Genomic DNA, 72,089 nt, shown 5'->3' with positions numbered 1-72,089 from the left:
AGTAAAATAGGAGAATGGTTTATTTTTATTGTTCAATTTTCTCTGGAAAGCTTAGCCTATGCTACTTAAATCACATGTAAAATGCCAACTCTGATCCTTGGCAATAAATGGAATCATATTTAAACAATATATAAGTATCTAATAATGCTATGCGTTTGCAGATATGCTGTCTAAAGTATATTTCTGTAATAAAGGGGTATTTTCAGTGCTGTATTCGAGGGTATACGGCGGTATACGCAGTAGGCTATACTCTCTGCTTGTTCGAGCAACTAATAGTATACCCACTACCCAGTGTTGGGCGCGATAACTCATTTTTCAGTTAAGCGATAACGATAATCGATAAACGAAAAATGCTTAAAGCGATAACGATAAACGATAAATCAAAAAAAAGTTAAGCGATAACGATAAACGATAAATTATCGCCGATAATGTCCGATAACGATATTTTTTTTTCTTGATTAGCGCTGCCCCATCCCATGCAGCACGAACTGTTTTCATCAACATGACGAAAAATCGAACATAATATAGCCTACTGTAAAGGGACAAAACTTTTTGTAAGTTATGCATGAATAGAATCGCAACAGCGGCAGTAGGTATCGAATCTTCAACCTCTTGATCCAGAATCAAACCACTGAGGTAGCCTAACCGCCGTGCTTATAAATGTACCTTCAGATACCAGTTGGATGCTTTTATCATGAGTTACACTGCCGCTTACGTGCAGTAGGCAAAATAATTAAATCAAATGAAAATACCATAAAAAATTCCAAACTTTGTATTTTGCTTTCTACGGCTGTTTACAGCAAAGTCAGCAATAATTGAAAAAATTCCAAAAAACGCAAAATTCTTGAATATTTATCAGTAATCTTAAGCGTTATTGGTAGTAAAATGTGCATACTGTGAAATCCATCAAGCTTGTCAAATTAGTCGTGTTTGTTCAATAACATATAATTATCGTAATTTACTGATAATTTCAGATAAATTTTTCTGTTTTCTTTGTGAACACTATCATGTTCCTTTGTGCTTTGTACGATTATTGAAGCATTGGTATAAAGAACAAATAATGAGAATAAAGTGGGGGAATCAAATTTCTGACTCCTTCCATGTCACCAACGGAGTAAGGCAGGGAGGGGTTTTAAGTCCTTACCTGTTTTCTTTGTATATAGATGACTTATCGACTGAATTGAATTCCCTAGATGTCGGATGTAATACTGGTTCATCTCACTTGAATCACCTATTGTTTGCAGATGACTTGTGTGTATTTAGTCCAAGTGCTAAAGGTACCCAAAAACTCATTGATGTGTGTGAATCCTATGCTTCTAGACATGACATTATTTTCAACTGTAACAAAACTGTTGGATTGGTCCATCAATGTCGCAAATTTAAAGTTTTGACTTCTCCATGCATGCGGCTGTACAATACACAAATTAAATTTGTTGAACAAGTGAAATATTTAGGTATACTGATTGATGATACCATCAGTGATGACGCAGATATTAAAAGGCAAGTGCGATCTCTTTATGTCGCTGCCAATCAGCTTAGATCCAAGTTTGGAAATTGCTCTACCGAAGTTAAAAATGTAATGTACCAATCATATTGTATGCCAATGTATGGTTCGCAACTATGGTGTAACTATAAAACTTCTACTTTAAATCGCATACGAGTTGCTTACAACGACTCGTACAGAATTATCCACAATTTGTCAAGATGCGACAGTGCTAGAGTGTATCAGGTACAGAACGACGTGTTAACATTTAATGCTCTATTAAGAAAAAATTGCTATGCATTTGTAGAACGTTGCAAAAGATCAATTAATCCACTTTTGCGCAATGTTATGTCTTCTAATTGCTACTTTAATTCTACATTTTATATTCACTACAACAGTATTTTGTACGTTGTTTGATGTAGCCTGCTTGATGTTGTGTTAGTCTGATATTTTGTGTGATGACTGTTAAAAATTTGAATTCTATGGACTTTGAGTCTGATTGCAAATAAATAATAAATAAATAATAAATTAAAGCAATGGCAGAACGCTGAGTTGTTGAGATAAGAATTACAATATATAGGCACTGTATTATTAGTGGGAATAAAAATATTTGATTGAGCGTTGGCTATGTCGCATAGGTAAATCGTCGTCGTATCCAGGCTTACGCCCGGTGGTTGAAGATTTAGATTAAGTGGACGGGAAGGCAAGGAAGCCAATCTTTATGTCTACCTTTAGGCATGCCTTTAAGTATCCTGCCCTTTCGATTGCCGTTCCAGCGCTCTCACCACTCGGCTATGCAGCATAGGTAAATGAGAAAGGTTATAGGCCTACTGTATTTTGCATAAATTTACCGCGCAACTCGATGCGCTTATTGTCATGCAAAAACTACTACAATAGGGTAGAAGGGGGTGAATTGGCCATATTTTCAATATATCGTGGCTAAAAATGCACACCTGCAAATTATTTAGCTGAAATTAAAAAAAATATATATATATACATTTGTTTTTCAAACTATATGGTACTATGGCCAACAGCAACATGATTTGGAATTAAACTCGTTAGATAAAGTTCTACAAACAAATCAGCCACCAAAATACTTTTGGGGGTGAATTGGCCAACGTATTTTATCGACTTGACAAAGTACAAACTGTTTTGCCTAATTTAACAAAAATTTGCAATGTGTTACCTTAAATTATTTAAATGTCATACAAACTCTAAAAGCGATAAAATGTCGCAATGGAAACAAAACAAGTAACGAACAAAATATAACACAGCAAAACGATCTACGGGAGCATCGCCAGCCTCTCCAACCTTAATCGTCTTCGCAATTGTAACAACAATCAATGCCAAAACAAATCTCACATGCCCAAAGCTGACAGTATGGACACTTGAGCCAGTCTTCTTTTGTAGAACTTGCTGCATAATAAGCATCTCCACACACGCAGCATAAACAGCTCTTTTTCTTTTGTAGTTTTATTTTTTCAAAACTGTTCATGTTTTCACCAACGCACGTTGATGGTAATGGAAATGGCATTGCTGTTGGTTGTGTTGTTGTAGGCCTACGATGGAAACTTAACTTAACTTTGAAGGTTTTGTCCTTTGTTTGAAGTTTCTTGAGTCCTGACGCAATGTGTGGTTTTGTGTGTGTAAGGTTAGCTTTCTTTTGAGACTTTTAAAGATTGACCCAATAAGATGGTGTGGGTGGTTGATCGAAGAAGATAAGTCATCCTTTTTAAAACTTGTTAAAGGTGAGGTTTGATCAATGGACACAAAAGATTCGGATTTAGAAAACTCTTCGTCGTGCACAACTTGCTTGTTGAGAGGATAGAGGCCGCAATGAGCAAAAGAATTGACAATGAGGCCACGTTTTTGCTTCATCTCTTCCCAAACTGGAATGAACAACTCAAAGAAATCGCGTCTTGTCAGCGAAGAACTAGAATTGATGCGAAGAAACTCAGCAACTGAATTCGACCAGACAGATTTTAAAGACTTATTGAAATGGGTGTCTAGAGGTTGCAGGCGGTGTGAACTATGTGGTGGCAAGCAAACTAGTTCTATATTGTGAGAAATGGCGTAGGGGAAAACCTCCTACAGTGCCCAGGTTCCTACAGTGCCCATATTAAAATTTTACCCACAATGCATCATCAGATGCGCGCCCGAATTCATTTTGAGATGTCCACGTGCCCAATGATTTCTCGCATGTAACGTGAAGATGCAACGTGAAGTACTTGGCAAGTGAGAACAGAAATCATTTTTTTAGGAAAATAGAAACTTTTTTTTGGAAGAAAGGAAAGTGTGCATGTGACTTCATTGCTCGTGTTACAGTATTGTCAGTTACACTGTGGATAGTTAGTTAATGTAGGCAAGCTTTGATACTGCTTACTGCTTGTAATAATGTAGTTTATAAATATTGCAGCACATTTTGTCCAAAATGGCGACGGCCCCAACAGTGCCCATCAGTGACAGAGCCTACAGTGCCCAGGGGTGGGCACTGTTGGATCTATATATTTTTTATTGATAATGAGCAACAATCTTCAGATAGGTTTACTTTTATTGGTTTTGTCCAGACAATAAGTTAATAATCTTCTATACCATATTTTCAAAATGTCCAGCAGCCTACAAAGAAGCTTGTTAGACATCCAGAAAATGTCATGAAGAAAGCATGCATGGAGGTGATTGTAAAAGGAAGATCAAAACAATTTGTATCTGAGGAGTGCAGCAGTTCTCGTAGAACAATTCGGCGCTATTTAGCTAAGTGTAAACGAGATCTAGAGAATATTACCATGATTAATTTCAATCAAAACTACTCCGTAAACAGAATTTTCAATGACCAAGAAGAACAGAAACTTTGTGACTATCTAATAGAGTTTGCAAAGCACCAGTTTAGTTTTTCAATAAGAACGTTAGAAAATTGGCATACGAACTTGCTACGTATACAAATATGACAAAAAAATACCGGAAGCGTGGAAGGCAAATACCATGGCTGGAAAAACATGGTTAGAAAGTTTTTTTTATTTCTTCATCTGCTTCTTTTGTTGTTGATTAGTGTTGTTCATGTTATGTTATATAAGGTTACCATATGTCCTCTTTTAGGAGGATTTGTCCTCTTTTTTCATAAAAAATGAATTGTCCTCCGAGGACACTTGAAAATGCTCAAATGTCCTCTTTTTTGCATTGCTATCATTTTCAACAATGTTTTATTTTTATGTGACCTTGGCGAAAGCTAAATAAGGCTAAGCAACAATAGCCTACCAAAAGGAAAAGATGTTTTCTGTGAGCTGTGGCAGAAGTAGGCTATCCTTGTTTAAGAAAAGTGTTTACTGACTTTGAAGTTGACAATACATTGCTTGGTGGATATGGTGGATAGGCTACATTTATTTCTGTGGCAAACGAAGAAAGTGTTACTCGATGACCATGTCAGATGTATTATGATTGTTTGACTCTTGCGTTGCCTATTTGGATGAATACACCACTATAATTTCATTTTCCGTGTACACATCCTTTGATTGGATGCTTATTCTGTCTTACACCAAAGAATAAGATAACGCCTTTCAGCGGTGTGTGAAGTATCTGTCAGAGAAAAATGTTGGCATTGATGATGCTGAACTGTTCGATCTATATCAAAGCTAGTGCAAATGTGTCTTTAAACCTGATAGTTAGCTTGCATTAGCTTTTTTTAAATGATGGCACATTAGAAAATGAACAGAATAGTTTAAACACTGAAGAACTTTTTTAATAAATTGTTAAAAATCGAGCAATTCTTCGTCTGCAACCAGACTAAAGCTCAAAATGCAAAACTCTTTTTTCTGTGATGAAAATTGAATGAACAGCAAAATGTTCGTCGACTGAATCTGACAAATAAATATGTTATGTCTTTAGTTGCCACTTTTTCTACATAGGCCTATAATCATCTAAGAAGATGTAAAATTTGTTTAAACCTAAAAATCCACTGGCATTTTACTTGCTTACTAAACATGTCCTCTTTTTGGGTGATGAAAATATGGTAGGCCTATGTTATATGGCTTGAATTCAACATTTTTGTGTGGTGATTGCTGCAGCCAGAATATTACAACACAAGATAAGTAGCATATGACCTTTTAAGCAGTATAATAATGTGATGCTTTGTAAAGTGGGCACTGTAGGTACTCCCCATGGGCATTGTATGGGACCAATACCCTACAGTGCCCACTTTTGAAAGCAAGTTTTTAAAGGGCTACCGAACAAAAATTAGTAATCCCAGAACTTAGACAAATAGGCCAAGAAATGGAGAAAACCTCAAACTATAGAATAAAAATCAAAATTTCAATGTTTCTCTGCAACTTTTTTCAAAATTTATGAAAATGTAAAAAAACTGGGCACTGTAGGAGGTTCTCCCCTACGTTATGGCCTCAATTGTCAAATGAAAAGTGTGACTATCCAAAACCAGAATGCACTTCTTTCCATAAATTTTTGTTCGGTATTTTTGAAAGTGGTGTAAAAATTCCAAGAATACTTGCGAATCGATGTAGCCGCTTTTAGTTGACACCACTGTGATGTCTTGCTTTGACAACCCTTTCACTATCTCATCAGAAGGTTTCTTTCCTTTCAGTATTACAAAAGGCGGCAAGCATTCTCCAGAAGCACTGATTGCAGGTATAATTTTTGTAAGCGTCCCTCTTTCTCCAACTTGAATAGACTGGACTACACGAGCTCCTTTAGTAGCAATAACTCTTCTGGCATTGTTCGGAACTGTCGATAAATCAGTCTCATCTATATGTTAAGCTATATATGAGCTGGAGAAAATCAATGAGATGATTTCCTTCGTAGATGTGTTTCAGCTGGTGAAAAATGATGCAACCCGTTGCCTGTTGAAAGCGTTTGCACGAGAAATGCTTAAACCTTCCGGTGTCCTTATGCTAAGAATGGGATGTCGTCATTTAAAAGAAAACCACCAATCTCTGGAACACTTTTTGTTGCTTATCCATTTGAGAGGGAGCTTTGCATTCAGTTCGTTTTTTCGATTTAATTTTACAGCATATTCGTAGGCAAGTTGAAGAAGACCATCAACTGTTAAGGGAAATCCACGGTTTTCTAGATATTGCAGCCTGCTTACAATTTGCTGTTCTTGATGTGAAGTGAACACGGTAGACCCCAGGGATATCTAGAGAAGGGGATATGAAGGCTCGCAGCGATTGCCTTATTCTTGTGACACTACCAGGGCGGTAGTTTGTAATGCTTTAAACATGTGGTTCTTTTTTAAATCGTAGAAAGTTTTGTAGTGCATCAGGTACAATAAGCTACAGTAAACAGTTAGCAAATGTTACGTAGAGCATATTTAAAGAATACTTGTTTACAAAGACAGTCGAATGGTTACCAGTAAGCTGTTTTTTTTAACAAAGCCGTTGCAGTATGGCTAGATGTAAAGCAAGTATATGGGTAATTGAATTAACAAGTAACCATGAGCATGCTGTGAATATCCAGGCCTGATGCTAATAGCGAAATGCAAGTTATCATAACAAGATTTATTAAACTACTATTGGTGTCAATTGTCATTTTACGATAAACACAGATTATTTACGATAAACAAAAGCCCTTCTATTGTCAGACGTAATAAAAGCCTTCGCATCCCCTTCTTTAGATATCCCTGGGTAGACCCACCTGGACATGAAACATTTGGCCTACGCATTCTATTTACTCCTGTTTTTCAAGGAATTCTAAATACTCTTGCTGCTGAACGTGGCCTTTGATCGCCTGCCTTGATTGCTGATATTGCACCCTCAAGACTTTTCTTATCATATTGCTGATATTTATGCTTGGTTCTGTACGTTCTTGGCATGTCTAAACATAGATATGTTATAGAATTGCTTATACTTAAGCTATAAAACTTTTGTTGAACTAGTTACTATCTTCTTGCTTTCATGTTATCGCTCACTGGCAGCCTAAGCACTTATGGCTGCGTAGGGGGTGAATTGGCCATTTTTTTAAAAACGACAAAAAAGCAACATTTTTTTTACAGCCACATAAATACCGACTACTACAAACAATATCAAAACTTTTATATCGATTTGTGAGCGCACATCCAAATTGTTAGCAAGATTTCAATTTTTATTTTTGTTGGCCAATTCACCCCCAATACTTCTTTGGTGCCAAATACCAAGTTTTCATAAACGGTGAATAAAGTACGACTGTCTTACTTTATTTTCTGTTAGAAACCAGTCTTGCTGTAAATTGTAGGAAGGCAATCCAAATTTCAATAAAACTTACTTCTAAACGATCCTTCTTGGACAAAGTCACTCAAATTGTAACTTTCTTACCTTAACTTTCTGAAGACGTTCTAATCCCTGAAAAAACACATAATGACATGTGGTGACGTAATAATGTTGGCAACATAGTAGTCCTTAAATATGTGAAAATTCAAACCGTCGCTGAAATCAATCTGGATGAAATCTTTACTAGAACTTATGACGTAAAAATGGCCAAATCACCCCCTGGTCAATTCACCCCCTTCTACCCTATGCAAAAAGTGTGATGTCGGTCTGCATGTCAAATGCTTCAAGCCTTATCATTTTCTGCAATGACTTGTTTCAGTGATGGTGGCGCGAAAGACCATGTTTCCGATGTAAAAGCGTCCTCATATTGCGACACTTTCATAAACCACTTGCCAATTTCTTTCGCTTCGCTTCAAAGGAATCTGTACCGCCTGTGCGCTTACATTTTAATTGTAAAATTCACTCGCGATTGCCGATTGCAGCAAAACAACAAGAGACTTGTTGTATGCATTTCATTGCATTGCAATTTGCAACTCTAAAAATTATTGTGTTGTCAGGGCCGTCGCTGCAGGGGGCGTGCCCCTCCCATGACAACGACCTGTGCACACACACTTCAGGCACTGAAGAAGAACTGGTTTTAATTTAGTTTCATGAACTAGGTGGCTAGTAAAAATATTACTTTTCATGGTCTTTCCACTTTTCCACTTAAAATTTATCGGCGATAATCAAATATTGCCTTTGGCGATAACGATAACTGAAAAAATAATTAAGCAATAACGATAAGCGTGATTCCTAATGTATGATGTTCTCATTGTTCTGCAAGAATTATCCATTGAACTTCAGTCTCGAAGTAGGCCTACAACTTTACCTAGAGACGAACTTTTAATAAAAAGGACAATACGAATTATTGAGAGTTTCAAGGAAAATCCGGGAGAAAAAAACACAGTTGGCTTTAGCAGCGAAGGTTAGTTTAATCATAGATATGTTCAGAAATATTCCTCTGATACAGAATTCTAAAATGGTGCCAATTCACCCGAATCAATTCATTCAGAGCATTGTTAGCGAAATGCAAATGGGATTTTGCACTAATGCCGACACTGACAATGGTCAGCTACTGGTTGATATTGCTAACTTGCAACCTGAAAAATGATAGAAGCAAATTTGAGTCATGGAGAAGTAGAGGTGAGAAGAATTTGTAAACGCTTTGACCAGCGCTTCCACTTTTGTGGTAATTACCACAATTGTGGAATTTTCATCATGCTTGTGGTAAAAATGTGGTAATGAAAAATTTGTGGTAATTTAGTGGTAATATGGAAATTTTGTGTGGAAATGTTGCCAAAATGTGGAAATTATAAATTTGGAAAACTTGACATAAAATACTATCAATAAATAAGAGCATTTAAACTGTTGTCTTCCGAAATCGAACAGATATGCAAAAAACTACTGTAACATGTTCCGCTGTTTTCGGTTTGATTTTGGAATGCGTCCTGACTTTTGACTTTGAACGTAGGGTGACCATGTGATCACTGGCGTAGAGTAAGGAGGTGCAGGGGTGCGGCACACCCCCTATTCTTATCGGTATTGACATACGGTGAGGAAATTTCAATGTAAAGCGTAGAGTAACTTACGCTGCTGGAATAGTCACGTCACAATATTCACGGCAATAGCAAGTAATCCAGACGCGCTATTTTCAATGAGGTCTTTCCCTACTGTGAGATCAAGTATGATTTAACAGAACGCATTGTTTTGTTATCAGACGCACGAGAATCGAAATCCACTCATTAACACATGAATATTCATGTTTTAAATATATTCATGTTTTAAATATTTTATTCATGTTTTAAATGACACTTTAAACAAGCATGCACCTTTACGATTGTTGTCTCGAAGAGAAAGAAAACTCAAGACCAAACCATGGCTAACAAAAGGAATTTTGAACTCCATCAAAACTAAAAACAGACTATATCACTTAAAAATAAAAGACCCAACAAACACTTCTGCACAGGCAACATACAAAAAGTACAGAAATGTGCTTACTCATACCAAAGAGCAAGCAAAAAAAATGCATTACAGTTTTCTTATTACGCAAAGCAAGCACAACACTGGAAAAATATGGAAAACCATAAATGACATCATCAAGTACAAACATAAGCACACAGCTCACATACCAGAAGAAATAATTAGCACTGACAATGAAAAAATCTCTGACCCTGCACAAATAAGTATATAACTGTTTTAATGATTATTTCACAGAAATTGGTCCTTCCATGGCATCTAAAATCCCTCTACCGTCTCCTGGCTCATTATTGAAATTGCAAAGTGTCCCATTCTCCTTTTTCCTAAAACCCGTCAATCAAGAAGAAGTATTAAAACATCTTAATAATCTTTCTGTCTCTAAAAGTACAGGACATGATGGAATACCTATAAGATTTGTCAAACTATCCTCACCAATAATCGCCCCTTTCCTCACCAACTTATTCAATGAGTGTATCGATAAAGGTGTATATCCTGATGTACTAAAGGTCGCTCAAGTTACCCCAATCTTCAAAAGTGGCTCCAGGAAAAATTGTTCCAACTATAGGCCCATATCACTATTGTCCCCCTTCACCAAAATATTCGAAAAATGCCTGTATGAACAAATGTACAATTATCTAACAAAAAAAGACCTGATCACACCACATCAGTATGGATTTAGACCACAATATTCCACTTCGTTAGCTGTGTCAAACGTTTGTGATAACATTTTAACTAACCTAGATAATAAAAATACAACTTGCTCTGTATTTCTTGATTTAGCTAAAGCCTTCGACACAGTTGATCACACTATTCTCATACAGAAACTGCAAACATACGGTTTTCGGGGCCTTCCATTACAATTGTTAAAAAGCTATATCAGCAATCGTCTACAGCACACGGTCGTCAATGGAATCTCTTCAAACTCAAGACAGGTTACCTGCGGTGTGCCCCAAGGATCGACATTGGGACCCCTTCTTTTCTTACTGTATATAAATGACTTACCAAATTCAACAAACATGAATGTTAAACTATTTGCTGACGACACCAATCTTACGATGAGCGACAAATGTGAAATAAATTTGCAGAACAATGTGAATGCCGAAATGCAAAAAGTTTACAACTGGTTGAAGCTTAATAGATTATCATTAAATTTCTCAAAAACTGAATACATGCTAATAACAAATAAAAAACACATAAAAAATTTTAACATTAACATTGGTAACACAAGCATTCAACAAAAAGATCAAATAAAATACCTTGGCGTTTACATAGATAACAAATTAACATGGAAATATCACATAGATAAAATTTGCGGAAAAGTAGCAAAAGGTTCATGGGCGTTGCTTAAACTCAGAAATTATGTCAACACAGACACTTTAAAAGATGTGTATCACGCTTTGATTTACTGTCATTTGCAATAGAGATGTACCGATACCAATATTTTGGCCGATACCGATCCCGATACCGATATCACTTTTTTAGGCCGATACCGATACTGATACCGATATTTTGGCCGATACTTTGGTGTTACAAAAAGAAGCAATTTTGGTACTTGCAAGGAATTATATCAAATGCTAAGTTTTACCTTATTTGAATAAAACTATTAAAAAAAGCTTTCAATTGGCATAATTTATTAAAGATTCAAGAAACTTCCGAAACATCTGAAGACTTCCAAGAAAGGTCTGAAAGCCTGATGCAGCACCTCAACACCAAACGTCAGGAGCGATGGATTGAGACAGTCGAAGCTATAGACTTTACCCACTCCAGTCGTAAAGCATGGAACACGGTCAATCGCCTGACTGGAAGAAGTTCCAGAACTTGTTCGAAATGTCCTGTAACTCCTAATGCCATTGCATCGCAGGTTGTGGAAAATGGACGACACCAACAAATAGACCGCAAATTTCAACGCAGACTCTCAAGCCTCACATCAGAAATGTGGAAGGATGACACGTGTAACAACGAACTAACTGAAGACTTTTCGACCGAAGAAATGACTGAAGCCGTAAAGTTACTGAAAGCAGGAAAGGCCCCAGGACCAGACCTGATTCACCCCGAATTCATACAAAACTTAGGAAAGGAAACGATTAATTGGCTACGAAATTTTTATTCTCATTGCATGCGAACCCTAAAGATTCCTAAACTCTGGCGGAAAGCATTGATTGTTGCAGTCCCAAAACCAAACAAACCGGTAACTGACCCAAAGAGCTATCGCCCCATCTCCCTATTGTGCGTACCATTCAAACTACTGGAGCGCGTCTTACACCGACGAATGGAACCCGTTATTGACCCCAAACTCCCACAAGAACAGGCGGGGTTTAGGAGAGGAAGATCAACAGTCGACCAAGTAACCTTGCTGACACAAAACATCGAAGATGGGTTTGAGGCCAACTTGAAGTCGGGAGCGGTCTTCCTCGACCTTACTGCGGCATATGATACTGTTTGGCACAGGGGTCTCACTTACAAACTGCTGCAGATAATCCCAGATAGACACATGGTTAAGTTCATTGTAGAACTCATCTCCAACCGCAGCTTCATTCTTAAAACCAGCGACGGAAAGAAAAGCCGACAGAGACGTCTAAGAAATGGAGTTCCGCAGGGATCTGTTCTCTCCCCAATGCTGTTCAACATCTACATTCATGACCTTCCAAATACTTCCTCTAATAAATACGCATACGCAGATGACCTGGCTATTCTTTATTCTCACCGCAAATGGGAAACAGTGCAGAACACCTTGACTAAGGATATGGTCATTCTATCTTCCTATCTGCACCAATGGCGCCTCAAGTTGAGTGAAGCGAAGACGGTGACTTCTGTCTTCCACCTATGTAATAGAGACTCAAACAGGAAAATTAACATCCAAAATAACGGCCAACACTTCCTTTTGAAGCCACACCCACATACCTTGGAGTCCGACTTGATCGGTCCCTTACATACCGCAAACACCTAGAACACTTACGCGGAAAAGTGACAGCTCGTACTGCTCTCATGAAACGTCTTGCTGGTACAAGGTGGGGTGCTAGCCCCTCAGTGCTGAGAACAAGTGGTTTAGCCTTAGTCTACGCCCCTGCTGAATACTGTGCTGCTACTTGGTGCAGAAGTGCCCATACTGACCTTGTCGATGTACCAATCAACAACTGCCTGCGAACTGTCACAGGTTGCCTCCGCCCAACTCCAACTGACTGTTTGCCTGTCCTTGCAAACATTGAGCCAGCTGCACTACGGCGCCAACGTGCTGTTCTTTCCCTGAGCCGTAAAGCCCTAAACCCTGGCCATCCGCTACACACAACCACGCTGAGATATCCACCAAAGCAGCGGCTAAAATCAAGAAAGCCATTTGTACGCGCTGCACAAGACCTTCTGGCAGCCTCTGGTGGAAGCCCTAGCAAACAGTGGTGCCACGCGGCGTGGTGTGAACAGTGGTCAAGCAGCACGTCCCCACTTCGCCAAGTATTCAGATCCCCGACCGAAAACCAGCTGGGACATGGCCTCTCTAGACTTGCCTCATCAAGGCGTAACCGTTTGCTCACTGGGGTTGGACGCTATGGTGCAGACATGTTGCGTTGGGGCTTGGCAGAGAGTGCTGCTTGTGAGTGTGGCGAAATGCAGACGGCAGCCCACATTATCAAGGATTGCCGGCTATATAGATCACCCCATGGTATGGAAGGCCTAATTTCCATCGACGACGACACCAGGCAGTGGCTAACCAACGGATGCCCTGACATATAGCGACAATACGAGAGAAGAAGAAGAAAGATTCAAGAATCCAATCTCAACCACATTGTTGTGTCATAATAGTAGGTTTTAGTAATGAAAGGCCTTCGTAATTGAGGATTGGGGTATAAGGGAAGAAACATTACATCATAATTGGGGTTTCTGAAAAATTAATGAAGTGTTTGCGCAAACTCTCCAAATGTGCTATCATAATTGATAATAAGATTCTCTTCAGTTCTCAGCGCAAAAACAACCAAATTCGACTCCACCAGTCGGCGATTCAACTTCCGCCCTTAGCCGCAACAAACTCACCAAGCCCAAACAATGTCACGGCAAAATAAGTAGGCCCAAAAAGAAAGCAATGGAACCACGAATCCTCACTAAACCAATCAAAATGGTCCCGTTGTGCCCAAGATGACAACCTCATTGCGAAGAAAGAAGGGACCCCCGGCCACCAGCACAAGGCTGAGCACTCACCAGCACAGCGAGCTGCCGCGACCCGCCAACCACAACGGTGCAGCTTCCACACTAGCCATTTCAATTCTTGTCGATGTCAATTCTTGCTACAAAACGGCTGCCGAGAAACATAATTGTTGATTGGATGGTCTAAATGGCTAGCGTGGAAGCTACACCGTTATGGCCAGTGAACAACAGCCCGTCGCACCAGTGAGCGCCCAGCCTCGTGCCGACAGCCGGGAAGGACACTCTCCCCCACAATGAGGCCGCCATCCCAGGCGAAACAAGACCACTTATTGATTAGTTCAGTGAGGATTTGCAGTCCCACTGCCCCCACCCCGAGCCCACCCACTCCGCCACGACATTGTTCAAGCCTGGTGAGTCCACCACAACGAAAGGCGGAAACCAAATCACAAACTGACAGAACCAGCCCACCAAAAACAACCAAGCCAAATGATAAATATTGGAGAAATTGAGTCTCCTTCACAACTTAAGAATAGAACAACGCAAAACTGCTGAAACAAAACGTTTTGTTTGAGTAAAAGAATCACTGTAAGCATTAAGCAACCAATGTTAAAAGGTGCGTGCAAGAAGTCATGGGAGTGTGACTTATCAAAAATTTGAACAGGTTGTTATTTTTCTACTTCAATGTAACGTTAGCTACTACTTTAAAAAATCTATATGTATCTTTGCTTCTGCAGAAAATCCGCAGCAAACGCCTTTTATTTTACATGTTTAGTATCGGCCACAGTATCGGCCAAATTTTGCCGATACCGATGCCGATACCGATACTCAAAAAATGGCCGATATCACCGATACCGATGCCGATACCGATATATCGGTACATCTCTAATTTGCAATATTGTATTTCAAGCTGGGGAAAGGCCTGTGACAGTGCACTGGATCCGTTAATAAAATTACAAAAAAAGGTTATAAGAATAATTACGAAACAAAATTACTATGCTCACACTAATTTTTTATTTTTCAAAATGAACATCTTGAAACTAAAAGACATACATAACATTGAAATAAAAAAACATATGTACAAAGTTCATATGAATGAGTATCCGTCTACGTATTGTGATTTATTTACAAATGCTTCATCTATTCATCAGCATAACACAAGATATCAAACAGGCAACAATTATTTTATAAACAGATCAAACACAGAATTTGGCAAGAAGTCCATGCAGGTATTGGGACCAATGCTCTGGTCAGAGGTTCCAAGTAGGCTAAAAAACTTATCATTTCATTGTTTCAAAAAAGAGATCAAAACGTTAATTTTACAAAGCTACAGTGCATCGTAAGTGATATGTTATGGAAACCAACTTGTCAGTTGCTTCGGAAACTTTATTATTCTCTGCTTGCTTCATGGAATTTTGTGTTTTGGCCTACGTTATCATCAATATGTTTTTTTTATGCGTATGCTGTTGTTGAAGCGCGGGAACGTTTCAATTATTATTTTTCTCTTGTAAGCTTATTTTAAATGGCAAAATCGTAATTTCCGTAGGGTGGCAATTGACTAGTAGACCGTATGGTCGTCTCGTTGTCTCCCTGTCGGTATGGGAACTTGTGTAACTTTTGTACTGTGTATATTGCATATTTCAAACATGTACCTATGTTCCTGTTACTGACAAATAAAACATTGATTGATTGATTGATATTCAACACTGGCAGACATTGAATCAATGTAAAAAATGGGCTAATGTCCGCCAGCGCCAGCAATTGTTTATCTCGGGCGAAAAAGCTTATTCAGCAGTGCAAAGGAAAAACTGTCACCTCATTAACGACGTCTCTGACCGCAATTATCACCTAGCCAATCTGACACTATTGTTTTATGCCGCCGCTAAGGTTTGACATCGACTTCAACGATCATGGAATGTTACGTAATAAGAACGATTATATCCTACACGCAAAAATAAAAATATTGATCGGTTATCAAGTGCATAAAGTTTAGAATTGGCAAGAAATCATTAAATTTGAAAATTAAGTTTGAATCCCTGCAAATAAACGTATTCAAAACTTTTACTTCGGCCGACGCCATTTCACAATCCGTAATCTAGCCTACGTCTGCAATGATTTTGCCGCAGCAAAAATGCGCTTTGAAAGCTGTCGAGCTGGAGACAACAGCTTGTAAAAAATGGGCTAATGTGGGCTAAAGTCGAATCTGTTTTTTTAAGATGAAAATCACTTGTGAAAATTTCCACTTATACTCGAGTATATACAGTATTTGATGTTTATGCGTGTGACATTCTGATATAACTGCACCCCCGGTAATTTCCAAAACTCTACGCCTATGCATGTGATCATATTATCATAAAATAAAATGATTGATTATAGTCAAGATGTCTTTCAGATTAGCTGCGGTGTCAAGTACAGTACTTTGCTTACTTATTTCTGAGGTTTTAATAACTGTTAATAACCGGTACAGTTAATAAATTGAGTAGTTGTTTTAGACCTTATTTTACACTATATAGTGTAAATACAGCCAAATAATAACGTTGCCAGATAAGGAATTCTGTCCTTATTTGAGAAAAGTTTAAAGCTGTTGAAAATAAATCTTGCATTTTGGAATTTTTTTTAGTTCTGGGTAAAGATCAAAACCCTAACCTTATTCCGAAGTCTAACCCTTAGTCCCTTATCTTAACCCTTCCTAACTTTAATCCTAACTCTGGCAACACCTGATTGTAACCATGGGAACAAGTGGGTAAAAATAGCCACTTTGTTAATGTAAAAGTAAGTTGAAATACGGTTAAAATCGGGAAGAAAATCACAGTAAAAAATGTGGTAATCTGAGGACAAATGTGGTAATACAAGTGGTAATCTAGCTTTGTAAAAGTGGAAGCACTGGCTTTGACATTGATGAAATACAGTCAATTCAAGGATTAAGAGACTTTAGTGAAAAAGTTGAAATTGTGCCCAATAATTTGAAGTCTCTCTTGACAGCTATTTCAACTTTACCTTGTTCGACAGCAGAATGTGAACGTGGTTTGACTGGTTTCAGTTTAATGAACAATATTATCAGGTTTAAGAGCATCTTGCTCATTGATAATTCACTGGTCAACACAACTTTTCTTGCATGGAGTTTTTCAATGGATTTAGGGTAATTTTGGGGTGCTGAATCCGAATCTGACCTCAGATTTATCCTATCACGTCAGGTTTGTGAGATATGATAACAGCAAATTGTTACTTTTGTCAAAAATGGAAGATTTGACGTTGCGTTTATTGCACATACGGTAGGCCTACATACGTTGTGCTATATCCAGAAATCCAGGCCATGTAGTTGGCCTACATAAGTAGCTGAAATACACCCACCAACTATAAATTTGATACCAATTTGTTTTCTAAGCAACAGTATTAACCATGCAGTAGTAGCCTAACAAGCTAAAAGGGAGGCTAAAACTATAGGAAGTGGCTGCGTTTACGGCGCCGTAAATACAGCCGTTCCATGCCTTTTTTCTAGTATTTACGTCGCTTTTATTGCGCATGCGCGCTGTTGCTGAAAAAAGCTGGATATATAACTAAATTCAACTGTTTTCACCAAGTGATTCAGTGGTGCATGCGGTTTGCGTCAGATTCTTACTCACAAGGATATGAGTTCGATACTTCCAAGAGGTGTGCTTTTTTTTAAGCTAAATTCTCACCTGAAGTGACTCAATCGTTAGGCTGCGCATTTTTGTGGCCGTTTAGTTTGTTTTTAATTCTGAACATCACAACGAAAAAACAGTATATGACAAACATAGCAGAGATCTAGAAAAAGGTAGAAGAGACAAAACGCGGACGTTATACCGTGCATGATACCAGATAGCCGAGTGGTGAGAACGTCTGCGCGGCGTTCGAAAGAACGCGGCTGTGTCTCGGTAACGACACTTAATGGCAAGCCAAAATAAGGGGAACAGCTGACTCGAAGACTAAATGTCACTTCGCTGCTTCCTGTTGTATCGCATCTGTGATCGCAGTGTAGGCTACTGTATGTTATCGCAATGGGCGCAAATAAAAACACGATTATTATTATAAAGCAGGACAATCAGTTTAAAATATGACGTCGTCGTCGTGTGAGCCTCTGGGGCCGAGTGTCTATCCTTTTACCACCCCAGATTCACGATGTTCCCGGACTACACTGGAAGGCTAGAGAGCAGCCAGTCTTTGGTTTCGTCATCCATGACACGCAGACCTTAGTTCAACTCTCCGTTAGGTGGCTTGAAGATGGAACAGTCATAGATGATGTGGTCTGCGGTCTGTTCCTCGGCACCACATTCACAGAAGGAGGAAGAGGCCATTCCCCATTGGTGCATGGTTGAGCGGAAAAGCCCGGCGTCCTGTCTTGGTAGTGTTAGGCCGATTGGGCGTGTGTCGGCGTCGGGGATGAACGAATAGAGTTTGGTGGCGCTTGACTTCCATTCAGAACTCCATTTATGGTCCGCCCAAGCAGCCGCAGAGACGTCTTGTTCTCAAACCTTTAGTTAGGCTACTTTACGATTCAATCGTTAGGCTACGCATTTTTGTGGCCGTTCAATCAATCATTTTATTTTTCGTCACGCGTCCGGGACGAAAAAGATACTAACTACAAAAATCGATATAAACCTACCAGCACGTTAACGAACGGGAAAAGGTGGCAAAACCTTGAAAGGTTTAAAACGTGCCTGAATGAAAAATTATGTAGTAGGCTATATCAGTAGGCTAGTTAGCACGGCCACAAAACCCAAAAAACAAATAGCAAAAAAATAAAACAGAAACAGTGTTCGACCGTGCCATATTTTAAACTGATTTTTCGTTGTGATGGTCAGAACTAAAAACAAACTAAACTGAACGGCCATAAAAATGCGTACCGGTAGCCTAACGATTGAATCGTAACGTAGCCTAACTAAAGGTTTGAGAACAAGACGTCTCTGCGGCTGCTTGGGCGGACCATAAATGGAGTTCTGAATGGAAGTCAAGCGCCGCCAAACTCTATTCGTTCATCCCCGACGCCGACACACGCCCAATCGGCCTAACACTATACCAGGACAGGACGTCGGGCTTTTCCGCTCCGATGGGGGATGGCCTCCGCTCCTCCAACCATGCACCGATGGGGAATGGCCTCTTCCTCCTTCTGTGAATGTGGTGCCGAGGAACAGACCGCAGACCACATCATCAATGACTGTTCCATCTTCAAGCCACCTAACGGAGAGTTGAACTAAGGTCTGCGTGTCATGGATGACGAAACCAAAGACTGGCTGCTCTCTAGTAGCCTTCCAGTGTAGTCCGGGAACATCGTGAATCTGGGGTGGTAAAAGGATAGACCCTCGGCCCCAGAGGCTCACACGACGACGACACCATATTTTAAACTGATTGTCCTGCTTTATAATAATAATCGGGTTTTCATTTGCGCCCATTGCGATAACATACAGTAGCCTACACTGCGATCACAGATGCGATACAACAGGCAACAGGAAGCAGCGAAGTGATATTTAGTCTTCGAGTCAGCTGTTCCCCTTATTTTGGCTTGCCATTAAGTGTCTTTACCGAGACACAGCCGCGTCCTTTCAAACGCCGCGCAGACGTTCTCACCACTCGGCTATCTGGTATCATGCACGGTATAACGTCCGCGTTTTGTCGCTTCTACCTTTTTCTAGATCTCTGCTTTGTTTTAATGTTTGTCATATACTGTTTTTTCGTTGTGATGCGCAGCCTAACGATTGAGTCACTTCAGGTGAGAATTTAGCTTAAAAAAAGCACACCTCTTGGAAGTATCGAACTCATATCCTTGGGAGTACGAATCTGACGCAGACCGCATGCACCACTGAATCACTTGGTGAAAACAGTTGAATTTAGTTATATATCCAGCTTTTTTCAGCAACAACGCGCATGCGCAATAAAAGCGACGTAAAGACTAGAAAAAAGGCATGGAACGTCTGTATTTACGGCGCCGTAAACGCAGCCACTTCCAAAACTATAACTGACCCCCACCTCCGTCAATGTTTTGCATGAAACCACAAAGATTTAAACAGGCCTATGGCAATGCTTGTTCAGTAACCTTATTTAAGCTGTTTTGGTTGGTCTAACACTAACCTTTCATTATAGCACTGCATATGTTGGTGGTAAACGCAACGCCAAATCTTCCACTTTTGACAAAAGTAGCAATTTGCTGTTATCATATCTCACAAACCTGACTTGATAGGATAAATCTGAGGTCACATTCGGATTCAGCACCCCAAAGTTACCCTAAATCAGTTCTCAAAGCCCATGCAAGCAAAACAAATTTTTTGTTGACCAGTGTAATGTGAGCTGTTTGATGTTTATTAATTGCAATGGACCACCTGTGGCTCAATTTACCGCTAAAAATATGTAAGATCCTGGCTGCTAAACCACCAATCAGCTAAGGATACTAGATCCCAAATTTGTAAAGAGGATAAAGATGTAGATTCTTCTCGGCAGGCTGTTTGGAATGTATTTATAGAAAAATAAACAATTTGGTGGTACCTCTCGTCCAATTGTGATGTTGATAATTAATTCATGTTATGGTAGACTAAAGATCAATATTTTGCAAGTTGTGTAGCCTATTATTTATCATTTTGGCAAATCTGACAGTATACCCTGTGCTTTTTTTACGAATACAGCACTGGGTATTTTAGGACATTTCTCTTAACCCAGTTTCCAGAATAGTTTATCCTGAATGGAAAATATTGTTTTAAGTTGTGTTTATTCCATACAGCGTTTGCACATGCATGCACAGTGTAAAATATCGGATTTACTTGGTAAAAGTCTGTCTCTGACGTTGGAATTGGAGAGTGTAATTATTTTGTTGTGTTATTCCAGCATAAGCCCACAGTTGTGAGTAATTACTGTATTATACTTGGTTCATTACTAAATGTTCATATACCAGTATGTAAACAATGCATCTTTAAGAAGTTATACGTCATTGATTTTGTATGTGATATGAAAAACCATGTATAGTTTCTTCACCGTTGTGAAGATAATGCATGATTAAAAGATAAAAACAGACTTTACATTGATTGATTTGAATCTTTATCCTCAGACTGAGAAAGCCTCTTGGAAAGCTTCATCCTGGCAGTTTCGCATTAGTAGTTTTAGAGGCTTTGAACCACTGACGCAGGCCGGGTCACTGAGATTGACAGAGTGAAGGTTCCACTTGTTGTTGAAAAAATATTGTTTTCTTCAACAAGTGATTGTCTTTGAAGAATTTGCTGCTTGTCAGAATCCACCAAGCAGAGGAAATTATCGCTAAGCGTCTTTCCCAAGGACGCAACAACATGACCTGGTTGAGAGTTGAACCCGCGACCTATCGATTACGGGTCGCCATAAAAACGACGCTCTGAACCACTTGTCACACTCTATGCTATCACAAAAGTTATTTTTAAAGGTTTTAGCCACAACTTTGGTCAGTTTTAAATGAAAAGTTTACCATTCATTAGCACGTAGTTGAATAGGCTTTCACAATTGGTTGTGCTAACAAAAATGGCGGCGGGCGCACTCGAGCGGTGCCACCGCGGTGTGTGGAGCATGAATGGGAATGACGCTTCTACTCTCTTAGGATTTTTATGCCTTAACCATAGAGTAATTTATGCTCTAACCCTAACCTAGGGATTGCAGTTTCTGTTAAACGTAGTTTCCACTTACCCATGAATCACGGAATTAGAAATTAATAAAAATTAAAAATAAGAATTAAAAATGTAATTAAAAGAATTAAAAATCTAATTGAGTGATCCATGGCTTATTGGCTTACCCTAACTCTAACCATAGAGTAATCTATGCTCTAACCCTAACCTTCGCTGATCGCAGTTTCCGCAAACATTTTTTTGCCGTTTCCGCTAACCCTAACCCTCGAGTTTGTTTCAAATTGTTTGGGGAAACTCCGATCAGCGACTTCACCTTTTTTAATTTTTTTTCTCGATCTTTTCAGGGTACGAACTGACTGTACAAATGTATCAAGGTACGAATTAGGTTGCACCCTGGCTAAAGTACCACGCGCTGCTACCAATCGATAAAAGTAGCGAGCTACTCGTTTATCCCTTGCCTTAACTTAAACGGACACAAGAAGCATTTTGTGACGTCAAAATGACCTTGAAAATGAATATCATTCGCTTACACTGCTATTTCAACATCGTTATAGAAAACACATTCTAGGTGATTTATTGTTATGTAATTACGCAATACGCATCTTTTAAAATTATGAGCATTTCAAAATGCGAGTTGCTAAGTCATGCCCGGTTTGACTTCAGCATGTCTTTTCCAATGGGGAAAAATCTCTCCATCACAGCATTGGAAGGAATGGGGCATGACATACAATTTAATAAAGAGGCATTACAAATCGGCACTAAGAAAGCTCAAGGACGCAAAGAGATGAATCTCTGCTAACACTACCAAAAAAGTCGCAGGGCTGCATTTCTTTCAGTTGTAGCTTATACAATGTAGCGCTACATTGAAAAAAAAGTAGTGCTGCTACTGCAGCCAACTCCAACAAAAATGTAGCAGCGCTACTGCAGCCACTACTCCAACAAAAATGTAGCAGCGCTACCATAAAAGTAGCAACACTACAAAAGGAGAGTGCTACTGCTTACTGCCCATCTCTGGTTAAATATGTTTATAGGTTAGTTAGTTTTTCTGCAAGTTTTCATTGTTCCATAGTTGAAGAACTACGTATAGACTAAGACCTATTACTAGCATTTTAACTTATATATAATCACAATTACATTTAGACAAGTAGGCTATATATATGTAATTGCATATGTCACTTGAAGCAATACGGTACAAAAGAGGGGAGCTGGTAATTCTTAACCAACTCCTTCTTCCCCAACAATCAGTATATGAAAACATTTGCAATGTTGAGGATGGATGGAATGCTATCAAGAAGATGAAGGTAAAGTTAATCTAAATTATCCTCTTCAATCCAGGATCCTGTAAGATTTGAACTGTCATACATCTTAGTAAGATACTTTCATTGGTGTAGTAGAAATGCATTTTGTACTATTGCATCCGTTGTATGGCAATGACTGTAGTTGCATTTTTTTCATTCTGTGTACTTCTCGACTCAAGTCTTGAAAAATTTTGTAGCTTAATGTTTGCCTCATTGGAGAAATTAACAATGTCTCATCATATATAACATTAACAACAACTGTACTTGAATTTTGAGAAGTAACGTGTTATTATCATATATCAAAGTTTGATTTTTCAATTAATGTATGGAGAACTTTTCTCAAGTTTCGTTTATACTGTAATATTAATTTGATAATAAAATTTCAGATAATAGCGATTTACACCTTGCATAACCTCAGTCCTCGAAATTAGCGGCGGCACTCGGCAATTGCCGTGGTAAATGCCGCCGTAAACGTCATAATGGCCATTCTGCTACGGCAATAAAAATGCCGCCGCAAAATGAGCACTTAATTAGAACAAAACTTTTTAAAATTTCTTCCTGTGTTATTTACTCGCAGCGGGAGTTTAATCAGCAGAAACATCGCACCAAGACCTTACCTCGGACTATTTTACTTGCTGTGAACACTCACGCAGTCTTCGAAAATATTATATTTTATAGCATATTTTTACTTGGCAAGAACTTTGCCGAGGCCAAACAGCAAAAGTTGAAATTGCGTTGGCAATTGCTCTGAACGTTTATTACGAAACAATTGTACCAAAACATGTGAAACGAGAAGGGAAAAGTATACTAGAGTAGTCTATCACGACCGCATCGTTTGATTTGTTGTGACGTAATAATACTTAAAGTAGCGATAAAGCGAGCAACGCAATACGCACGCTGTTACGTTAATTCACGTAAAATAGCTCAGGGGAAAAGTAAGTTAATTTTGGGTTGATTCAACGTTCGAGTCAGCACAAATCGATTTACAATTTTCCCGGCGGGTTATATTGCGCACCCAGACAGCAAAATCATCATTTCTACATCGATTCAACGTCTACAGACGCAAAATCAATGCAAAAATAACGAATTATGCTGCCTGGGTAACAACAATGCCCAATAAGAAATTTACGTTTGTTTTTCGACATCTAGCGACGTTGAACCATCATAAAATAACGTTAATTGCTCAAACAGGTACCAGTAACAAATTAATAGCTCCCTGCGAGAAGATTGGCTCGATTTATGTTTATCCTAACATAATTTCGGCACAATTGGGATACTGCGTGCGAGCAACACAAAGTCTGTTGGATAAAGAACTAGTCGGATATCATATATAAATCGGAATCATCAGAGGACGAGGTTGTCGCGTCGTCACTGGAATACTTGAAGACGCAAAACTGCCCGTTCGTGAACGCGCAATGCCATATGATCGGAAGCATTATTTTACTGCGAAGAACCATTTATCCAATTTTGTTCTACTTTTTTAACTTGACCCCTTAGCTTTTCTAATTCCGATTTTTTTCCGTCATAAAATTCTTTATAAATTTTGTAAAATACCACACTAACTTTTTCCTTCTGTTCCCTCTGTTTGATAACCTATAGCAGGTAAATTTTACTTTTTAACTGTATCCTTCACCATGATTTATATTCGCAACGACACCGGTAAACAATAAGCATTCGATGTTCCAATAACTTTTTCGTAACAATTAAGCCAGTATTTACAAGGTTGTAAACTTTTTACAGTTCACAAGAGCATTGTCAGCGCGTAAAATAGCTTGCGTGATGCTCTCCGCTACCGCCGTATGAAACACGAAGAATAAACGCATAAAATTTCGTTTGTTTAAACTTTAAAGCATACGGCAATTGCCGCCGCAATCCAAGGTTTGCTGATTTGGCGACGGCAATGTTTTTGCCGTCGTAGATGGAAGCTAATTTCGAGGGCTGTAACCTGACATATTTTTCCGCAACTTTTTTCTCAATGATATTGCCATCCCACAGGTGAGAGGTGCCCCAGCCATTGCTATTGTTGGCTGTCTTAGTCTTGCCGTTGAGCTATGCAACCAGGAGTTCCATTCATGTGATGACTTTCTTGAATTTGTGAAATGTAAATTGGATTACTTGGTTACTGCACGACCAACTGCAGTCAATGTAAGCAAGTCAGCAAAAGAACTTATTCTTTTTTCAAAGCATCTTATCAACTCTTCACATACACTTGACGTCATGAAACTTAAGTATGTTGTGGTCTTGACTTTTTACCTTTTTGTTGATCATAGTGATCTGAAGTTTGATTAGCAAAAATATCTCTTTAGAAAGTATCAAATCTCTACATCTTTAAAGTTACAATTGAAAAAAATAACAACACATTTTGATGCTAATCACTAATCAGAGAAAGAGTAGAAGCTACAGTTAAATATATAAATTCCAATTAATACGGTGACTTGTTAATCATACAGAATTATAGAAATTTGATTGCCTACTTTCTTCTCTAATTAGCATTAATATGTTTTGTTATGAATTGTAACCTCAAAGCTAGTAGCAAGATTCATATATGACATGCTGTATTGAAGTTTTGACTATTGTGTTGTTGATTGGTGAGAAAATGTTTCCAAATATTTTCAATAGTTTATTTACTGTATGTGATTGAAAGAGGAATAAGCATCCTGCTTTGCAATCTCATATATTATTATTACATAGGCTATATGAAAGTTAGTTGTATTCTTGTGAAGGTGTTACAAATCCTTATGTCATTAAAGGTTGATTGGAACTATTGAAAAGATGCTGGAGGATGACATAAGTGATAACAAGAGGCTGTCAGAGCATGGAGCGAAACATATTTTGAACAATTTGCATCCAGACTGCAACGGAAAATGTTCTATACTAACACATTGTAATACCGGATCACTGGCTACAGCCGGATATGGGACTGCACTAGGTCTAGTATATATACATATTTAAAAAGTTTTTTCAATTCTTCCTATTTACTTAAAGCTACACTATGCTTTGGAAACTGTTGAATAATTAACATACTTTTTTAAGATATGTGTTGAAATAACATGATTCCAACTTTATGCCACGCAGGAGTGATTCGATCTTTGCATTCTTACATGTCGATTGATCATGTCTATTGCACTGAAACCCGACCTTACAATCAAGGGGCTCGACTCACTGCATATGAGCTGGTCCACGAAAACATCCCTGCGACTTTAATAACAGACAGTATGGTTGCTTTGCTGATGAAAGCAAAAGGAATTTCTGGTAAGTGATTGATGTGCGTTTTTTAATTTTGTTTGTACTGTATTTCAAGAACATTATAAAACATAGCTGCTTAATTGCATAAATTCAAAGACCAAATAGATGCCATGAATGGAAACGGGCGTCGTTCTCAAATATTTTTTTTTTGAAAAATGCTGGAAAGTAAATCTTGGTATCTACAGTGATGCATATATTCCTTTACTTACACTGATTAAATCATGTTATTTTTCACGGTAGCTGTGGTAGTTGGGGCTGATCGCGTCGCAAGGAATGGTGACACCGCTAACAAAATCGGCACCTACCAGATAGCTATCCTTGCCAAGTACCACAACGTGCCATTTTACGTCGCGGCTCCAGTCACATGTCACTGTGACGTCACACACCATGGCGATGATATCATAATCGAAGAAAGGCTATCGCACGAAGTGACGTCTATAAATGGAGTGAAAATAGCAGCCGAAGGTGGGTTACGATGAAGTTGATATATAAGCTTGCAAGTGGTAACGCCGCATTCATAAAATACGAGTATCGTATGCAAGGGTTGCCAGTTTGATACGTTTCGGATGTTAAAACTGTTCATGTTTGCTGCACTTACATTTCTCTTTCAAATTAGTTAGTTTTTATTTTAATGCAGGCAGAGCACACTTCTCCAAAAACCTCGTTTTGAGTAAGAGCTAACGATACTATAACGAGTACTGGCCTGTAAGTTTCTTAATTTTCCCGGTGACTAAGCATTGGCCTGTCAGAGCTTCTTCCCAGTAGTCCGGCAGAAGTATGATTGAACCTGGAAATTTTATGCAAAGTTTTTTTTTTTATTGATTTTGGTAGCCTAGAGTCTACTCTTTCAGAACCTGCCGGGTGCACTCCGCGCACCCTTGAGCGTTTTGAGAAATTCAAGATGGCGTCCAAAATGGCTGCCGTTTCAGATAACTCCCTATAACTCAGTTAGTATTTGACCTAGAATGATAATTTTGGTGTCTAACCATATGTTTTGAGGGGCAAGGAATACATTGAAAATATTTATTTGACTGATTGGGGATTGCATCATGTAGAAATGCAATAATGCCGCCAATAGGGCTGCCATATTACAAAATTCAAACAAAAACAAATAAATTCACTTGTATTTGGTCTAGAATGATAATTTTGGTGTCTATCCATATGTTTCGTTGACAAGGAATCCATTTAAGGGATTAAAACAGGTGCATATGAATTACATCGCAGGAAAATCCAAAATGGTTGCTGATATATTATATTTGCTGAATATGTACTTATAGAAAATCATTATTTCTGCAACTTTTGCTTGTGAAATACCATCTAACATATAACATCACTCACAAATGTCACCATTAGTTATCACAAATGTTACCATTAGTAATGTACAAGCCTCTCTCATAGTCACAGGACAGTCTGTTGTGGTTATCATCTCGTCATTAAGTCACCTAGTCCATAAATCTGTGATGTTGTCCAATTGAATTAAAATGCTAAGTAGACCTAAGAGTCTGGCTGCAACCTGCAGCATAACACGCACAGAATATTGTACATTTCAAACCATCCCTTGTGCAGCTGCAAGAAAGCGTTTTGCAGGGGTTGTCACTCTTGCATCCACATCTGATCATGACAGTTTCTGGGGTGAGTTCAACATTTGCTGGAAGGAGGACCGGTTGTAGCGTTTTAAGTTTCCAGTCTTTCACCCATCCGTACATTTCTGCATCAAGTTCAGGCGGATTGCTGTCTTCCAGTAAACGCCACACAATGGCTTGGTGATGGGCCCTTCTTACATTCTCTTTAAAGGCCTCACTTGTAGGAGGAAGGGAACAAAGTTTTGGTGGTACCGCGGAGGCCCGACCCGTTTTGGATGCCCATACCCTCCAGCGTGCTTCGGACATTGATTTACTCGTAGTATATTGGCCGTATCAGGCTGACATGAATGTGGTTGCCTGCGCAATCACTGATTCTATGGGAGAATCAATGACCCCTAAAAGTGACAGTGAGTGACCATCTTTCAGAACCTTCAATGCAGTACCTTTGCCAACCCCATAGCAGCATGCTACCGTATCACACCCAGTAAGAGCATGGGCTGGCAGGAGTTCATTCACAAAAGACACATGCTTCTCTACGGTTTTTCCAATGTCAATGACTGTTCGTTCCTTAATTGGTGATTCCATGGTGATACGATTTTTCATGCTTCCAACGTGATAATAATGAAGCAAGAGAATGAAAACGTCAGTGTCATCGGATATCACAGTTATATCACTCTCTTCATTATTTCGAGCAGACAGCATCACCTGTTGGATAATGATATTGTCCACTTCCTCATGACTACTTGAAAGGTCCGCCCTTCTGATCACTACACCACCATGGCTGATCTCAAATGGGGCAACATCCTCAACAATCACTATCAACTTGTGAGTTTGGGTGTATTCATGGAATGACTCATCTTCAATCAGAAGTTTGACAATCAGGTTTATCAACTGCTTCTTGTTTTCGGTCACCGTCAATACAGTCTTTTGAGGTGGTAACTTAGTGTTCAACTGCAGCTCGTGGACTCGGCTAACTCCAGTGGACCTAGCACTTCTGGTGACACTCTTAGTACTGTAATCATAGTACCGATCGAACACTAGGTGAACGTCCCCAACTTTTAGTCTCTTGGCAATGGCGTGTTTCAAGTTGTTTGCGTAGTCTGTAGTGGTGCCCTATGCAGGCCAAGAAATCACCCAGAGTAGGGCTGAACCATCAATCACAACTACTGAAGTGTCACTTGCTGTTGTCCGAGCAGATACCTCAACCTGAAGCTGTCGCTTTAAGGAAGACTTTGATGTTGCAGCTCTCATTTCTTCTGTGGGGTCAAACATAAGACGTTGGTACTGGGGCTACTTCGTAGGATAGGACATCTTTTATGTCAATATCATGCCCACTAGCCTGTTGGCCTATGACCTTGGAGTAGATGACATTCATGTCGTACACTTTACTACCTCCCACATTCACATGTTTCTTTGTAGCCACCATGGTAGTCACGGTCTTGTGAATTGTTTCATGTAAACCATCAGGTAAATTCTCTCCAAATTCGCACATCTGTTTGAATCCTTTCTGCACAGCCTCTTGCACATGCACTGCCGGGGTTCCATGTTGACCAGTTGCAATGTTCACTAGATCCTCTGGATGTTTCTCGGGATCAAGTGGATCCATACATTTTTGAAGCTTCGTCCTTATGGCTTCTCGGTCCTTGTTGTCATTCTTTATCCGTGCCTTCTTTTCTTCGTGATGCCCACTTCCCTGGTCTCCAGAATCTCCAAGCATTTCGCCCAGAGCAGCCTCCACAGTACTACATGTATGAAGACTCAATGCCCAGATCTTGAGCGTATTCGGCTTCAAGGTTATTCCTATGATGCCATTTGGGGCATGGCCATATCTCATGAAAGTAGTTTCTATAAACATATCACTCCATAGGCCATTCCATAGTCCGCGCAGGTGCCTCATCGCATGCCCCCTTTTCATGAACCGGACTAGTACCTCTTCTGGGAGGAATTCCATTGCTCTTAGGTAGCACATCGTGTACCTTGCATAATGCACATGACCAGCGGCAAAGAAATAGGGAAGCATTTGTTTGCATGCCTCAAGATGCAACATTGCAACAGCCGATCAGCCTCCCTCTCAGCTCGGACAAACCTCATGATAAGGAACACTGGTTTGATCAACATCTCCACCCATAGTTTGGCAGTCTTATTCCTTTTGGCTATGTTCTCCAATCTCCAAGACCTCCACGAAATCTTCCTTTGACTCAAATGTATTTCAATCAAGTACTCCTCGAAGAACTTCCTCAGCCAGCATTCTCAATGCTCGAATGTTCTGCGGAAGTTTCTTTCCAGTCAACATTTTTGCGACTCCTCCAAACACATCACTCAGAACTTCCTCCAGTCCACTGTTTTCCATCAGAGTCCCGATGCAGCCTATGAAACTCATCAAAAAGTGCATACCACCAAGCGCGGGATGACATCTGAAAACCTTTCTGGGTAAGTCCACTTCACATGTAATGCAACTTTATATAGTTGTAAGTCACAGGTTAACAACACAAACTTTTGGTCAGCATTATGTGTCACCTTTTGAGCTTCCACCATTGCTGTCATTATTGTATCTGGGTGGGATGGCACAGGATCAATCAAAGGCAGGTATGCTGTCTTAGTCTTAGGTTGTTCTGTTTGGCCTTGATTGCGTGTAAGAGCTGTGTTGTAGCCATTGTACTCGAGACAATTCTGTTTCTGAACATCCTGAAAGAAGGCGGAGTCAGTTTCGTCCGCTCTTTGTTTTAGAGTAGCCTGTTGCGCAAGTAACTTGAGTGAGAGAACTGTTCTAACAGCAACACTCTCGGGCATTTTTGGTTTCTTGGAACCATTGTATCTCTGTATAGTGACATCATATTCTATTGCCTCCGACATCTCCTCCTTTGAAATTCGTAGGATTGTCTCTCTATGGTATCGATCAGCATCAGGTGGTGATTCAGGATGTGTAACTAGAACAGCGAGTGGGTGGAAAATTTTCCATTTTGGGACGAGATTTCAGCATCAAAAGTATCGACAACTATACTTGTACCAAACCGTCTGATGCATCAGATATGCCAAGACAGGATCGTTCCATTGTTGCAGCTTTCACAGCTGAACGCTTAAAGCGTAATACCTCGTTATAAAAACACTTTCTTTAGGCTGGGCCAAAAAAGGGGTTATTTTCAAGAATTTATAGTACAAGGTTGTAAGTTACCTAAAAGTTGTGAATGGGTATCAGGAACAAACCCATGATAAAATTTTTATTTTTACATGACATCTTACGGTCAGACAGTCCGTTACCATAGCAACCGTTTCCGGCAAGACAACAAATTGCCTAAATTGATGATTTCTCAGGCTGTGAATGACCGTCAGGGCTCATGTTGGCACCAAAATATGTAGAAAAGACAGCCAAAGAGCATTGAACATATACACGATGTCTGTGAAACAATTAATTCCGCTTTTAAATAAAAAAAACATATTTTCTTCGCATTTATGGTCAATTATTGTACAAAATAACAATTATTAACCTGTTTTTACTACAATTACAAATAACAATTAGTTATCCCGAAATCTACCAATGGAAGTCAATTACTTCTAAGTAACATCAGTAAGTTACACACTCAAACAATAAACACTCATATTAGTCCCAACTGTACGAAACGGAGGCCAGTGACTTTTTTGTCACAACCTCAGTTGACGTTGCCAGTCCATGCAGCTTCTCTCGGGCACCCTTCACAACTCTGTATAGTGCCTGAAGCTGCTCTTCAAATTTGGGGGCCTTGTTTGTGTTCAAATCTGTGGTGAGTCCTAGTGCCCGCTCTGCTGCATCATCGACAACAGGGAGGTTGGCCACAACTTTCTTGCCACGACGGTAGTTATCTGAGGTGGTCCATTGTGCAACAGGGAGCTTGACAAAGTTGGAGTCAATACCCAAGAGCTCAAACATGCTCCATGAGTCATGTCGAATGAAGTTATTGAGGGCTTTACTGCCCAATTGATGTGAGGCTGGCATCTCCTGTTTTCTTGTCTGTGGACTGTCTGTCGCGTCATGGTACCTCAGCATAGCCTTTCTCATAGTCTGTTTGTCAGATGATGTACGGTCCGAGAACAGTGCCAAAGGGACCAATCTCTCTGAGAGATACCACAAATGGTTTTGTAGCTTCTGTCTGGCTGGAACGACAAAGGAGAGAAATATGGCAGGCCACTTCCTTGGGTCCTTGCTGATACTGGCCTCTGCCTTGAGGAGGTTCTTCATTAGTGCCAGGTCATTTGATGGTGCATTGGCAGCACTCGTGCATGTTAACCATGCTTTCGTGTAGAAGATTGCCAAGAATACAGCAAGACTGGTGATGTCTTCCAATTCTTCGGGTGTATATACATCCCCAAGCTGGCATCGGAAGAGTGCCACCTTAAACGTGTACAAAGTCTTGCTAATCCAACGGGCGTGGTGGAATGCCCCAGGCGCTTTGATGGTGATGGATCTCCGACTGGCAGGGACGGTCCCTCCAAGAAAAAGAAGTGTTAGTTCTGCCAGCTCCAGGTAGTCATGTCGCAGTGTCTCCTTGGTGCTTTTCTCAATCCATGTCTGAAGAAAGGTAATGGTGTTATGAATATAACCTGTCAACTCTCTTTGTGGAGCAGTCACCTCGACCAATGTGTAGTTGTTGTGGTTCAATTTGCTCCAATTGTTCACCAGTCGCTTGAACAGTTGTTCATTAGGTCCTGTGGTTGGGCCATACACAATTGAGCAAGATGCCCCCCCAATCAACTCATGGATGTGGTGTCTACATGCCAGTTGCAGAAGACTTCTACCAAACTCTGTTTCCAGTCTTACGACAACTCCGCTCCAGACCCCAGAGTTCACTGCAGTTGTATCAAAGACAAGAGCACCTATCCGGGATGTGTCCAGTGTATGGTCATTGAGGACCTGGAAAGAAAATAAATAGAAAAGAAATAACACACGCTAATATACAGTTAATCAATGAATGAGCATTTGTTATCATTATTTATTACACGACCAGTAATCAACGAAGCGAAGCTGAGTCATAAATAACGATAATAACAATGTGAGAGAGTTAATAAGACAAAAAAATACTGAATAATCACCTGAATAATCTTTGCTGCCTCATTTTCAGCAGTTGACCTCCCTTCCATCCCAACAATTGATAGTAGAACTTCCTGGCCATCCATCCATCCCTGTCAGTATCACTGCCACTCGTTCCGTGTCCTTGCCCACATGCGTTACTTGCGTTAGGGACTTTATCAGCTTCCCATCCCAGTGTAGTGCATACATCTTGGAAGTGATATCACCAAGTTGCCACTTAGTAATATCTGCCGCCTTCTCAAGCCTTGCAGACTGTCTCCTCCTTCCGTTGTGTTCACAGACAGGTTGTACTGCTCAAGTTTCTTCCCTCCATCTTTACGAAATACAGCAGCCAATTCTGTCACCGCCCTTTTCGAGATTGCGTACTTGTCAGCAATGAAGCAGGCCTCCATAGGAACACCTTCCATCTTCTTGCTGACCTTAGGGAGTGACACAGAAACAGTGTGCATTGGTATCTCAGTGGAATCTTCAGACTCAGGGTTGTCACTTTCTTCTACGGCATCTGCACTATGGGAAGCAGTGGCAGAGCGTAGACATTCCTTAGCTTTTCGCTCCTGCGCTGCCTGCTGATCAAGAAACTTGCGCTTCTGCCTTTTTGCTACTTTCTTATCGCGTGGGCCCAGAGTTGCAGTGCGAGTAACCCCACGTACACCTTCTAGGTACAACCAGTCTTTCTTATCTGCCTGGTCTTGCTTCTCCAGCTGTTGTTTTGCTGCCAGTCTCTTCTCAAACTCGTGTTGAACAACCCAAAACGTCTGCCTCGTTTTTGCCAAAAACTCCTCCCTTTTCTTGGTCTCTGTATTTGTTATTCTATTCCTCTTACTCTTCCTTAGTTTGTACTCCTCAATAACTGCAAGGATCGTCTGCTCTATCGCTTGCCATGATTTAAGGATGATACCAGTATTTACCCACCAGTCCTGCAAGTCCTTTGTTACAAGTCTGGCGGCATCTAATGTACTAGAGTGAAGATGGCTGGCTTGCTGTAGTTGCCTATGATACCCATGGTACTGAAGAAGAACCTGCTCCCCTGTTGGTGGGTAAGGGCCAGTGAATCCATGGTTTCCTGGTACACTAAAGATGGGGGGACACTTGTCAAAGAGTCACAGCAAGGTTTTGATTTTGGTATTCATGGTTTTGGAAGTGAGAACCAGCAATTAGAAAACAAATATGGCTATTATTACAAAAGTTTGAATTTTATACACAAAATCTGAAACAAAATTGAGTTTTTTGCAAATATTTTCTATTGAATTGTATCACACCTACTGTCTAGTTGTCATATCATCTTTGGCTTGCAATTCTGCATAATTTAGTACCAGCAGCATCTCTGAGGGTCATTCAAAGCGTGATAAATCTTTATTTTAGGCATTTTGTCTGGTTATCGATAATGGTTTCTACGGTAACGGACTGTCTTACCGTAAGACTTCAATTTTTTTTTATCAAATTTACATTTTTGTGTTCCTGGCACTCACTCACAACTTTTAGGAAACTTACATTAAATTCGGAACAACTTGGTTTTTTTGGCCCAGCCTAACTTTCTTACTTTCTTACTTCTCTACTTACTTTTCTTATACTTATTTCTTTATACTTATTTTACGATATTTCTTACAAGCCTGCTGAGACGCAAGTTCGCGCTTATCAGTCAGAAAGCAAAATGATTAAGTAGCATAGTGGGAGTTCGAGATTAAGAAATTTACAGTAAGTATTTGGCAAATATATCAGCAACCATTTTGGATTTTGCTTTGATTTAATTTATATGCAAATGTTTTAATCCCTTAAATGGATTCCTTGTCAACGAAACATATGGATAGACACCAAAATTATCATTCTAGACCAAATACAAGTGAATTTGTTTGTTTTTGTTTGAATTTTGTAATATGGCAGCCCTATTGGCGGCATTATTGCATTTCTACATGATGCAATCCCCAACCAGTCAAATAAATATTTTCAATGTATTCCTTGCCCCTCAAAACATATGGTTAGACACCAAAATTATCATCCTAGGTCAAATACTAACTGAGTTATAGGGAGTTATCTGAAACGGCAGCCATTTTAGACGCCATCTTGAATTTCTCAAAACGCTCAAGGGTGCGCGGAGTGCACCCGGCAGATTCTGAAAGAGTAGACTCTAAGCTACCAAAATCAATAAAAAAAACAACTTTGCATAAAATTTCCAGGTTCAGCCAAAAAATTGGATTTGGCAACCGGACTACAGCAGCTAAATTCTCGTTCTCTTCAGTAGCCAAAATAAAAAAAATTCAATTTAGGTAGAGAGGTAACTTTTTTAAACCATAAACAGACATAACTCAGCAACAACACTACTTAGACAATAGCACTTTTTCAGTTATCGTTTTGTGTGAGCTAGTTAAGCAGTTTCTCAAATGTTTAGATTTGACCATATTTTTACTGTGATACTGGTGATTCTTTAGTATTTTTTTTAAATATTTTTCTTGTAGGCTTGAAAAGGGCTGTATGACTAGCCGACAACGTTCGCTTATTGTTTTATGTTTTTATAATGTTAAATGTAGTGTTGTTACTGAGTTATGTACCTGTTTATGGTTCAAACTAAAAGTCCATTAAAAATTCATGTTTTTAAAAACTTGTCAATTGATATGTTTTTGCGTGAAAACATGTTTTTCGAAACTTTTATCAGCAATATTTCTCGTTGGCGTGTGAGAGACTTCGCTTTGTTTGTAAAAAAAAAATTTTCACATACGGACGCAAGTGAAGAAAAAAGTTTCAAATACCAACGGAGCGAAAAAATGTTGTCTTGTTGTAACCGGCGACCAAACATAGCCTACCTGCGCGGTAGTTTTAGAGGCCATTTAACGATTTCTCGGCTGCCATAGCCACTGGGAGCTTAGAGGCCTGGAGTACAAACCAACGCGCATTTTCTTTCGTAATAAACAGAGAAGCCTACAGATACCTTGCTGACAAGCAATTTTATTGTTTATACAGTCAGGTGATTTTTGGCGTTAGCTACACTCATCGTTTTTTTTGATAACGTAAGAAATAAAATATGCACTTGAAAATCTACTGTATTTAGAATGCTCACGTTTCTGTAGTTCGTTGTATGGATGCACACGAGTGAAGCTTTAAATGGAATCATATGTCAGTTTTATATTGTAGACTTTGTATACATCATCGTATGCCGTCTCTGAGCCGAAGGTTGGCTGTCAATTGCTTCCACAGTCCACACGTCATGTTCTGCCGCTGCTCTTTTATGCTTCTCCGATGCTTGACAAGTTAGCCCACTGTTTTACATCATCTACCCAGTTCGTCTCCTTCCACCATACCTTCAATAACTAATTGATGTAACTGTTCTGCCGGTCCTCTCAAAATTTTGTCTCGCGAATTTTATTTTTTGTTTTGTTTATGCCTTTGCCCATCTTTCTTGCTCTCCAATTATTTTTCTAATTGCTTCATTTGTAAAGTGTATATATATGACAATTTTAATATTCTTCTGTAGCACTATAGTTGAAAAGCATTCATTTTTTTTGTGAATTTCTTTTTGTAGGTCCAATTTTCACTTCCATATGACATAACTGGTTTGATATAACAAGATAACAGTCTCAGTTTTAATTGCAAATTCATATCTCTTCTGAAAAATTGTTCACATTTCCAATATGACGCTTTTGCGTGACCGACTCTTCTTTTTACATCGTTGGCGCATCTTCCATCTTGTGCTGTTGCATTCCGCTTAGCTCACCGCTCATAGCTCACAGTTTGAGCACTTTGGCAAGATTGGTGAAAGTACCCAAATGTGGTTCCTTGCGTACCACAAATGGAAAATCACTACGCTGCGTTACTTATATAGCAATAAGGGATAAGGAGTTCCTATCTAGTGTATGATTTACTGCACTGAGAAGACATGTCGAAACAGTGGCGTCCTGTCTGCAGTTAGTTTATATTTATGATTTCTTACTGATACTTCATTGTATGATCACTACTTGAAGATTTCATTTGATTTTTTAGGCATCGGCTGTTGGAACCCGTCATTTGACGTCACAAGCCACGACCTCATCACCGGTATCATAACAGAACACGGAGTATTCACGTCCGATGAATATCAAAAAATGACCGCACAAAGATGCAACCACGCGACATAACATCCTTTCATTCCATCTGTTGATATGTCATAGCTGCTCAACAGACGGTCTCTGAAGCGATTAAATGCGGCCAGCGAAGTGACTTGATATTTTACATGCATGCAATTTTATTATTTGGTAAAGTTGGATATTGTTTGTCGTTAGGAAATGATCTCGCTTTTGTGAAACGTATCTAGAACATTATTTTTGTGACATTATCAGAGTTGAGTTGGTCTTATATCGAATATAATGTTGGCCTACATATAGTTAGCGAAAATAATAATGTTTTTATTAAGATAAAAAGCACCCTAAGCTTTGACCATGTCATACAACAAAACAAACTGCTGCTAACTTTTTCAGCTATCATGTTAGTTAGTTCACGGTTTTACGTCTTTTGTTTCCCTTATTGCGAGGGTTGGACATCAGTAAATTGCGATCCGACTTAATGGCGGCTTTTCACGTACCCCTATTTTGAACATTGACCGTCACAAGGTTCCCCTTTCGGAGGTCGCTACGCACGTTATCGCACCACCTCTTCTTTGGTCGTCCACGTGGATTACGCCTTCTACTTCCATAGACTAAACCTCCTTAAGCCAGGAGTCACCTTCCATTCATTGTACGTGGCCATACCAACGGAGTTTCCACCACTATGCGACCTCTTCTACTTGGTGGATGCCAAACCTTCTCAATTCTTCACTTGATGCTCTGTCCGCCCGTCGCTTTGAACATATCCACCTCACCGTAGCGTTGTCATTATGGCTCAAACGCTTGATGTGCTGTGCAACGACTGGCCATTTTTGTGCGGAGGCTCCCGACAATCAATATTGAAATAAAGTTTCTGAACAACTTTGCCATTGTTTTGGTGCTGTTTTCAATGTTGCTTAATCTCCTAGTGTAATTCGCCATACTTGATTAATTTCTTGGCAGCATTATCATCTATGCAATTTTTGTTGACTCTTATTGTTTATGCTGCTTGTGTCTTTTTTTTCTGCCATTGACCAAAATTTTATAGAAAAGTCTAAAAAATAGTCAATTTGGATCAATTATTATTAATTTGATAGACATAATTAATTAATTATACAAATCCGTTGCTGTGTTAATAGTTTGTCTAATGTCTATACTTTGAGGCAGTGGCGTAGCCAGCAAAATATTTCAGAGGAGTGGGCAAATAAATATTGTTGCATATATCAGTCAGTGTGCCTGACAACGAGTTGGCGAAAGCGTAGCACTCAGCAGGGAAGCCTTCCCCAAAAGATTTTGAAAAATACCTAAAAATTGGGCATTCGATAGTCGGCTACTTTCAGCCAAAATCCACAGTGAAACTCTGTTAAATGAGGCTGCAACAGAAGGTGAAAAATGTTTATTCAAAATATTTGAATACGCCCCTGCTCTGAGGATATTTTTCTGACGTAGCCTATCCATTTATCCAAGCTTAATGACAGGTATTTGAAGATAGACAAATAAACCTGACAACCAGACGGCATTTAACATAATAACACGAAAATAAACTAAAAATTACAAACGTTTTCAGCCATAAGCTACTCATGGTAGCCCTTTTCAAGTAACCAACTGGCTGATGTTCTTCATAAATTGAAATAACAGATCTGATCTACATACACAAAAATTGAAAAAAGCAACGCATAAGAATGAAAGCAAGGCAGAGGAGAGACAAAATCGCATCACGCTTAATCGCCTAAAAAAAAACAAATCAATGACACAAAATTACGTGAAAACATTTAGCAGATCTATCTATGATTTATAAATTTGCAATATTAAAAAAATCACCTCTCCACCAAAATTGTAGCCTATATGAAGATTTAGATTAGTTGGACTGGAAGGCAAGGAAGCCAATATTTATGTCCACCTTATGGCATGCCTATTAGTGTCTTTCCAGAGACAGCCGCATGCTCTTAAGCGGTATCGAACTGACACCCTTTCGAGTGCCGTACCAGGGTACTCACAACTCGGCTATGCAGCCGTAGCCTACCTGAGGATATTGACATAGCCAGGGCCGGATTAACCATTAGGCTAATAAGGCTATAGCCTTAGGCCCTGGAAAAATTCGGCCCTCAATTTTTGTAAGGCTGATAGTGATACAGATCCAGTACAGTTTTTGCTTAAAAACGAATGACTGAGTTGAGTCAATACATATGAAGAGCCCATTTCCAAAACCACGTAGGCGCAACTTTTACCGAAATTGAGTTTAAAGCAGGGCTTTTCAACCTTGGGGTCGCGAACCGTTTATCGGAGGTTTGCGAGGCGCTTGAAATTCCAGTGTATTGTTTTCAATTCTTTTTTGCCAGAAAAGATTAAAAACTGTGTTTTTTCGCAATCGCCCATTCCTCTCCTTGAGGTTATTATATCGTTTAAGCTTTCAGACGTATCAAAGGCTTTAACTAGGATTATAGGAAAGCATTTGATATTTTTCACCAAGTTCTTGTACGTTGTTTTGTGCAGACTAAAGTTAACCAGCAACAACGCTATGGTAAAAAGTAAAATTATGTAGAATCCTATGCAAAATATAGATTTCTCAGCATCGTTTTCAATGGCATTGAAAAAAATTAGTGTTGGCTATTTTGTTTGAAAGTTCTTTCAGCGACAGGTGCACGCATTGACAAACTCTAAACTTAATATTTAAGAATATGCAGCACCAGCCATCTCACTGAAATTGATTTAAATAAATCCATAAAAGATTGCAATACCTAAATTCAACCGGTGAAAGTGCGAAAACGTGGATTATTCTCATTATTTTTTCTCCTATTAGGCTATCTAGCCAAGCTTGATAGAAAATGCAAATAACAATCGGAGGAAATGTAATAAGAGCCGTAATAACATCGCAAAAAAAAACGTTTTACGTTTCAGAAGTTTACGTTGGAATAGCAAAACTAAACATAACTGGATGCAGTCATAAAGCAAATTTGTTTAAATTTTGCATTAAATATGCTTTTGTTGAATACTTTTATGGCGGGCGAGAGACAACATCGATTGCTCTGAGGGGGTCGCGGTGGAAAAAAGGTTGAAAACTCCTGGTTTAGAGTGTCATTAGGTAAAGTATTACCATAGGTAGGCTACCTAGCCTACTATCCATTTCTTTCCATCCAAAATTTTTTCCATCTGTTTCAAATTTGACAACAAAAATTGTGTTAACTATAACAACTATAATCTTTCTTCTCTTTCTCCATAATTTGCTTTTGACTACAATTTTTTTGCATTTTTAATCATTACCGGTACCTTTTTGGTGAAAATATAACTGCATTTAAATTTTAAATCGCTATAAAATTATTTCACTTGTAACTTTTGGAAAGTGAAATTGAACAAAGTTTATTTGAACAGAAGTAGTATCTGTATCTTATTATATTTAATTATAATCTCTATTTTTATTTACTTTTTTCTGAATCCGCATGGTCTTTTTATTTTTCTGAGTCTTTTATGAGTCAGTTTCCTGCAATTTTTCTGAGTCTTTTATGACATCACAACCAAGTTGTTTTTGAATGCGAGACTCTCAAAGTAAAAACTTCGGGAAAACTTGTCACTTTTTGAATTTATTTTGTGTTAAATCGCCCTTGTTGCTCTTGCAAGTGTGAATTGTAGGTCTATTTTACAATCGACAAAATAAAAGTTTTCTTTTTTCGCTTTCTTTTCTAGGTTTGGTGGCTGTCCATTTTTAAGATCATGTTTTTCAAACACTGTTTTATAAGTGAATAAAAAAAATAACAGTTAACCTCTCAAGTACATGTAGCTCCACACAGAGTGAAATTTACATGACTTTTGACTCTTTTTTATTTCTTTAAAAGTATTATTGACCCAAAAAGAATGTCTAAAAAGACATTACGAAAAGTAACTACGGACAAAGGCCAGTGTTTCGATCTTCCGATCTCTTCAGCGTAGTAAAGTGAAAGTAGAAAGTTGTCTTGAAGGGCTGGTCGAGATGATGATTTGAAACTTGTGTGATTGTTGTGCGACAATGAGACTGGATTTAAGTTTTAAATTTGGACCTCAGCGAAACGTAGCTTTATAGCCTACTAGAAGGTGTGATTTTTTTGAGACAATTTGTGCTAAGGAATGGCAGGAATTTGTTAAAAATAAAAACTAGAAAAAAAGACAAGAATTTGCAACTGAGCTAGGACAAAACAATCATCTGAGATGGATCTAAAATACAAGAAATTAGATACTAGCGGCACATGTAAGTATTAAAATTCAAAGAAAATGAAGGGGTGTACCAGCAAACATCTATAGGATTGGCCCATGATCAGGGCCGGATTTAGCTGATGGGGGGCCCGGGGCACTTTTAGATCGGGGGGCCCCCGTGCAAAAAAATTTTTCGCGCCTATGGCGCGAAAAACCATCTCTACGTCTACAGTAGCATCAGTCCAGTACTGCACAGCATTTTGCAGAAACTTTAAAGGCCAAAAAGAAAAAAATAACACAAAATCACATTTTTTTCCACATAGGGGGGCCCTTCAAAAGTCGGGGGGCCCGGGGCAACTGCCCCCTCTGCCCCCCCCTAAATCCGGGCCTGCCCATGATACAAGAGAAGGATCCCCAGAGGATACACACTGATATAAATGAATCAACAAGTGAATAAAAAAAATAACAGTTAACCTCTCAAGTACATGTAGCTCCACACAGAGTGAAATTTACATGACTTTTGACTCTTTTTTATTTCTTTAAAAGTATTATTGACCCAAAAAGAATGTCTAAAGAGACATTACGAAAAGTAACTACGGACAAAGGCCAGTGTTTCGATCTTCCGATCTCTTCAGCGTAGTAAAGTGAAAGTAGAAAGTTTTATAAAACTGTTTTATAACTGTTTTATAACTGTTTTATAAGAAAACTGTTTTATAACTTGACATCAATTGGACTAGTTGTACATTTGTCTTGAATTTATAAATGTTTTATTGATACATATTTTAAACCAGAGGCAGACTCCGACTCAGCAGCAGCCTAGAGCAGGGGTCCGCAATTACTTTTTGGTGCGACCCAAAAAGCAATCGTTCGAAGTCTTCGCGACCCAAACGTTTCGGAAGCATATAATATTGCGCAAAACACTTTGCAAATTAATATTAATTCCAATACGGTCGTCCCCACTTATTAAGGCCACATCGGGACCGGACGATTTTGGCTGCGGGAGACAATTTTCTACCACTCCTATACAGGGCCGGATTAAGGCGGGGGCTGATGGGGCTGCAGCCCCAGGCCCACCAAAAGAATAGGCCCACCGATAACAACTTTTTAAGAGCAACTGACATGCTTATAATCAGGATCGATAGAATAGAGGACTAAAATCATAGGACGAATGCTAACTGTGCAAACCAGTGGTTCTTAACCATGGGGCACGCCTCCCCAGGGAGGCGTCAGCTAATTTCCAAGGGGCGCGAGACCTACTGAAACCACTTCATTTGTCAACAATTAAGCCTTTGTCTGATACACGGTGGGAGGCACGATATGACGCTATACATGCGTTAAGAAAAGGTTATCAAGCTGTTCTTCAAGTCTTTAAAGCAATGTGTAATGACAATGACGAACAATCACAGACTAAAGAAACAGCCAAGGGGTTTATCTTGTCAATGGAAAAGCTTGAAACCGTTATTTTAATTGAGTTATGGTGTTGCATAATGGAACGGTTTCATAAAACTAGTCGGGCGTTGCAGGATAGCAAAATTACATTCAATAAGGCAACAAATTTGCTTCAGGGTCTACATGACTTTGTTCAAACATTAAGATCCCAGTTTCAAGAATCGAAGAAAAGGCTAGAATGTTAAGTGGCTGTCATCATTATATTGATTGAAGAAATCTCAAGAAACAAGAGAAGAAAAGTATGCTTGGATAGCGAAGGTGGATCTGAAGACAATTTAGGCTACTTGGTCCATCGAGCAGATTCAAAGTAGACTCATATTTGCCAATCATTGACCAAATTATTTTGTGTTTGAAATCCCGAATTGTACCATACGATCGTCTTCAAAGAAGATTTTTGTTTCTGGCGGAATTACACATCATGTCTAACTGTAAAATTGAAGAGAGTGCTAAAACATTGCTTCACAAATCCAGATGATCTAGATTCTAAAAGAATCACTGCCTGAAGAGGTGATTCATTTTTCTGCACTGCTAAAACAACACCATTTTAACAGCGAATGCAGGAAAGAAACTCAAATGTTTAGATTTATTAATGAAAATGAATTTATGTATGTATTTCCTAACGTATCTGTTGCACTAAGAATGTAGCCCATCCTTGTCTGAAGATTTATAATTGTTGAGTTGAGCGCTCATTTTCAGTGCTTAAAAGAGTAAAGAATCAACTGCGTTCATCCATGGGCGAGAAAAGATTGCATTTCTCAGCTCTACTCTGCATTGAAAACGAGATTTTGGAAAAAAAATAGACACCGATGATGTTATTAACAGCTTTGCTTTGTTTACAGTAGGCTAAATCCAGAAAACATGTCAGTTAAATGTGTTTAATAAGTAAATACTGTACTTCGGGTATATTTCCTGTTCTTTCATTTTAATTGTGATTGGTACAATGAGGGGAATGAAATATAGGCCTCAGATTACCATATAGCCCCAGGTCCATCAAAACCTTAATCCGGCCCTGCTCCTATACCTTCAGTAATTCCGGAATGGACCAAATTGGGCTGAATAAGCGGGTGGACCTATTAACCGTGCGCTTCGTCGTCGTGCAAGCCTCTGGGGCCGAGGGTCTACTCTATCCTTTTACCAGCCCAGACTCAAGATGTTCCTGGACTACACTGGAAGGCTATTAGAGAGCAGCCAGTATTTAGTTTCATCACCCATGACACGCAGACCTTCCACTCTGTTAGGTGGCTTGAAGATGGTACAGTTATTGATGATGTGGTCTGCAGTCTGTTCCTCGGCACCACATTCACAGGAGGAGGAAGAGGCTAATTCCCCAATGGCGCATGGTTGACCGGAAAAGCCCGACGCACGTACGAAGACGGTTGAGGCGCACCCATGCTTGTCTTTGTAGTGTCAGGCGGATGGGGCATGTGTCGGCGTTGGGAATGAACGAATGAAGTCCGGTGGTACTTGACTTCCTTTCAGAATTCCATTTATAGTCCGCCCAAGTAACCGCAGAGATGAAGTTCATCTGAAGTTGAGAGGCTGGCACGAATGGTTGTCTTGACTTCAGTCGACGGGTGCTGGTTTGGGGAAGCAGAGATCTTGTGGTGGAGAAGATGGTTAGGCTTTATAGTGCCCGTCGGCTAAGAAACAGAGTGGCTTCTTCGTGACGAAGCTCAGAAAGTTGGATGCCAGCGAGAATGGCAAAATTATCCAATGATGTGGGACGCATGCATCCGGTAACTGTGCGTAGGGTGCTGTTTTGATATGATGGTCAGAAATAAAAACAACTGAACTGAACTGAACTGTTTATGGCAGTGCCGATGTTATGGCAGTGTGCACTGCAGCACCAAACAGGTGTACAGTACTCTGCTGAAGAGTAGACAAGGGCTAAGGCTGCTATACGCAAAGTGTCAGCCCTCGTCCCCCAGCTGTGGCCTGCCAGGCGCTTGAGTAGTGCAGCGTGGGATGTCATTTTCTTGCGTAGTGACACCAAATGGTGGCGGTATGTGTACGATCTGTCTAGTGTCACCCCAAGATATTCTGGTTCGGGGCAGAAGGTCAGAGGTTTACCATTGTTCTGAACATGTAGCTCACGATCAACTTCCCGACTGTAGGCTATAGGTGGAAAGCTGCCGCCAAAGTTTTGTTTTCGCTAAGTTTCAGTCGCCAGTTCTGGAGATAGCCTAAGCTGAGAGAGTTTTCATGCCCTGGCTCAAGCTGTCTTCCAGGCTATACATATAACCGTGGCCCCGTGGGCTTAACTACTGTACTACAATCGAAAGTATAAATTTTCTTGTAGCTGTAGCGGACGCTGCTTTCAGCATATCCACCCATACACAGCCATCAGTGGGATGGCAACATTCCTGGGCAAAGTCGGCAAGGAATGATATAGGACACGAGGTCGATTACGCTGCTGTATTGTTTACTAACTCAACTCAGAAGATCAATGCTTGCTCACAACGTAATTGTTTATAGTTTTTAATCTTCGATCCAGCAACACAGAAAGTAAAGGAAAACACCGGAATATTAAAGCTCCACCACCAACAACTGGATACGAAATGTTGTCGCTGCTACATTAACAATAAACTGATCCAAACGTCATCCTGGCAGTGCCAAAAATAGAAAACAGTAGCAACAACGAAACTGATATATTGCTTTAGAATTACCAAGACTGATTTCTTGATACTGGTTTTAAGTTCTGACTTTTGATATTGCATTCAACTGATTTCCATATTGAAAGAACCGACTTTTCATATTGAACAAAAACTCAACAAACTATTGATTTTCACATAGCAAAAACTTAACACACTCTGATTTTTACATGTTGTAGAACTCTACAAAAGACTAAATTTCACATAGCAAACGACTGATTGATTTTCACATAGCAAACGACTGATTGATTTTCACGTGGCAAACGACTGATTGATTTTAAATCATGAGCTTAACTTCTTTAAGAAGGTACTAGTGTGAGATTGCGAGTTTTACATATGATCACACAACGCAACACGACTGCAATTCTACATAACGATGAACCAAGGTAGGAATTCGGCATAGTGACGTTGATTACAGAAGTTGAATTCCCGATTGCTGAATTGAATTCCCGAGACGTGCAGTTATGCGCTCAAGGCGGAGTCTTCTGGAAGATTCTAGTGACGTGTACGTGTGACGTCAGAGACGACAGAGCTCTCTGGCGCTACATAGCCTACCAAATTGTACGAAACTCAGCACATCAAAGACTATATGACTGTATTTATTTTTGCCATACAAGTTATATTTATGGTAATTTTAAACCGTTTTGCGACCCACTGTGAATGGTCTCGCGACCCAAATTTGGGTCGCGACCCAGTATTTGCGGACCCCTGGCCTAGAGCAGTTAGCTACATATTTTAAACCTTTTGGTTTTGTCATCTTTTCCTTTTGTTGGTGTAAAATTCGTGTGTTTACTTTATTGTTCTCTACATGTTCGCGCCAGCAATGAAAAATAAATTGAATTGTATTTGTTTCCAAAACCAATTAGCCTATGCGCCATCATTTGCCATTGTTCTGTTATGTTTATGTTACTTTGCAGTAGTCTAAATAATTTCAGGTTTTCATGTATGCATTTTTATTTCTTTTTGTAGCTTGGTTTGCAAAATTAGGCCCTTCTCTAGTAAACAGCCTTAGGCCTACAGTACCCTTAATCCGGCCATGGACATAGCCTATAGGCTACATAATATAAATTAGGCTTCCTTACTTGCCTTAGTATGGCTAGAAAAATACTGATTTATCAGTCGGGTAAAACTACAACTTGTTGGTTAGTATTGTAAGCTTTTAAAACGATTGAGAGTTATTTGTAAAAAGTTTTTGAGTTAATTTTAGCCCTGCCTTTCGGGTACAACAGTAGCCTATATTGTAAGAACTTGGTAGCCTACCTACAATTTGTTTTGGAGTTTCTCTCCAATTACTTCCATCTCGAAAATAGTTTTTTTAAGAAAGGCTGCATTTATGTCGCGATAAAATCGCACTTGCTTTACTCATTCAAAACTTCGCTTCATTCATCTTTCAGCAGGCTTTTAGGCCCCACGTTGGGTTCAATGTAGGCTATACATCCCCAAAAATTTATCATAGGCAAGATACAGTCGTGGCCAAAAGTTTAAGACCAGGCTTGATTTATGACGTTTTTTGTATTACGCCATAATACTGCATCAGATATTGTTTAAGTTGCACCATCTTTATTCTGGGTCGAAATCTGATGTAATCAGTCATTAGCAAATATCAATTGAACATCAGCCAGTAGAGATCACTTTTCTGTATTTCTTATCTGCCCAAAATGAGCAAAATGTGCTCCCTTTTGGAGGTTCAGCGATGTCAAATTGTTGTTCTTCTCAGGGAAGGCTACACAGAACATCAAATTGGTGAGCAGCTTAGATTTAGAAAAACTTTTGTGCATCAGGCAATTGTGAAATTTAAGAAATCAGCAACTTATGTTGATGCAAAATGCAGCGGTTGTCCTTGAAAAACAACTGCTAGTCTGACATCTTCATGAAAAGGCAAGTGGTGAAGTCTCCAACATGTTCAGCCAAACAAATCAGGGCCGATTTGAATGAAGCTGGTATTCCAGTCAGCAGGAGGACTGTTAGCCGCCGTTTAGTTGTAGAATTTGGTCTGAAATCACGAAAACCAGCAAGAAAATCGAGGCTTACACTAGCGATGAAGATGAAGGGTCTCCTGTTTGCATTGCAGCACAAAGACTGGACTTCTGCCCAATGGTTTAAAGTTTCATTTTCGGACGCATCAAGTGTCCAACAGTTTGGTGTAAGAAAAAGAAATGTCCGTCGACCCTAAGGTACACAATTTGATGAAAAGTATACACGGCAAACGGTGAAACATCCACCAGGTGTGATGATATGGGGAGCCATTTCGACCAAAGGTACAGCCGGCCTCTTTTTTCTAAAACCAGGAACCACGATGAACAGCCAGAAATACTTGAACTTAATGAAAGAGAAGCTACAACTGCACAGTAATGCAGATGTCGGTGCATGAGTGTACAATTTTGGTGCAAGATGGAGCCCTATGTCATCGTTTAAAGACAGTAACAGAGTTTTTTAGGGCTAAGAAAATCACTCTTCTGCAGTGGCCGGGGAACAGTCCCAATCTTAACCCTATCGAAAACTTTTGAACTTTTCTCAAAAATAATGTTGCTGAAAAACATCCCTCCAGTATTCTTCCCTACTTGAAGTAATCAAATTAGTTTGGATCCGTAAAATTCCTGAAAAACTTTGCAAAAATTTAATCGAAACTGTGGCCAGACGAATCAAGGCCGTCATCAAAGTGAAAGAAAGACACACCAAATATTAAAATTTGAGATTTTGATGCAAAATACAATATAAATGCTTATTACTTTGTCATTATATACAGTTAGCAAGAAATAAGTGAAAAAACGACAAAAAATAGGAGGGAGAACTGATTTTCTCGAAATTTGCGGTTTGGTCTTAAACTTTTGGCCACAACTGTACATCCCCGGGTAGAAGTTCTTTTATTTGCATCAACAGCACATGTGGAAAAAACAATACAAGATTACAATGTGAACTAGGTTGTTTTAATGTTTGCTGACGATGATGGGAGTGGCAGAAGGACCGAACTGGTCATCAAGTCTGCCACACCCGTGTGGTGTCATAGCTTATTTGACATGGAACGGTGTCGGACTTGAACGCAAATATATATTGTATACATTACAAAATAAAAAACAATAGCAAAAAAACAGATAGCTGTTAACTTTTATGTATGTTAGGCTTACGTACCGTACGTACCGTTACAATGTCCATTCTCTTTTTCGAATCTTTGGTAGCATCTTTGACTTCTCCAGGTATTTGCCTGTTACTGATTGGCTAATAAAGCTCTTTTTCAGTGATTTTTGGGTTTATTCCAAATGAATTTTTTTAAGAATAAACAAAACTCTCAAAGAAACGTCATCAGTACTTTTAACCCTGGAACAATTAAATAATGTATGTTAACACCAACAAATAAAGACAATCTTATACAAAAAAATGACAAGAAATCAACATCACTGGGAAGAAATAGGTAAATGACATATTTTGATCATGTTAGTCTGAATTTTTTGTAATTTATCCGCTGGCAACGCTGTTGCTAATAATGCTGAATACTTTTAAAATTTAGCTAGGATATTTTTATCATTTTGTGCCAAAATAAGTGGCTTTTCACAAACATTTGTAGAATTTGTTGGCATTGGTGAAATCATGGGAAAATGCTTGAGTTGATCAATTGAAATATAGCCTAAGCTAGCTTAATTATGATGAAAATTACTAGGCTTTATACCAACGCACGGTTGCAAATAATTTAGTCTGAGTTAGCTGCCTGGTTTCATATTCCATGAAGAGCAAACTTTAACATGTATTTTTTACTATTTAGCCTGTATCCAAAATTGCATCTACGTTATATGAATCAAATTATTTGGTGGTGATATGAATAGATTAGAAAATTATTGTACTTATAGATTTTAGTTTTTTTGCAGTGTTTTTCAAACGTTAGGCCTAACGAGTAAATTGTACTGAGTAAATGCCATTTGATGTCCATAAAAATTTCAAAACATACCGTATTTTACGGACCATAAGGCGCACTTTAAATCCTTTTTTTTTCTCATAAATTGACCGTGCGCCTTATGGTCCGGTGCGCCTAATGTATGGATCAAGTGCGGTAGTGCTGCATTGCCTACACTCAAAACCAGTACCGATACTACTATTATATATGGTCCGGTGCGCCTTATGTATGAACAAAAAACTGATCAAAGCAATTTATTAACAGTGCGCCTTATAGTGGGGTGCGCCTTATGGTCCGTAAAATACGGTATTTGAAAAAACAACATGATTATGCATGCAATGATCTCGCAGCTCAAATATAATAGCAATTTTTCTCTCAACTTAAATTGATGTTCAGTACTAGTTGTTAGAGTGTTAGGCTACCGGTAGTTTGACTTAACGATCCCTAATTTGAGTGCATGTTTTTTCAAAAGTTTTGCTTGAAGTATATTTTTATTGTCCCATCAATATTATGGAATAAAAATATTCGTAACTATTTCTTCCAAAGTTTTTATTATTCATAGATCATTAAATTTTTTATGGTTATCAATTAGAATTAAGGCATAGTGTTGCACACAGCAGAATTAACATGGACTCTTTGTTTCTTGCATTGAGTTGCTACAGACGAAGGAAATATGAAGATTGTGTGAATCACTGCTCTGAGTTGCTGGAAAAGAATCCATATGATCAGGTAACTTGCTCATCGGTTTAAGCTCTGTCTTTCCAATTATTGGTTGCACTTATATATAGTTACCGTAACATTTTTACATACCACTTGTAGTTTTTGAGTTGATACTGTCAAGTTATGTGTTTAATTGAAAATATTTTTGTTTTGGATTTGAATACCGCTATATCTTAACACTAGCATATAAATACTTTTGTATCATATTAGGTATATAATATACATAATGTCTTATTTGTAGTTAGGCTATTGGTAACGGCGAAACTCAATTTTTATAAATCTAATCTTAAATTGTATTTCTATCATAAGCCTGCTATGAAAGTTTTCTGAAGCACACCATATATATTCATTGCTTTATTAATTTAGATGAGGAGTCTACTCTTCTGTTTAAGCATAAACCTATCTGTTTTCCAGCAACATATTTTCAAACGTCTTTAGTACTATCACTTACTATTTAGGCTGCCTGGGCTTTAAAGACACGTGCATTAACTCAACAAGTTTACATTGACGAAGTTGAAGCAGAGGAACAAGGAATTGTTGAAATGATAATGGATGATAATGCTCTGGCACAAGTATCACGTATGTTTGTTACTAATCTTCTGAAAGTTTATGTTTAGTTTGGAAGTACTTGCATTGTGTTAAACATTAGGCCTACACCAAAGCCATGTACCATTGTACCTGTTAGCTTGAATATCGTCTGTTTTGCATTTCGTCGTTGTATGCTGACTTATACGCCTGGTGATTAAAGATTTAGTGGACAGGAAGGCAAGGAAGCCTATCTTTGTGTCCTACCTTCAGACATGTCCTTAAGGGACAAGGACACAGCCACATACCGGTACTCTTGGGTGGTGTCAAAATCGCGTCATTTTGGTGCTTAACAAGGGCCCTCACCACTTGGCTATGCAGACAAGATTAAATTTGGTGCAATACACCTATACATCTGTTCCACATTACTATTACATACACACAGCATTTTGCGATTGTCTTGCATTATGATTCCAAAAACTTTACTGCAGTGTAACTGTCAGTTTGAAGCCCATCAAACAAATAATCTTTAACTTTTGCAGGCCCTGGAACCAGTTTGAAGACCCCCAACATGTCTGGGGGTCCAAGTCCAGCTGTCCGACCTGTGTCTCAAGCTGGCCGTCCACTTAGTGGGTTTGTCAGACCAGGTTTGTTGCAAGGTTTAATTTCTTACATATACAGTATATACGGTACATTGTATTTTTTCGGCAGGCATAGGTGCCTTTTAGCATCTTTTGTTTAGCACCAGAGTGGCCTGCTATTTTAACATCTTCAGTTTACAATATGGTAGAGTTCTACGGGTTTATCATTCATTACAATGAAGAACGATACAATACTTTATTATATATTTTTATTTGAATGGTTGCAGGCATAGGCGTCGATTTTTTCTTAGAAGAGAGGAATTCTGGGTGGGCGAGAGTTTTCAAACAGATTTCATTGAATGTGTTTGTTCGCAAATTTGCAATAGTTAATCTTTCTCACAAAGACTGCGTTTAGCGTCGCTGCAGCAATTAAGATATAATAGGTTTGATGTTTGCTTTCTTGCGCCTTGCGATCTTATGAGAGCTGCTAAACTAAACACACTTCTTTTATGTTTTCCTGTGCGACCTAAAAAGCGCGTGACTTGTGACCTGTTATCTTTAAAGTGGCGTCTTCGGATTTGCCGCAAAATGTTCGGACAGGTGACTACAGTAACAAGTACCATCAAGGTTAAGACACATCCACTGGAATTCGGAAAAAAGCTTCCTTTGCAAGTTAGCGCTGATCCTCTGGCCAATGTCTAGTGCGAGTTCCCCGCGAACCAGTACGAATCGTTTCCAACACACGACCTTCCCGAGCCGCTTTTGACGTTAGCAAGCTGATCCGGCAGCATGCTAACGTCAAATGAAGCAGGAAGAGATCCATGGCTCATGCTGTCTTCTACAACTACCGGTGCATTGCCTGAGACATTGACTTCACCAAAGTGCTGTCCATCCTTGAAGCATTGCTTTCTTCATCAATGTCATCTCTACGTTCATTTGTGCTGGACGTGGTTTCTTCAGCGTTATCATCTCGACGCATTTTGGAAACTGGTTTTAAGAATGCGTGAATAGATGTTTGACTTTGCTTCATGTTTAACTTTTCAATAATGAAATGACAATTGACAACATCGCGCAGTGCCCCAATTTATACCCAGCAACAAGTTTGTGAGGAAAGATTTGTAAAAAGCGATTGTTTCAGTACGTCTTTAGTTTGTATCGGTTATTTTATTGTCATGTTCATTCTGATGTCATATTCATATTCCCTTACGCTGACCCCAGCTTGTGGCAGTTGCCGTAGCAACAACAATGCCGTGAAAACCGCCTTTTTTCAACGCAGCGTTGTTGTAAAATTGCTTTGTTCTGTCGGATACTTAGCGAGAGACATAGCGTAAAACAAGAAGTTGCGCTGCAGTTGGTTGGATAATTCAGCTTTTAACAAAAACGGAAATAATTGTAACAAACACTTCATAAGTGTCATGAAAACAGGGTGGGCGAAACATATTTTGCCCACCCTCGTTTTACGGCAGGGTGGGCGCCGCCCACCCGGCCCACCCTATTTCGACGCCTATGGTTGCAGGCACACAATCCGGTCGCCCAAACACGATGGAGCAAGCGTTAAAGACCCCACGCACATCACACACTGCTCGTCCCATCACCTCTGCCAGTGGAAGGTTTGTTCGTCTTGGAACGGTAAGTAAACGTTGTTGGGTGGTGTTTCTTTTGTCTCGGTGTTTTAATCGTAAGCGATTAATATTCATTCCATTCATTCCATGCTATCCTGCAGAAAACTGCAGGATAGCATCGAAAATAATTTTTCTCCTGTGCTGGATCCTTTTCCAAGTTTGTAATTTCTGCTGAATGTTTCACTTGTAATTGTTTCGAGTCTGTTTTTATAGGTATAATAAGTCTTCATTGCCTTGCCTTGAAAGTGACCTGAGAGGTAAAAACTTGGCATAGATAGGTTTGATAACGCAGCGTATTGAACGGCCCACCTTCAAGATTACGTGTTTTGAAACTGCTTGTGATTGCCCAAGTGTCCATGCGTAATGAGCTACAGAAAAGGGAAAAGTTTTGCTAAATCAGACTTCAGATTGAGAATTTTAATCATGTTGATAATTTATATGTTGTAAAGACTATTTATTAATATTGCAACAAAACCATTGTTTCATGTTTTACCTTGTAGTTAGAGGCCGAGTTTAATCTGCCCGGTTAGCTCAGTGGTTACGTGCTTGACTCAAGATCACGTGGCGCCGGTTTGTCCCGCGGTTGTCCGTTTGAGCAACGCATTCTAAGGACTGCTCTCCATTCAGCGGCACCTAGTGGATGGAATAATTCACCGGCAACAACAACATTTTAGCAATCGGAAAATTTCACTCTGTCAATCTCCGTAGCCGGCCCTGCATCAAAAGCCTCTACATTCTACAATTAGCCTATGCGGAACTGCCAAGAATAACCTATCAAGGCTTTGTCAGTCCGAGGATAACCAAACCAAATTAAAATCTTGGGTGTTAGAGGTGTGATATGAAAAGGCAACTCTGAGTTTTTTAAAAGGTGCGTTTTATGTATAGCCTAAATCCTCCTGATATGGTCTCAAAGTGACTGTAAATTGCACGTTTGTGTAATGTGTACAAGTCGTGCAATTTCTGCAGTAAAGTTATCGACCACTGACCAACTCACCAATAAATTTTTGGACCGCCTTTTAAATTACGCTTCTGAGTACAAGCTTTAAAGTTTGTCAAAAACGTCATGCACTGATCTCAAAACGCTAAAGTTACAATAAAGGCTGTGAGATCAAGGAGGTATAAAACTGTATATGCAGAAACAAAATGCTACTGCAGTAGAAACTGCCTAACTCGACGCCTGAAGGAAATCGAAGAAAGGCTGTTAGTTAGGCAGAACGTCAAGCGTCACGTGAATTTTGGACTCAAATAAGGCAAACCCTGTGTATTTTTGCTTATTAGTACAAGTAGAAGCTATCCATCTGAGCAAGATAGAACGAGTTTGGGAAGTTAATAAGTTGCTGCTGTTCCATAAAAAGAACAGGCATCGCAGAACATCGCGTCTGGAAAGCAGATAATGATTGCGTGAATTTTCATTAATAAGCCGATTATCTCTTGTTACTGAAGATAACAGCTTTTTGGATACGAACGACGCCAGGCATGGGATAAGTGTGAGAAGCGAGACTGTTTTATCGCAAAAAGATCGATCAATGGCCAAAATCTTTTTTTTTTTACAAAGAAGCAAATTGAAACTTGCAATTGTACACACAGCTTGGAAGTCGCTAATCTATTCACAGCTTGACGTTCAGTTGATCCGGACCACGCTGAAGGTGTCAAATTAGAGGGAACGTCGAGATAGCTGGTGTCGGATTAGCCGGGTTGGCTATGTGCGAAACCAATGGCGTTTTGCCGAGACCAGGGAAAAAGCGTCGAGTTAGGCGGAATGTCGAGTTAGCCGCTATTGACTTAGGCGATTTCTACTGTACGTTGTTTACTTCAGACATACAAAACTTAGTTACATCAATGGTTTTAACACTTTATTTACTCGAAAAATGATGTTACCAAGTTTCATCTTTCCATTATTATGCAATGTGAGATCTGCACCAAAGCTCTATTATTCACTTTTTGCAGGCATCTATGCTTTCACATCCGGATGGACCATTTATCAATCTATCAAGACTTAACTATGGAAAATACGCTGGTAAACCCAGTCTTGCTAAGGTATCCCTATCTTATATAATGCTTGTAAAAGATTGGGCTTGATACATGACCTTAGCTATTAGTCACCAAACGGGTTGTTTGTGTTTTAATAGCAATAAATTAGCCCCAAAAGCTCACGCGAAGAAGCAATAAATTTAATTTTTATTTGTTGAAGCAGATAAAGTTACTGATTTAATTTTTTTTTTTTGTTTTGTAAATTCTGTGATCTTTAAAACGAGCTACTTCGGCGTCTGGTTCTATGCTTGCAGGATTGTCACTTGAAACGCATCAAATTGTTGAGCTTGTTCAATTTTCTATCTAGATTTGTCAGTTATCCATAAGATAAATCAATCAAGTGATTTTTATATTAGCGAACCTTTTATGACAAAATGTTATTTACTTGCAGGTTCTGTTCGAATATATTTTACATCACGAGAATGACGTCAGAAATGTGAGTTGTTACGTCACTGTTAGTTTCCATCTGTCATGATGGGCTGCTTCACCTAAATACTTTACCTCAAACAGGCCTTAGAACTGGCAGCTCTGGCAAGCGAGCACTCAAAGTTCACAGACAGTTGGTGGAAGGTGCAGCTTGGAAAATGCTACCACAGATTGGGTATGTTCAGAGATGCAGAGCAACAGTATAACTCCGCACTCAAGCAGCAAATCCACATAGACACTGTCCTGCTACTTGGAAAGGTGCGTATGAACTTTTAAGTCCATTCTCCCGACCAAACGGCTGTCACACGCGACATGTGAAAAGTGGCAAACTTGTACACTGTCTATCGCATCCTCCTTCAGTTCGACCTTGCCAATTTCTGTTTAACATATTTTTTTTTTTTGAGACGCCCACGTTTTCTTTTTCTATTCCCTTTCAAATAAAGTGCAATTTTGAAACAGTTTTCACCCTCCTTGCTCCATGTCTAAACCATCTTACTCAAATTTACAGTACTTGCAAATTGGTCCATGATCTCCGTCATCTCTATAGTCTACATCAGTGTGTACTTCTCATTTTAGCCTCACACGTTGCTTTCTGTATTCATCTTTTTTTTTCTGAGGGCAACCAGTTTATTATTTCTTGATACCCACCGTGCAGTTTTATCTTTTCAAAAAAAATTGGCTTACATCATTTTCCCACATAATTACGACAGATGTTTCAACCTCAATATCATAAAAGTTACTTTTCTGAATTAGGTGTACCAGCGGCTTGACCAACCCTTGCAAGCCATTGCGGTGTACAAGAGAGGACTCGAACAATTCCCAGAAGATCCTTCCCTCAATATTGCCACAGCAAGGATATATGACGGTGAATAACAATACTTTTTATTTAGAAGGTAGATTAGTTTCGGTGCAGCCAAATGTCCACCCCCAATTCATTCCTTAAATGCTGAGTGCCAAGCAGGACAGGGATTCAGTTCCTTTTTAATATGGTGTTTGGTCTGATCCGACAGGGTATCGTACCCATGGCTACCGACTCACAAGCAGCCACTCTCACCACCAAGCCAACCAGCTAGTGATATCATCTTTTTGAAACAGTGGCTTTTGTTTAAGACAACAATTTTCAACGTAACCTGATAGTTAGTTTGCGGAACACTTCCACGTAACTTTAAACGTCCACGTACCGTTCATGACGTACATTGACGCATTATATTAACTCTGATGCACAACGTACCTGGCGTATACGTCAAAGTATTCCGTACCTGTCTCCAATTTTAGTATAATTCGTGAAGTTCTTCAAACAAAACAAATATGTAATAACGTTGAATGTATATTTCCTAATTAAGCTTCACATCATTTCGCGAATGAGTTTACACACAACGCTAGGGAAAAAATGCTGCTACTTAAGAAGCGCAAAAGCTCTGTTATATTATGCACGTGACATAGTTGCTTGCTAGCAATTCGCTGAGCCACAGTAAAACTATTATAATATATATACAGTAGAACTCGGTTAATCCGGATTCGATTTGACCGGCGATTCCATCCGGATTAGGCGAAGATCCGGATTAACCGAATCCGGATTAACCGAGTTCTACTGCAGATAAGCTTGTCAAGGCTTAGGTTTGGTGTAAACAGTTTTTTCACTTTCAGTGCTACAACGGTTTTCTGTGGTGTGAACAGACCTGTCAAGCGAATCTTTAGAAACGAAACAGATCATTAGGCCTATGATGATATTTGTAGCTTGATTAACATTATGACGGTACAATATTGACGTCACTGACTGTTTGCAGGTATGAGCATGACCGACGATGCCACCAAGTGGTACAAGGACGTATTGATATACGATGGAGTAAACACCGAAGCCATCGCCTCTATAGCTGCCAACTATTTTTACACGGACCAGCCCGAAATCGCCATCAGGTTATATAGGTTCGTGCACAGGGACTTTCCCGTCCACCAATGGGTTTGGATACAAAACCCTTGAAACAAATAAAAAATAACTTATATTTGATGTAGCTTACCTTTGGTAGTGTTTAGTTACAAAGTGTTGTCTTATAAAGGCGGCACTTCTCTAAGTCAGTGGCCCTCAACCTGGAGTCTGTGTACCCCATGAGAGTTCGTAATTGGAAAATACTGGTCTAAATCATCATCATAATCCATCGTCGGTTTGTTCCCCACTAGTGGGGGTGGCCGATTGTTATTATGCTTTATTTTATCCAATATTTTGTTTGACGTTAGACGAATTATTATTGCTTCTAAAATTTATCAAACAGTCAATGTTTTATTTGCCGGAAACAGTGCATGTTTGGAACAGCACATCATTTCCTTCAGGAGTAGAGACAGTCTAGTTGAGCCGCGCAGTCCTGTTTCTACAAGACTGTGCACGACTAAACGAGATATTAAGCTTATGTTTTGCTTGCTTAGACCAGGGGTCCCCAACTACCAGGTCGCGACAACACTCATTCAAAAAAGTGTTTGGAAGTATGTCCTTGGCCATAGAATAAATTGATTACAATGAAAGCAAATGCACTAAATACGTGAGAATCTCACCTATACCCTGCTGTGCATCAAAGCATCAACTGATCCAGGGAGGGGTCACTTGGTCACATGCTACCCAAAAAAATACGTAAATTTTCTACATTTTTGAGAAATTTTCTTGCTCGCGTCTTCTCATGTTGTCTATCTCTCAGGTGGCATTGCGAACGCATGGTTTTACAAAATGGATTTAAGGAATTTGATACAGTATAGTAGCCTGCCGGTAAAGTTTTAAGAGCCCCTTAAAATCCAAGATCGGTACTAGCCTATGTGCTGTAGCCTACAAACAACTTAAAGTGTGTTTTAACCGCTATAAAAATTAGATCTATGAAAGTAACCTAAAACGTAAAAGTATCCTAAACGTCAAACTCCGTTTTTGTTAGTGCCGGTCCACGTGGCCATTTTCATTTTAAAACCGGTCCGTGATAGATAAATAGTTGGAGACCGCTGGCTTAGACCGCCTGCCACTATCAACCAAACTGTTGAGTTGTTACAGCTGGGACAGAAAAATAAGACAAGACTCGACGACTGTGGTTGGTTATGCATTCAATTTTGAACAGTAGATTCCCATTTTGCCCCAGGCTTCAGTGAAAATGTCAGAACGGTCACTTTATCAATCACAGACGGTTGATCCAGATGGGCGTGTACAATGTCGAGTTGTTCAACAACATCGGACTGAGCTGCTTCTACGCGCAGCAATATGATATGACGTTGAAGTGTTTTGAACGCGCTTTGTCGATAGCAACCGATGAGCAAATGGCTGACGTTTGGTTCAACATATCACATCTTGCACTGGTAAGTTAGTGACGGGATGTATCTTAGTTTCTTTACTTCAGAGGTGTATGAAATTCTAATTTAAAAATAAGCCACCATGGTTTTAGCCGTTTGTGAAATTTAATTTCTTGATTGATACCTGTATTACAAGGGGTCCAAGATGTAGATACGGTACTAAACTCATCATGTTCAGCAGTGTTTAGATTGTTTTTCATCTTTGTTTGGTTTTGAATCTTCATCCTCGGATTGACAAAGCCTTGATAAGTTATTACTGGTAGTTTCGCATACTTGTAGAGGCTCTTGACGCAGGCCGGTTACCGAGGATGACAGAGTGAAATTTTCCGATTGTTGCCGGGGAATTATTCCATCCGTTAGGTGCCGCTGAATGGAGAGCAGTCCTGAAATGCGTTGTTCAAGCGCACACCCGGAGAGCCGAACCGGCGCCGGGCGCGTAACCACTGAGCTAATGTGGCAATCTTCAGTGCTATTGAAATTAAGTAGGCTGTGATATTAATAATTGTGGTTGGTTTACGCAGGGTGTGGGTGACAATACAATGGCATACCAGTGCTTGCGGTTGGCCGTGGCAGCTGACAACGGGCACGCTGAAGCTTACAATAACCTGGCTGTGTTGGAGCTTCGGAGGGGAGACATAGAGCGCGCCAAAGCATTATTCCGCTCAGCCGGGGAATTGAACCCACAAGCTTACGAGCCACATTACAATCAAGCAACGCTATGCGAATCTGTGAGTTGATGTTTTATATTTCGCCCAGCCAGAGGGGCCTTTCTGTGACGTTATAATGATGTGATCGATGACAATCTTTTGCTTGATATAATGTGCATTAGCCTACGTTATGTTGCGAGATTCTTTTTCGGTAAGACATTGGGCGAGATCAGTCAGAGGTGTACTATATAACAGAGGGCGACGCCACTGTAATTCAAAATACGTACAATGGGCTATTTCAACGCGAGTCGATATCTATCTGTGGATTACAACAGCCTACTACAGTATAAAATCAGGTGTTTTAAAAACGGCACTGACTTTAGTTTTACAATGCAAAGCTGCAACGAAAGCCCACTGCACAGACGTCATATAAAAGGCATCCAACACTGTGTTGTAAATTTCAGTTGGGCGATCTGCAGACAAGCTATTCAAGCGTGTTGAAGTCTGTGGAAGCTTTCAACGACCACGTCGACTCCAAGGTTTTATTGAAAAACCTTCGGCAACATTTTTCCAGTTTATAAACCTGCACTTTTGCTAATAAAGTTTATTTTGTTATCTAACATGCTTCGTTCGTGATCTGAAGAGGTTTAAGATTGTTCAAATGCGGAATGGCCCGTTTCGGTTAGTCCGATTCGGTGAGTCCGATCCCTCAACGGGGGATTTTTTCATTTTTTTTTTTTAATTATCAGGTGCCGTAGCCTAATTATCATTGCCGTTTTAGGGTTAGAGGTTAGGAACTCACCGAATAGTAGCAGACCCGTTCAAATGTGAAGTGACGCCATTTTGTTGCTTTTTCTTTACCTTCACTGAGTAGAATACTGAAAAGTTTGGGTGTTCGTCTGGACAATAATTATCGTTTCTATCACTAGTTGCAACGTTCATCTGATGAAATTAAAAGTACTTCAATTCCATCAGATGAACGTTGCAACTAGTGCTAGAAACGGTTCCCTAAGTAGGTTAAGATGACGCGATTTAACGGTGCACACGTACTATTGCGTCCCTGTCAACCCATACGGGGGTTGGGAAGCGAACAAAAATATGGCGTAAGTTGATACTTAAGTATCCATCTCTGCTACCCTGCTAAAATGACGCTCTTTTGTAATAAAACATCAACGTTAAATTGAATATAGAAACAAACACTTTTGACATCATATCGATAATCTTCACACACGTATGTGGCTACACATCAAATCACAGAATTTTCAACAGAATATCGTGGAACTATAATGCAATCAAACTTTAAAATATACAGTAAAAGGGCACATTAGCGTTTATTAAACAAACAAACAAGCTTTTGTGTGGTAACTCGCAAAACACCCCGAAGGAGGTGGAACAACCACAGTTTTAGTTTGTGGTCTCAATAGAAAAGGCTAAGAAAATTGCATCGAATTTTTTGTTAACATCACCACACAAGTGATTGTAATGTATCAAATGAAGCTGTTCCTATATATCACACTCTCAAGGAGTTGTTAGATTTACATAAAATAGCATCATATTATATCTGAATAACCTATGTTGCTAAATATATTTGCACCGCATACTAGCCTATTATTCGAAACAGACAAAATAAAAAGGTTTCTCTCTCTATAAATTAGAAACTATTTTGCTAATCAGTAACATGAATCTCACATTTGTTATAAAACCTACTGACACTTCGTTGAATAAAAACTGAGTCGCAATAGACATGACTTAGCAAACAATAAGGTACTGCTGAATACCAGCACCTGATAAATAGGCGATAACATGATAACTGTGAGCATCGGTGTCAAAATAAAGCTCAACAGAACTTTTGGTCAGGTTTCATTATATGTAGTAACAAAGTATTTCGCAGCTCGCAATCCTTCATGCAAATGTTCGTTTGTTCACCACAACGAATCTTCTTTTTGGTTTGACGAAGAATATGATCAGGTTACGTAAAGCTTCACTGCACGTCAGTTTATGTTGTCTGTGGCTGCATGATAATCAACAACAAAATGTTACCACGTTTATTTAAAAAAGCTGCATACAGGTAATAAAAGCATACAGGTTTCGGTTTAGATATAAGATTTCACCATCTATCACGACTTGAGTTACGTTGAAACAAGTCAATCAACTGAGCTATCGGGGCGGACAGCTAAAAAATTGCGTCAGCCCAACGAATCAAACGCTTATGCTAGCTCTTAAGTAATACCTCACCTCGCGTAATAAACGGTCTGACCCAACATGATGTTTTTGAACTGGACAAACATGAGGGTGGATTCCCATACGAAAGCCAAGCCGCACAGAAGACACAGGTCAAAGAGCCACGGCTCGTAATGAAACATCAAGGAAAATGTCGACTCTAGTATGCTGTTAGGGTAGAAAGTGTTGGTGTAGATGTACGCTTCCATCACGAAGTATACCTGTATGATAGAAAAACAATTTTGATGATCTCTAATTTCAGCATTATTAACTGACACAGTCGGGTTGATATTATACACTGCATCATTAATTGACACAGTCGGGTTGATATTGCACACTGCGTTATGGTATATATAAACGGTTGATGTTTCAATTGAAGACCAGGTGACATACCACGTGACAACTTAAAAATCGTATGAGAAAACACGTCGACAACCTACCTGCATCGCCATCACATTGAGTATGAACAGCACAAAGAGCCTGTGGTTCAATTTCGCCACACAGTTCGTTATGAAGAGACAATGGTGGTCCAAGTCGTCTAGCAAGTGCTCGCACAATCGGCAGTATTTTGTTCGTTCTGGTTGAATGATCTTCCAAAAAAAAAACAATAGTTAAAAAACCTTTATGTTCTATTTCTGAAGCGGCGTAGCACTGATTCAAAAGATCGTGTTAAATTTTCATTTGCAAATTACTGATAGATCAACAAATACCCGTTGAAACATAAACCAAAAAAATCACCTCTGTGTAAGGGCAAAAGTCACTCTCCTTGCACCTCCCCACTGCAATGTCCAACACAGTCATCTGTTTGCCGTTCTCATATCGAGACTTTGTTACGAAGCCCGGATCTCCGTATACTAGGTAGTACATGGAGTAGAGACAGCAGCCCCCTAACGCAGTGATGCTCAGCGCTGTCCATACGCATGGCCACATATGTATGACGATAGTTAAGGAACTGACAGACACCAACAGAACTACTTTAAAAAGCTAAAAATAAGCAAGAAAATTCCACCATGTAATGAATAAGCCATTCAGGTGATCTAGGCCTTGGGTTAAAAGTGTCGACCTTAATAGTTAAGTGTCACTTCATTGATTCAGGGAGCGGCTGACTGGGCAACCAAATTTCCTTTTACTGCGTGCTAGTCAGATTAAATGATTATTCAACACTAAGTGTTTCTCTAAGTTTGTCTATTATGCTATTGTGATGTCATCTATTATGTATTGTTAGAGAATCTGATTTGCAAATAAAGTTAAGTCTCTATCTTGATATGCAGTAACAAACATAAGACTGTTTGGAATCATATACCAATGTAAACAAAGGATATCTTTCACCATCTTGAAATAAGCGGCTATCAAGCAGTGAAATATTCCGCCAGCAAACGCGCCTAGGAATACCGGATTTGGCCACCTAGCTGCATGTTGGATCCTATGCGATTGCCTGCAACAAAGGAAGATTGCAGTGCTATTGCTTTTTAATACAATTTTGGTAATGAGGTGACTTTCTTCAACCATAGACAAATAAAACCAAGCAACCACACGGCATTTAACATCATACATTAGAGCATGGCCACCTAAAGATACGGCCTGATTTGTCACATTTTGCAGAAATTTCCAGGTTTTTCTAACTTTGGGCGAACGTTTAAATAAATTTTTCTAAAAAATAGATTTTTACGCTTTCTTTATTCTTTTTCCCAGATGACACAATAGGTTTTAACATCCTCACATGTTGAAAAACAAAGAAAATTTGATTTCGTAAATTTTAGTCAGACTGTTAATTTTCAATAACAGTCTGATTTTGCGTTTTTCAACTTACTTTTTCTCATTTGCTACTGCTTCCCCAAGGCAACAAAAAAGTTTTTTGTCATTAGGAAACCGTAAAAAGTAAAAACATCTCAAAAAATGTCAGTCAAGCACTAGCAGTAGCTGTAATCAAAATCTGCAAAATGTGACAAATCAGGCCGCATCTCCAGGTGGCCATGATTAGAGTGAACATAAACTATAGACTATAGTTGCTTTTTACTCAGAAATCAATGATATATAATTATTATATTCAATCGTCGCTTAACAATGCAATATCATTGAAGATATAACTCCGAAAATGAGTCGTTCAACAGAAAATAAAATTACTCACCTATACACAAATGCAACCAGCAAAATGAACATGATCACTGCAAAGTATCCAGCATGACTATTGAAGTACGAAGAAACGAGAAATACGCTTGCCGCCCACGCAAAGGGAAAGAAGAGAAGGAAGTACCAAGTAACTAAAAAGCAAAGCAACGTGAAAACAACAAATAAAATCCTTTGCCTTTCAGAGAATTTATCATCTTGTTTTTAGTTTATCAAAAGTGCAGTGTCATTATTCAAAATCCAAACACCATTTTAACCAGGGAGACTTGCTTGAAAACCACTTTACTTGGACAGGTTATATTGAAACCGGACTCTGACAAATACAAAACATAAATTGTTACCAGTAGTTTTAGTACTCCCAGTCTCCCAAGTTTACCACACACCCCCAAAAACTTACATTTTGGACCTTCGGGTGGTAAATTTGGATCCTGTTTGGAATAAAATTCCAGAGCTTCGGCAACTTCATTACGACTACATAAAATACAGGTAAAATGTGATGTTAAATAAGTGTGTTTATAATGCATAGAATTTGACAACACTTCAGATGTAATTACAAAACCTTTAATTTTGATGTTCTGCCGAAGTGAAAGTCGACTTAAACGTTTCTTCCGTATTAAGAAATTAGTTAAAATCGGAGAAAAATACAAAGTCCAAAATAAAGACACGAACATGTTCAACAAACGTCTCGAAAACGTTATTGTGTCGTCTTTAGTGCTACAGAAAGAATACGTTTTCGAAACATTTGTTGAACACTATTTCAAGTCTAAACCTGTTGTTTTTATTTCGATCTTTTTACATCGTAACAGTTGAAATATGTTGCATGCCTCCTTTCAAATTTAATGCAACAAGAAGAACTCGTAAAACGAGTGGCAGTAGCACAAAGTGACTTGTGTACTTTTCTTAATTAGCTCTTCAATTCCATACGACTCCGTGCTGTCTAACCTTGTCACTGAAGCTTCCTTCCTAGCGCCATTCACGGGTGTCATTCCTTCCTCATCTTTGATGTGTAGCAAGCTACAGTTTCCAACGTTGAGCAATTTCCAAACCATGTCTGAAATCCCCATCCGTGCCGCAATGTGCAAAGCCGTAACACCTTTGTTGTCTTGTATCTTTGGATCAGATCTCTGCAAACAATGCCATCATGCTACTAACAAGTCATTAGACAAAAACATGAACACTACACCTAAAAACCGTAAAGATTTTCAATAGTATGCTATCAATCTGTATTTGATAGGTAATCTGTTGTATCGTGCTATGAAACTTAGATAATCTAAACTATAAAACACGTATCTTCAAAGATTACCCCATTTCGCAGAAGATAGTTCACAAGAAAAACATGACGATGTGTGCATGCGATATGTAAAGCAGTTTCACCCAAATCATCTTTTTCATCAAGAGACAGTTCAGTTTGGGTTTGGAGATAATGCATGGCAGGTCTGGAAACAAAAGAAATGAAAGACTAAAGTTGTTGATAGATATGATGGTATTGCTTCGTTGGCATAATGAAAGCACTATGCCTTGCAATTGAAATCATTAGCCTTGGTGCTTTACAAGTCTACGCTATTGACTAATGACTATCCTCTTTCACAATTGAAATAATAGCAACTTGCGTGTTTCACCGATGTTTTAGTCATGTATGAAAGTTTCTGCTTTGTACAGAGCAACTGAATGAACGATTCAACTTAGTGTGCGATACCACATGGCATCATTAGGCCACAACATCTAGCCATGTGCCTTCCAACATGTTGAAAATTGCACATTAGACTTTAAATGGTTATGACTTAAAAGTGTCAATAAGAATGTTGCTATACTTACACATTTCCACCAACAGCCGCGAAATGAACACATCCTCTTCCTTGCTTGTCAACCGATGTAATATCACACCCAGCTTGGATGAGGACATGGATGACCCGGACGTCACCTCGGCGGCATGCATAGTGCAGTGGAGTCTCACCTTGTAAAAATATTCGATTCGGTAAGCATTCAAAATAGACAAGGTACAAAAAACCTCAACTAAACCTGGTAGTACTAACACATTGGGCAATGGAAAATTCTTAAAAAAGTAAACTGAACGATCGTGTGATCTGTTTGGTACGGTATAATAAACAATAAAATTTTGTAGGCCAGTGAGTGGCATACATCAGTTTGTCCTCAACCTTTTTTTACTCTTTTACCTTCAATAGCATTTAAAGATAAAATTTGAACCCTTTATCATTTTATAAAGAAGGCTAGGCCTAGGTAACTAATTCTGCAGAACTGCTCCAAAAGCAAACACTACCCAAATGCAGTCTATTAGAGCAGTCTGCTACCATTCGGAGAAGCCGATTCAGAGAAATCCCAATTCGGAGAAGGCTGTTTCGGAAATTTTTAAAATCTCACAGCTGCATCTGTTTATTCAAAGAAATTTAGCTTGTGAAGTTAATCAAATTAAGTTTCAGCAAAAAAAACAAACTGTAATGGTGTAAGAAGTGCATGCAAAGATCTGATTCCAAATTGCCCATCCAAAATTCTTACGCTTGAATCATTACTGTGGTTAACACATCAGTGGCGAATCTGACAATCGCTTCCTTAATACGGAACACATTAACTTTACTAACCTGTAGGTTAGTAAACTTTTCAGTTAACAAAGTAGCAAACAATTACTTATACGGATCCCCTCAACGTTACTAGCATGATCCACCACTGTGACATCAACGATTATATAGGTTAGGTTAACTTCCTAACCTATAAAATAATTGTCCTTAGATATTGCTATAGCCTGCCCAATGTATAGTTTTGTATACCCGCAAGATATCAGCTAATTTACATCTACCTCAATGAAACAATAACCTACCCAAATGATCCCTACTGTTCCCAAATAATCCCTACAAATATATACTGTACTGTATATCCATTATCCAAAGCACACGCGGTGGTTTATTTAAGCTTCTGGGCCCTTTGGAAAAGTTACGGGCCACAAAATCATTCCGGCCTGGGTCCAAAAAGTGCGAAGCAGGACATTAAGGCGCGAACAAAACGGCGCGAGACAAAAAGGCGCAGAAAAAACGGCGCAGAGACAAAATGGCGCAGAGGCAAAACGGCGCAGACAAAACGGCGCCAAAGTCAACGTAACAATTTTTTTTTCTTTTAAAAATACTTAACTCAAGCGCTATAGTTGATCAATAATAGTTTTGATTCAAACGTGTTGCTCATTTCAAGTTCATTTGGGAAGCACGAAATAACATTATTGTAAAGAGAAACTACCGTGCAATAGTATCTAATTTGTGATAATTAAATGAGTTCAATAACACTCAATGACATTCTTAATTCAAATGCGTTGCTCCTTATATTCGAAGTCAAGTTCAGTCGGGAAGTAAAGACCACGTTTGGTCGGGGAGCAATTTGAAACAGCGTACATTTGTTTGCAATAAGTTCAAAGATTATGTCGCATCATTTTCAAGACAAAAGACGGCGCGATTAATATTCCCGCATCACACTTTGCGTTCTGTCTCTCACACTAACAACCGTGACGGCTTATCAACTGCCAAGAAACTATTTATTCTGTAATTATCCAGCTGGCAAAAGTGCGACCACAGTGCTTAGACGTAAAGATTGTTTGTTTTAAAAAATGCGAAGATCGGAAACAACTGTTTGCTTGTGATGTAGGCAGACTTGGCTACAAGCCGCAAAAAATATATTCTTACACAGCTAACAATTCCATTGTTTTACCAGACGGGTTTTATTTTTACTTTTCGAGCTGGGTACAAATTGCAACGGTTTGCCGATGTTTAGAACGATTCAAAAGCGAAATCAGGAATTGTTTATTTACCACGTTTCTGCAGAAACAGATGCAAAACAAAACGTAGTGCAAAAATATATAGTTACAGACTTTTCGCAGTCTACAGTATACTCACGAGTTACGTCATTTTACATTGATTCAACCATGATGATAATAAATCAAAGCTAAAACAACAATGTTCTATTCTAACAGCACTTATCTTTTGAAACTTAACAACAAACGATGTCCACTTGTGCAATCATTGGAGGCAGTCAATTTTAAGATAAATCAAATTCGTCTAACGTTGATTCCTTCATATACATATGCGAATTCGTTTTCAAAATACATTCCTTATACAGACGAAATCGGTTAATTGAACCACCTATTTGCCAGACGTTTTGATACGATTGATTCGTTTAAAGCAAGGGTCTCAAACACGCGGGCCGCATGCGGCCCTCGAGGACTTTTGGTGCGGCCCGCGATGCACTTTCTTTGAAATAACTAACTATTACATTACGGTACATATTTGTTCTACAGAATTAAATAAAATGCACTCTGAAGCTGCTCAAAAAATCTAAAAATGCCCATCAAACTTCACATGACTTTTTAGCACTGTCACGCCATTTTATTGCGTGCGAGAAACTCGTATTGTTACATCACAATCACATTGCCTATTCACTCATTGTGTTGTCATTGCAACAGTAACCTTGGTATTTGCTGATAAAAAGTTCTTCAAGGGTTAGTTTTTTCCGCTTTTTTTGAAAGTAGATTGCAAGATTTTTGCTTTCCAGGTCCGTCGTTTTGTTTGCGCTCTTTTTTTTTTTGCGTTTCCATTCTTGTGTTCTCACAGTGTTTTTCCATCTCTTTATTTTTACTACTTTTTCTTGCGATCTCAATTTCTTGGAGCGTTCTTACTCTCTTTTTTATTGCATTTTAACTGTGTTATGTTGTTTATTGACTTCTCATTCTCGTTGTATACTGCGGCCCTCGGGTTAATTTACAAGTGTCTTTTCGGCCCTCAAAGCAATTTGAGTTTGAGACCCTTTGGTTTAAACCAATTTACTAAAAAAATGTTATTGTGAATGGGCGTAATTGTTGAGAAGGTGTCTGTGCTGACTAGGCAGCAACGCACAGTACAACTGATACTTCATAGATACAACTGTTTACAATTTTGGTTAAACTTTACAGAGTTTACTAGTTCTGTGTTACATTAACACTATGATGTATGTTCCAGCCAGCAAAACTGGTCCTTTTTACATTGATTTATGGTCAGCAGACATTGAAACAATGTAAAAAATACCATCTTTGCTGACTGGGAGAGCAGGTACGATCAAAGCATTTTTCTGCAAACTGGGGCAATCGGACTTGTTTTCATCTCACCGACCTCTGTGATGTCACAACGCGAACTTTGACTGTTGAAGTTTTTGATTCAAGCGTGCTATTTTTAGCTCCTTACCAGCTGTGTAGTTTTGAGAATGAAAATAGTTGTATGGTAGAAAAACACGGTTCCCACTCATTGTTTGTTTTGAAATCGCCAAGGTTTTTTTTTCAAATCTTTTGCGCTGTCTGGTAAAATAATTAATTTGCAATGTTCCTCAACTGAACGAAACTGCACAAATGAAATTACGCACTGCATTTCACAACAGTAGGCTACTTTTTTTCATCAATTTTAAAAAAATTCTCCAAAGTTTTCTCGTTTAAACTTTTGGACATGCTTTTCAACACTCCCCTCTCAAGCCGAAATAATTTGTCCGTGTCCATTTCTTGGAAGGCCAGTGGCGGACGGATGACATCAAAAGCATTTAAACTTCTTTAAGGAGCAACGCATTTGAATTAAGAATGTCATTGAGTGTTATTGAACTCATTTAATTATCACAAATTAGATATTGTTGCACGGTAGTTTCTCTTTACAATAATGTTATTTCGTGCTTCCCAAATGAACTTGAAGTGAGCAACGCGTTTGAATCAAAACTATTATTGATGCACTCAGTTGTTTCCGAGGTCGCACTTTTGCCAGCTGGATAATTACAGAATAAATAGTTTCTTGGCAGTTGATAAGCCGTCACGGTTGTTAGTGTGAGAGACAGAACGCAAAGTGTGATGCGGGAATATTAATCGCGCCGTATTTTGTCTTGAAAATGATGCGACATAATCTTTGAACTTATTGCAAACAAATGTACGCTGTTTCAAATTGCTCCCCGACCAAATGTGGTTTTTACTTCCCGACTGAACTTGACTTCGAATATAAGGAGCAACGCATTTGAATTAAGAATGTCATTGAACTCATTAAATTATCACAAATTAGATATTATAACACGGTAGTTTCTCTTTACAATAATGTTATTTCGTGCTTCCCAAATGAACTTGAAGTGAGCAACGCGTTTGAATCAAAACTATTATTGATCAACTATAGCGCTTGAGTTAAGTATTTTCAAAAGAAAAAAAGATTGTTACGTTGACTTTGGCGCCGTTTTGTCTGCGCCGTTTTGCCTCTGCGCCATTTTGTCTCTGCGCCGTTTTTTCTGCGCCTTTTTGTCTCGCGCCGTTTTGTTCGCGCCTTAATGTCGTGGACCGCAAAAAGTTGTGACCGAAGCTTATGCTTATGTGACCAAGGTTCCATCCTATCACCACCCTGGTGGTTGTTTTTTTCCCGAATACAGTTTAGTTATTTTTATATTTGACTATTACAACAAAAACACTACTTGCCATGCATGGCAAAGGTTTAAAAAAGGTAGAAGCGACAAAACATGCTTGGGACCAAAATAAGACAATCAGTTTAAATTTTGGCATGATAGCAAAAGTTTTGAAATTTAGAAAACATCTCAATTAGCCTGGCCACAAATCAATATGATGTTGAAGGCCAATCAATCGTAACATTGATTATCACCGCCGATACTTTTTAGGCTAGTGTCAAAAGAATGATAAACAATTCAAGAAACTGAATCATTTCTTCACACAAAATAACAGTTTTGGGATTCATGTCGTCTACCTCCACCTCCACGTGGTGAATCCTGGTAACTGGAAACTTTCCCAGGCTAACGAAGACAACCAGAAAGCGATCATATCAATGACAGTTGATCATTCAAGTTTACAACAAGACATAATGTTAAAAAAATTAAACGATTTGTTTAGAAAAAAAAAGACTTGCGTCTTCACAAAGTATAATATAGCCTATTTAAGTCAAATTTACAACCGATTGAGCACCCTTGCAATAAGATCATCTAGCAATTTAGCTATTATAAGGGCAGAGGGACAAATCAATTTAAAATTGGCAGTGGCTATTTGACCGGCTCCGGTCTTTGAATCTGAAACACTATTTGACCGGTCATGACGTCACTACATAAGCACTTTTTTCTTTTTCAAAGCAAAAGACGAGAACTCAGTCCGTGGTGCGTAGGATTCGTCTTCGGCTGCCAATCTAGAGGGGATGAGTTCGATACTATCCGGAAGCATTCTTTTTTTCATTTTTTTTTATCTAATTTTGACCCAAAGCGCATTTATGTGGTCAATTTTTAATTTGAGTAGCCTACAGTCCAAGTTAAGTAATAGTTCTCAAGTTAGTTATATACAATACTTCTTTTAAAAGAAATGGTAATGGTAAAACCATTTTTTAAAGAAGTATTGTATATAACTAACTTGAGAGAAAAATGTATTGTAGGGTCGTTCGGCAACACACGGTCACTTATGACGATCGGAAAATTACCAAGAGAAATTCTCAAATTCCAGCAAATTAAAAAAACTCTAACATTATTACTCACATTTAAAAAGACATAGAAAATGGGCTGTAGGCTACTCGAATTAAAAATTGACCACAAAAATGCGCTTCGGGTCAAAATTTAGATAAAAAAAAATGAAAAAAAAGAATGCTTCCGGATAGTATCGAACTCATCCCCTCTAGATTGGCAGCCGGACACGTATTGCACGCGCCACGGACTGAGTTGAAGAATACGTGTTGAATTTAGAACTTATACCGGCGCTTCTCGTCTGTTGCTTTGAAAGAGAAAAAGAAAAAAGTGCTTATGTAGTGACGTCATGACCGGTCAAATAGTGTTTCAGATTCAAAGACCGGAGCCGGTCAAATAGCCACTGCCTTTGAAATTTGACTGCAACACCCAAACGAGATACAAAATGCAATTTTAAAAGTGGTTTCAAATATAAATAGTTTCCAATCCAAAACAAAGGAAGAAAATTCTTCACGTTTGTAAATCTACAGCACTTTGCCACTCACCAAAAGCACTTTTAGCATTCAAGTCTGCATGATTATGCATCAACAATTGAAGTATTTCCATTTGACCACGCAAGCAGACTTGATGAAGTGGGGTTAACTCATTCCATCCCTGAAAGAAAACACAAGCAACTTTTCATACAAATACTTTTCAGCAAGAGCCTGAATTTTAGCATTATTAAATCAACTACCGGTATAGAATATCTTTAAGTGGAGCTATCATCAGTGTGGTAGGCTATCTCTATAAGTTAGTATGGTTTATTGCAGGGAGCTGGTGTTCAAGTTTTCGCCCCGTGGTTAAAAATATTACAACGTCATACATTGAAATCTACCAAAAATATGGGGTGAAACTACTTTACCTTTGCTTTACTGTTCATACACTTCACCCTATATGTCTTGGTCAATTCCAATTTTTGAAGTATATTCACGTCATGGCATTTATGACCAAGGTGGAAACCGAAGACTTGTACACCACTTCCCATTGCAGTGATAAATAACCTTAAAAATTGTACTTACACGTTCATGTACACGTTTAGGATCATCAAGAATCAACTGATTGCATACTTTTGCATTGTTTTGATCTATCGCTTGCAGCAATTCACTGCGAACAACAGTAGCAATGGAGTCAGCTGGGTTTGGGGTTTGTCTTGGATAATCTGGCTGTTTTGGATAAGACATTCTTGATTGTGACTAACTATAAAAATAGTTTCTCGTAAAACACAAAAGTTGTTTCACCTTGCACTGTAATCAAGATTCAAACCTAAACTTTGTTTCAAATTTCAATTTCCGTCCTTCTGGAGTTCGGGTCGGGGCCAGGCAACAAAAACAGAGTTGCCAGATTAAAATCTTCTGCAATACCGAATGGAGAGAGAAAGGGAGGGAGACCTTTTATTTTGTCTGCTGCGAAATAGTATACGGTACAAATATAAACCGGTACAAATATATTCAACAACAGACAGGAAGCAACGAAAAACTGTATTAGTCATCGAGTCAGCTGCTTCCCGTGTTTTTAATGTGACAAATGTT

The 72,089-nt window shown here is 39.0% G+C and overlaps 3 protein-coding genes across 3 annotated transcripts; 2 read left to right on the top strand and 1 right to left on the bottom strand.

The window, feature by feature from the left end:
• Positions 1-22,642: 22,642 nt before the first annotated feature.
• Positions 22,643-37,934, top strand: LOC145784127 (methylthioribose-1-phosphate isomerase-like). The gene is made up of 6 exons (XM_082595882.1): positions 22,643-22,774; positions 24,767-24,999; positions 25,522-25,700; positions 25,847-26,023; positions 26,258-26,482; positions 36,635-37,934. Exons 1-6 carry the CDS (start codon positions 22,643-22,645, stop codon positions 36,766-36,768), a joined length of 1,080 nt encoding a protein of 359 aa, XP_082452008.1. The 3' UTR covers positions 36,769-37,934.
• Positions 37,935-49,428: 11,494 nt separating this feature from the next.
• On the top strand, positions 49,429-59,348 carry LOC145784439 (tetratricopeptide repeat protein 8-like). The gene is made up of 12 exons (XM_082596252.1): positions 49,429-49,590; positions 50,040-50,160; positions 50,649-50,753; positions 52,204-52,316; positions 54,257-54,346; positions 54,732-54,776; positions 54,851-55,024; positions 55,520-55,631; positions 56,554-56,692; positions 57,922-58,093; positions 58,609-58,815; positions 59,199-59,348. Exons 1-12 carry the CDS (start codon positions 49,489-49,491, stop codon positions 59,313-59,315), a joined length of 1,497 nt encoding a protein of 498 aa, XP_082452378.1. The 5' UTR covers positions 49,429-49,488; the 3' UTR covers positions 59,316-59,348.
• Positions 59,349-59,723: 375 nt separating this feature from the next.
• On the bottom strand, positions 59,724-71,861 carry LOC145784582 (uncharacterized). Its single transcript, XM_082596430.1, has 12 exons — positions 71,580-71,861; positions 71,067-71,175; positions 64,897-65,035; positions 64,385-64,517; positions 64,024-64,205; positions 63,479-63,552; positions 63,083-63,215; positions 62,277-62,389; positions 61,693-61,886; positions 61,395-61,544; positions 60,970-61,175; positions 59,724-60,745 (listed from the first exon to the last, which is right to left on the bottom strand). The coding sequence occupies exons 1-12, from the start codon at positions 71,739-71,741 to the stop codon at positions 60,637-60,639; spliced, it is 1,704 nt and encodes a 567-aa protein (XP_082452556.1). The 5' UTR covers positions 71,742-71,861; the 3' UTR covers positions 59,724-60,636.
• Positions 71,862-72,089: the final 228 nt, after the last annotated feature.

This window comes from Aplidium turbinatum, chromosome 15 (genome assembly GCF_918807975.1).
Source record: "Aplidium turbinatum chromosome 15, kaAplTurb1.1, whole genome shotgun sequence".
Lineage (NCBI taxonomy): Eukaryota > Metazoa > Chordata > Ascidiacea > Aplousobranchia > Polyclinidae > Aplidium > Aplidium turbinatum.
This window is presented reverse-complemented; position numbering and strand designations above follow the sequence as displayed.

What these genes read in the sequence shown, in the direction of transcription:
- LOC145784127 (XM_082595882.1), top strand. Translation starts at nt 22,643, where the DNA reads ATGTCACTTGAAGCAATACGGTACAAAAGAGGGGAGCTGGTAATTCTT. An exon ending in ATGCTATCAAGAAGATGAAG is followed by an intron (nt 22,775 to 24,766) that starts GTAAAGTTAATC and finishes GCCATCCCACAG; the next exon opens with GTGAGAGGTGCCCCAGCCAT. An exon ending in CGGATATGGGACTGCACTAG is followed by an intron (nt 25,701 to 25,846) that starts GTCTAGTATATA and finishes TATGCCACGCAG; the next exon opens with GAGTGATTCGATCTTTGCAT.
- LOC145784439 (XM_082596252.1), top strand. Translation starts at nt 49,489, where the DNA reads ATGGACTCTTTGTTTCTTGCATTGAGTTGCTACAGACGAAGGAAATAT. An exon ending in TGCTCTGGCACAAGTATCAC is followed by an intron (nt 50,161 to 50,648) that starts GTATGTTTGTTA and finishes TAACTTTTGCAG; the next exon opens with GCCCTGGAACCAGTTTGAAG. An exon ending in ATCGCCATCAGGTTATATAG is followed by an intron (nt 56,693 to 57,921) that starts GTTCGTGCACAG and finishes TATCAATCACAG; the next exon opens with ACGGTTGATCCAGATGGGCG.
- LOC145784582 (XM_082596430.1), bottom strand. Translation starts at nt 71,741, where the DNA reads ATGTCTTATCCAAAACAGCCAGATTATCCAAGACAAACCCCAAACCCA. An exon ending in CTAAACGTGTACATGAACGT is followed by an intron (nt 71,176 to 71,579) that starts GTAAGTACAATT and finishes GTTTTCTTTCAG; the next exon opens with GGATGGAATGAGTTAACCCC. An exon ending in GCGGCTGTTGGTGGAAATGT is followed by an intron (nt 64,518 to 64,896) that starts GTAAGTATAGCA and finishes TTTTGTTTCCAG; the next exon opens with ACCTGCCATGCATTATCTCC.